Here is a 72,089-nt window from a genome sequence, read left to right as displayed (position 1 = left end):
AATCTACCAGGCGGTGGAGGGATCGGATCGCAGAGGGGACCGGCCCCTAACTAGTGAGAATTGCAATGTTCAACTAGGTAACTGGAGGGTGCAGCATTTCAGGTGCTGCATCTACAAGCCACATCTAACTCCCCAAAAATGTGGCCATAGAGGACCCAGGAAACAGAGAAAACGTCGCTCGACAAGGTCTGCGGTCACTGGCTTGGGACACTGGGCGTGAGGTGCAGGGAGACTTCCAGAAGGAACACACAGAAAGGGGTCCCGTTACGTACTCCGGAGGTACCTGAGGGTTTGCTGAACCCCTCCCTGAGTAAGCACAGGATGACGTGGGCAGTTATAATCCGGAAAGTGCAACCTGAGGAACTTCACAACTGTGAGTAAACCCTGAAGACTGCACCCCACTGTCTCTGTGAATTATTGCTGCGCCATCATCCCCCTGCACCATACTGCACAGCAACATCTACCTCATACAACATCTACACGGCCCTGGAGCTAAGCTCTGCCTGTGGAGAACTAAACCAACTCTGCTGCATTAGCATCAGCTCCAGAGGACCTGCTCCGCAGCGGCGGCTCTCTTTAGCCGCATACCACAGGTGGCGTCACGAACATTAAAAGAACTTTAAATCCCCTTTATTAAATCATTCTCCTTTTCATTGACTGCCCTGGGTCACGGAGCGGGTCACTGCCACTGTGACATACCCAGCCCCAACGACCGGCCCGGCTACCAAGTACCCCACGGCTCAGGGGGTGAGTCATTTTTTTTTGGTGTCACGAACAGGATACGAACAGACCGTTATCACCGGGTATTGTGCACCTAGAGACTGTGTTGGATACTGAATGTGGCGCCCGCCCCAGCAGAACGGGCGCCATTATGTGCATTATCAAGGACAACAAAGAGCCTCCCATCGTGGGCCGGGTCCCAGAATGGCGCCAAAAGCGCAACCCGCCCCATGCGTCTGTGGCCATATACCTGGATCTGTCCATCAGTCTGGGGAAGTCGCCTCCGGGTGTGGCAGACGGCAAGCAGCCATGGGACCGCCCCAGAAAGGGGAGAGGAGAGAAGAAACCTTGGAGACAGGGCGGAGTCTCCAGCAGTCTAGACAGACCACACCCGCAGGCAAGATGGAGGGAGGTCAGCCTGAGGCTCCGTCTTGTGGCCTGCAAAGTTGTGCATCACCCCTCACCTTGGAGGGAACGCTGTTAAAACTGTCCCTGGAGGATACTGGATTCCTCCAAGATGAGATGCAGGAACTGGGCAGGAGAATGGAAGAGGCCCAACAAGCTGCAATTGCCACCTGGAGAGCGGAGCTCTTGAAGAAAATGCTGACTCAGCAGCAGTCGACGCTGCATGAGGCCGGCAACGCCCCAGCCCCGGCGGAGCTGCTCATGGACCGGGAGCTGTCAGACCAAGCTGAAGCGGTCTCGGGAGCAGGTAGGAGTGACATCCCTGCCCCGGATGCGGCTGGAGCTGCTCCATCTCTGGTCCCCCTGCAGGAACCTCCGTCCCCGGACGCTCACGCCCCAGATCTGCTCCTGGGCCCGGAACCATCTACCTCGGGCGCTGGTGACGCAGACCTGCTCCTAGGCCCCCTGCTAGAACCACCTGCCCCTACACCTGAATGGGTGTACGGACGCACAGCCTGGGACTGGTCCGCGGAGGTGGAAGATCAGAGCCTCCCGTTACTGCCCGCTCCTGTATCCTCAGTCACCCACCAGGAAGAGGGAGACCAATTCCTGTGGGATAACCCGGGGGGGGACCCCATGGGTTTTCCCCGGGAGACCCGGAGGGAGGCTGCACGCTGAGAGGAGCATTGCCGGCGGGAGCTCCTGCAGCTGGAGAAGGAGCGGCGCATCAGGCGGGTGCGCTGGGAGAAAATGGAGGCAAGGAACATGGAGGAGAAGGCCCTGGCCCGCAAGGCAAAGTCGGCCGCGCCCGAGCCACGTGCCGAAGGAGTGGTGGTCAAGTTTGACCTGAATGGAGGATGGGGGTTCATCTGTGAGTCACAGCTTGGCACCGACCTCTTCGTGAACCGGCGGGACGTGGAGTCCCATCTCCAACAGGGACATCCCGACCGAGACTTGTACCCCGGTGACCGAGTCACCTACACCAGGCACAGAGATGAGCAGGAATGGTATGTCCTGAATGTACACAGGGTAGTGGAGGAGGACATGCCCCTGCAATCAGAGGCTGATGACCCGGCTGGGCCAGCCTACAGCAGACAGGTGTCTCCCCGGAGGGAGCACCACTACTAAGCACAGTATGTGGAACTGAACTGAACTGTATATAGTTACCCGGAAGGGTATTGAGATAATCATTTTGTGTGTTTGAAGAGTTTTTTGCTTATTTGTTTAGTGTACCCGGTAAAGGTACAAGGACATTTAGCCTGTGGACGGTGAGCAGCTAAAAACTTTCCATGTAAATAGTTTGCACTTCTTAAAGTGCCTCTTATTGGTTTTATATTAAAAGACCACTGAACAAAAACACGTTTGGCGTGGCCGAAGACGTGGTCTACGTTCAGGGTTTTCGGACGGGCCGCTCATGTTCACCAGATAGCAGCACCTTGTTCAGTGGAATGGACACCAAGTTATGGATCTCACTGTGTTGAAAGATGTGTTTTATAAAAAAAAAAGTGTTTTATAAATGTGAAGAAAATTGTATTGAAAAAGTTTTATAATGTTTTATAAGCTAATAAGTAACCTGTAACGTTTAAGAAATGTGCCTCCCATAAAGGGAAGAAAAAGTTTGTTTATGATCTTATATGCGAATGCATTCTAAAAATTTTTGCAAGTCTTTAAATTATTTTGTATTTTACTCTGTTCCAGCCGGCGGACGTGCTGTGTTTTACCAGGGGGGTATGTGGCGCCCCTGCGGGTTCAGTCGCCACAGAGGTACTGCATCTCACCCAGAGGTGTGGTATTTCACTCTCAGGTAAGGATGGAGTACTGCCCGGGACCCAAACACCTGCATCCAACACTACACCACTCCAGACCACCCCATCATCCCCCTGCACCATACTGCACAGCAACATCTACCTCATACATCTACACTGCCCTGGAGCTTAGCTCTACCTGTGGAGAGCTAAACCAACTCTGCTGCATTAACAACAGCTCCAGAGGACCTGCTTCGCAGCGGCGGCTCCCTTTAGCCGCATACCACAGGTGGCGTCACGAACATTAAAAGAACTTTAAATCCCCTTTATTAAATCATTCCTCTTTTAATTGACTGCCCTGGGTCACGAAGCGGGTCACTGCCACTGTGACAACCCCAGCCCCAACGACCGGCCCGGCTACCGAGTACCCCACGGCCCAGGGGGCGAGTCACATGTTCATACAGACAGCTTAGGACGTGTGATCCTGACTCGCCCCCTGGGCCGTGGGGTACCCGGAGCAGGGCCTGTAGATGCTGGGGGTTGTAGTCACCGTGGCGGTGACCCGGTCCGTGACCCAGGTGGTCAATCTAAGGGTAGTTTATGTATATCTGTTATGTATAGTCCGACTGCGCCACCTGTGGAATGCGGTTATTGGGAACCGCCGCTGCGGAGCAGTCCGCTGAAGCTGGTGGTATGTGCAGCAAGGTGATGTAACTCCCCACAGGAAGAGTGGAGCTTCAGGGCAGCGTGTATGGATGATGGTGGTGGTAGTGCAAGGTATCAGTAATGACAACACGGAGTCTTTGCAGTGCAGTCCCAGGGTCTTTACTGTTGGCAATTATATGGGCCCCAACGAGAGTACCGGCTAGTGATGAGGGCCTGATCAGTCTGGGAACAATACTAGAGTCCTCCTGCCCAGGTGAAGTTGTAGGCCTGCCGTTCTGACTATACTCTTTGGCTATCCCGCTTATAGTCGTGTTGTAGCCCACGTCCCTGAGTGTAACGTGCTGCGCTCACCCATATGGCTGGCGACTCGGACCTTGTGTATTCCTCGCTCCTCTGTGGCGGTACGGGTCCTTTCGTGTGGCTGAGCCTCCGGGCTTCTGTTGGGCCAGGAGACCTGCAATCTCCTGCCCTGCGGTATCTGCTGCTGGGTATGCAATCCCCACAGCCTCGGACTCCGGCGTCCGGTCCTCTGTGGATTCTATCCAGGATGAGCTAACTCCAGCTTCAGTCCCTGGCTCTTTACTCCTTCGTGTCCTACTTGACTCCACACACTGAGCTCTAGACTCAGACTTAGACTGACTAACCCCGCTTCCAGATCCAGTTATATAGGGCAGGATCCTCCCCTTTCTGGTCTGGGGCAGGAGGTGTTGCATGTAATGTGTTCCTGACCAGGAAACTCCTGTTTTGCTCCCAGACATGGTATTACTACCACTGTGGCAACCAGACCCTCTGGGGTGCCACAATCCCACTGATGGATTCCCTTTAAAGGAGTATTCCCATCTCCAAGATCCTATCCCCATATGTAGTAGGTGTAATAATTATAATATTAGCAAATACCTCCAATTAGAAATGTAGTATATTATTTTTGATTCGCTATGCCACTTACCTCATGTGCAGGCATTGCAGGACCTTAGGTATCCACGGTTACAACCACTAGCTAACTAACTGCCACTTTATCAGTGGACATAACCATGGATACCTAAGGTCCTGCAATGCCTGCATATCAGGAAAGAGACATAGCGAATCAAAAAAACTGTACTACATTTCTAATTGGAGGTATTCGCTAATATTATTATTATTACACCTACTACATATTGGGATAGGATCTTGGAGATGGGAATACCCCTTTAAGTTCAGTGATGTTAAAGTGAGAATATGAGCTCAGGTGCACCAGGAAAGGTAGAGAGACCAAAGACTGAAGACGATTTTGGAAAAGTTCCTCTGTTGTGCAATGTTAAAACTACAAGCGTCTCTGTACTGGATGACTGTAAACGAAACATGAAGCCACGTTAATGGGTATATCAGGGACTTTATAAAAAGCAAAAAATGTGCCTAAGCACTAACATCACATCTACGGAGTAGAGACTTCTTTTCTGCTCTGCTCTGTTGACAGGGCGGGACTTCAGACTTCATTCTGATTGACAGCCAGATTCCCGCTGCCTAACTGGGGAGCTGGCTGTCAATCAGAATGACGTCGGAAGTCATGCCCCGTTGCATCAGCAAAGGCAGCCGAAACGCCGGTAGGAGCGGTCTGTGACCGCTCTGTGCCAGTGAAGAATGGCACCGTGCACAACAGGCAGGTAGGTAGCAACAAGACCATTAAGGTATCCCCATAATTAGGGAAATACTGTATAAACCCAACATAGTTAATCCATTACAAAAATATAATTGTTTATTAATCACAGCAAACCGACAGTTATATTAAAAACATTTTTTAAAACCCCTAAAAAAAACCTTTCAAACCTAAAGGGCAGTGCGGTACAAAGATGGTGGTATAACAGTACAACTTTATATTAGACAAAATACAATCAGTTACATATAACAACCCATAGTCACTTTTACATGTAGGTATATAGTATACATCCTATCACTGAACAAGTTAATAGAACCATATAGAGCTGTGACTATGGCAGTTAATTAATCCATCTTATAACAGTTTAATACCAACCATGTACCATGTTTTCAAGTACCACACTGCCCAGTATCCCTACGCGCGTTTCGCGTGTTGCTTCATCGGGGGATAGCAACAACCTGCCTGTTAGTGCTTTGGCACATTTTTTTGTTTTTCATAAATATATCCCTTTTAACCCCTTAACGACCGCCGTAACGCATTTTCACTGCGGTCATTAAGGGTACTTATTCCTCAGCGCCATGAAAATGCGACGCTGAGGAATAATAGTGTACTGCCTCCCAGCATCGGAAATTCTCCGGGGTCTCAGCTACCGACCCCAGAGAACATGATCATGGCCGGTTTTTCCTGTCCAGTGTCATGTGATCGCTGTTATTAACCCTTTAACTGCGATCACATAAAAAAAAAGTCAGACTTACAATCCATTTCTGTCTCCTCTGAGATCTACCTCCCTGCACCCGGCAACTTCTGACAATTTTCTCATTGGTTGCTGGCTTTTGTGTCACGGGTGTGTCAGAGGTGACAGACAGTCGCCCTGAAGTTGGTTGCAAGAGATCTCTACGTTTGGAATTACAGACATCTTGTTAGAGGTTGGCTGTCTCTAGGACCCAGCGGCTACCTCCTTCTGGCTAATTAGCTCCCTGGCCTGAGTGTATAAATACCTGATGTGTCTGAGAGGGAGGTGCCGGCAATATTCATTTCTACTTGTGAGGCTTTAGCAATAGCAGTACTTTGTCCTCTCTGGAGCTTGAGGCCGTGTGCGCATTTGGCAGGAGTCGTTTAAAGCTATGCAATCCCCCCCTATTTGTCTACCCTTGTTGGCTATAGAATTTAGTGGAGATCAACTAGTGCTCATCTCCTGCCTTCCTTAGCCTTAGCCATATGCCAGAGAAAGTCAGGGAGAAGCACGGGTGCGGCGATTGGTGAAGAGCCAATATAGGGATGGTAATGGGGACAGGGTGACACTAGACCAGACTAGGAGGTCTCCACTCCCCCTTTTCCCTAGTATCTGGGCTCCCTTTCCCTATTCCCTCTTCTACGTCCCTGTTTAGATTACCGGGAATTAAATCAAATTACCATCCGTGATCCATACCTTCTTGCTCTGATTTCTGATTTGTTCAGCCAGGATGTGGGAGCTAAGGTATTGCAAGTTGGATTTAAGGGGAGCCTACAACCTGGTTAGAATCAGAGAAGGGGACGAATGGAAAACAGCGTTCAATACCCTGGAAGGACATTTCGAGAGTCTGGTTATGCCTTTTGGTTTGACCAATGCACATGCGGTATTCCAGAATTTCATAAATTATATTTTCCATCATTTGGTGGGGAGGTTTATGGTGGTCTATCTGGACGATATTTTGGTTTACTCACCTGATTTTGAGACTCATCCGGGGCATGTTGAGCAGGTGCTCCAGATATTAAGGGATAACAAACTTTATGCCAAACTAGAAAAATGTGTTTTTGCTGTTCAGGAGGTGCAGTTTTTGGGGTACTTGTTGTCATCTTTGGGTTTTTGGATGGATCCGGAGAATATCCGTGCAGTCCTTGACTGGGAATGTCCCGAGAACCTGAAGGCTCTACAACGTTTTCTGGGCTTTACTAATTTTGACCAGAAATTCATCAAAAATTACTCTGTTATAGTGAAACCCCTTACTGACATGACTAAGAAGGGGTCTGATTTTTCCAAATGGTCGGATACTTCCCTCCAGGCTTTTTCTTCCTTAAAGAATCATTCTGCCACTGCACCTATACTTAGTCGACCCGATGTTTCTCAACCATTTATTGTGGAGGTTGAGGCGTCGGATGTCGGGGTAGGGGCGGTGTTGTCTCAGGGTTCGTCCCCTGGTAAATGGCGTCCATGTGCCTTTTTTTCTAAAAAATTGTCTTCGGCTGAGAGAAATTATGACGTGGATAATAGGGAACTTTTGGCGATTAAATTGGCGTTCGAGGAATGGCGACATTGGTTGGAGGGGGCTGTCCATCCTATTACTTTTATTACTGACCATAAGAACCTGACATATCTCCAGTCACCTAAACGTCTCAACCCTAGGCAAGCTTGATGGTCCCTGTATTTTATTAGGTTCAATTTTGTTGTCACTTTTCGTCCAGGGCTCAAAAATGTCAAGGCTAATGCTTTGTTCCGGAGCTTTCCTGGTGGTGGTGACCATGAGAACCCTGCCCCGATATTACAGAAAGGGGTAGTCATTTTGGCACTTTATCCTGAACTGGAGGGTGAGGTGTTGGAGGCACAGGGGGACGCCACTGCCTCCTGCCCTTCAGGAAAGTTATTTGTACCATCTAATTTGCTCCGAAGTTATTAAGGAACATCATAACTCTGTGCTTGCTGGGCATCCAGGTGGTAAGGCAACCGTGGACCTCTACTCTCGTCATTTTTGGTGGCCGGGGTTGCATTGGGATGTAATAGAACATGTAGCTGCTTGTAGTATTTGCGCGCGTTCTAAGGTTTCGCATACCTGTCTGCCTGGTCTGGCATCCTACTTAACGCTGGTAGAATTTGCCATTAATAATCAACATCAGAATCCACTGGCAGGTCACCATTCTTTGGTGCATACGGTTATCACCCACAGTTTGGTACCTTTAATGGGGGAGGAGCTTCAGGAGTTCATGAGGAGAAACAGTTTGCTTCGTCACTCTCCTCGGTATGGCAGGGTGTTCTGAGTAATTTAAAGACCATGGGAGTCAGGTATAAACGTATGGCTGGCAGAAAACGCTTGCCAGGTCTAGACCTAAATGTGAATGACTTTGTGTGGTTGTCTACCAGAAATATAAGATTGAAAGTTCCTTCTTGGAAGCTGGGACCTAGGTTTATTGGTCCCTATAAAATAACCGCCATCATTAACCCAGCAGCGTTTCGTGTTGAACTTCCTCAGGCCCTTAAAGTCCACAACGTGTTCCATTGGTCCTTACTTAAAAAATATGTGGAACCTCTTGAGCCCTTGCCTCTACAACCGCCCCCAGTAATGGTTGATGGTAATCTGGAGTTCCAGATTTTGAGGATTGTAGATTCTCGTCTCCAACATCGTTCTCTACAAAACTTGGTGCACCAGAAAGGCTATGGTCCAGAGGAGATGATGTGGGTTTCAGCATCAGCGGTGAATGCTCCTAGATTGGTTCACTCATTTCCCACGTCTTTTCCTGAGAAACCCGGTCCTGAGTGTCCGGAGGCCACTCGTAGAGGGGGCTGGGTACTGTCACGGGTGTTTCAGAGGTGCCAGACAGTCGCCCTGAAGTTGGTTGCAGGAGTTCTCTACGTTTGGCATTACAGACATCTTCTTAGAGGCTGGCTGTCTCTAGGACCCAGCAGCTACCTCCCTCTGGCTAATTAGATCCCTGGCCTGAGTGTATCAATACTTGGTGTGCCTGAGAGGGAGGTGCCGGCGATATTCATTACTACTTGTGAGGCTTTAGCAAGAGGAGTACTTCGTCCTCTCTGGAGCTTGAGGCCATGTACGCATTTGACTGGAGTCGTCTAAAGCTAAGCAATCCCTCCCTGTTTGTCTACCTTGTTGTCTATAGAGTTTAGTGGAGATCAACTAGTGCTCATCTCCTCCCTTCCTTAGCCTTACGCCAGGGAAAGTCAGGGCGAGGCACATGTTCGGGGATTGGTGAAGAGCCAATATAGGGACGGTAGTTGAGACAGGGTGACACTAGACCAGACTAGGAAGTCTCCACTCCCTCCTTTCCCTAGTGTCTGGGCTTCCTTTCCCTCTTCCCTCTGTGTTTCACAGAGTCTTTCCCACACCCTGCGTGACATTTTGATTACTGTGATAGACCCTATCACAGTGATCAAAAGCCCCAATATTAGCAAATATGGCAACATTTGGGGCTCTCTCTTCCCTCCTTGTAGTTGTTCTGGGAGAGAAGAGAGATATACTACGTCTGAGTGCTGCCCTGTCAGAGAAAAAAACATAAAAAAAAATCACATATCTATTTCCTTGTTCGTATCCCAAACCTCATTGAATACCCCCCTCCTTCTGCGTCATCCCCCATGTCTAATTATTTTTTTTTATAATTTTCTTTCCCCATTTTTGGTGGTTAGGGTTACTAGGGTTAGCATTAGGGTTAGCATTACGCGGAGCAGGCGTACGCCCTGCTATGCTCCAGCAGCTTTGGCAGTGAAATATAATCTGCCTCTGAAGCAGCGCAGTTTTCGGACAGTGACGACGCCTCTTCCTCCACGGGATCCCACAGCTCGATGGTAGTAGAATCGCTCGTCACTGCTGAAGCTTCAGAGGCATGACCAAGTACCGCAGTCCCTCCACCGCTGTAGTATCATGATGGTTCATTTTCCCCTCAAATTCCCCCTTTCTTAGCAGCCCCTGGAATAAAATGAAACGTCACTAATTTTGTCCCCTTTGAATTTTTCCAAATTTTCATTACCCCTGAAGTTCTACAATTAATTGTCCATCAAACCAATCTATATGTCATCTCCCAAAAGCCCACATCCTTCCATTCCCATTCCTGGATCCCCACAAATGTCCCTGAAATAAAAAAAAGTTGGGGCCTTTCCCTGAACATGGGATTAGTAAAAAAAAAAACACACTCGGCTCCTACTGGGCAACAAAATCCGTCCACAGTACCCCTGTATTTGCAGCTGTCATGCCCGAGCCCGCTACGAATCCCTGATGAGGTTTTTACATTTCAGTGACAATTCCCAAGCTCCCCCAAGAACTGTCCCAAACTACGATCGGCTGAACCAATTGATACCCCTAATTTCCCTCCTACAACATTCCTTTCTAAATTCCTACACCCCAGAACAAAATGTGGCAGTGGACACGTCCCTGATGAGTTACAAGGGCCATCTATCCTTCCGACAATTCATCCCCTCCAAGCGCCAAATACGGCGTCAAATTGTACAAGATGTATGAGAGCTCATCAGGCTACACATCCACCTTCATGATATATGACGGTAGGGACCGCCAAATTAGCCCCCCAAACTGCCCCCAGACAATTGTCATCCCAGGGAAAATTGTGTGGGCGCTAATGACGCCCTTCCTCCATCTAGGCTACCACGTGTATACGGACAACTATTACACAAGCATCCCCCTATAGTAATCCCTCCACGCTGCAAATACAGGGGCCTGTGGGACAGTCAGGAAAAACAGAGTGGGTTTCCGTCACAGTTGGTGTCCAGACGTATGGAGAAGGGGGCGTCATTTTCACTTGCAGTGAAGTGGCATGACAAGAAGGACGTCTACATGCAGACCACACTGCATGAGGACACCACTGTGACGGTCAGCGACAGGGACGCCACCAGGGACATGGAAAAACCGGTCTGCGTCACCAACTATAACAAATATATGGGAGGCGTTGACTTGTCGAACCAGGTGCTTCAACCATATTCTGCTGAAGCGGAAGACTAGGGCCTGGTACAAAAAAGTGGCAATCTACCTTATTCAGATTGCCACTTACAATGGCTTTGTCCTCTATGAAAAAAAACAAGGAGCACTCACATTTCTCCAATATCAGGAGAAAATTGTGGAGTGCTTCATATTTGAATCAACGGCACAGGAGGAAGCCTTCGAGTCCGAGGATATCCAGAGACTTGCTGAGCATCACTTTATTTGCCCCATCCCTGCCAATCCCACCAAAAAGTATCCCCAAAAAAGATGTCGAGTTTGCAGTAAGCACGGTAGACGGAGTGATTCCAGGTACTATATAACCACATGCCCATCCCAACCAGGCCTTTGTATCTACCCCTGTTTTGAGACATATCAGACATCTTTCCATTGTTAGATTGTTGTTGTTTTTTTCAAATAATTTATATTTTCTGTTTAGTGGGCCCCTTAGAGTAATTTTTATGGAACAAGTAATGAAGAGAATATTTTCATCAGTAAATCACATTTTACCCAATTTCACAATTAATTCCAGTCACATACCAAACTACTAATCAGACAAATTCTCATCCATATGCCCACGTCTGTGTGCCCCAGAATGTGGACCCCACAAATGTTCTTGAAAATAGTCAGGTCAGCTGACAATTTATTCCAGGACTTGATTTCTCACATAAACATTTTTGACCATTTATCTTAGTCTGACTGTTTTTACGACTAGGTCTTGCTATACAAAACTTTTGTTTCCACTTATATTACTTATATATTTATGTTGGTGATACGGGCATGATCATTTTATTGGAGGATCTCTAATAGTGAGGCTGTTCCGTACTTATACACTATGGGCTTTACTGCATGGTTCTTGCCGAACCTCCTTTACCAGACAATACTTTCAGGATTCTGTAGGGGATTGGTTGTTTTGTGTATATAGCGGTTCCTATCTTGGCGTGCAGGAGCGCGCTGCGGTATACCCGTCTATTGGCACATTTGTCTCTCATATAGGGATTGATAAAGCTAAACGGACGTTGTATGACCAGTCTCTGAAAGTCTCCGTCATTCTAGCCCTGCTGGTATTCTTTCATCTTTGGAACAAACACAAGTTTGCCACATAGCTGGATGCGTTTTCCTCCAGATTTTGCCCTTCACTCCAGTACAGTTTATTCTTCCTGCTATAACATACGCAATTTTGGGACAACTGTTTTGTTAGCAATACCAAGTTTTATAATCAACAAATGCGTTTTTAGGGGCATGCGTCCCTCTGTGAATGATAATTCCTAGAAGGATTTTCTTGTTTGCTATATGTCACTGTAAGCTTTGAATGGGTCCTGGAATTCCATCAATTTTACCCTAAAGATCAAATGGTGCGCCATTTATTATAGGCACAGCCGTGTGTCCAGTGCTCACATTGGTGCCATATTGGATGTACTTTCCAACACTGAAAATCTAGTGCAATAAAATTTGAGGTGTGTTCCTCAGAACATACAAAAAAAGATTTATAAAAGAGAATGAAAAAAATGCAAATTGTAAATTTTCAAACTTGTGTTGCATCAACTGCATAAAAAATGGTGGTATCAAACTACTCACTACCTCCTTAGATAAATACATTACAGGGTATAATTTACAAAAAATAAATTTATGGGGGATTTCTGTTGCTCACAGGCCCTGCAAATATGACAATCTATTCCAAATGAAAATGGGAAATGATGCCCACCGTCTCTTTCAGCCAAATTTGTGTTCCAAAATTCAAATATTGCTCCTTCCGCTTCGAGCTCTGCCATTTGTCCAAACAGAACTTTTTGACTACAAGTGGGGCATCACTGCGCTCGTAAGAAAGTGGGTAATAAATTATGGGGTCCAATTTTTGGTGTTACCTCTGGAAAAAGTGAGAAATTTGGGGCTAATGCAAGATTTTTGTGAAAAAAACTTTTTCAACATGATGACCTAATGTTATCAAATTCTTTGTCGTACCTGTGGGCTTAAAATGCTCACTATACCCATGAATAAAATCCTTGAGGGGTCTAGTTTCCAAAATGGGGTCACTTGTGGGGGGTTTCTACTGTTTAGGCACCTTACAGGCCCTGAAAATGGGAAATGATGCCCACCGTCTCTTTCAGACCAATTTGTGTTCCAAAATTCAAATATTGCTCCTTCCGCTCCGAGCTCTGCCATTTGTCCAAACAGAACTTTTTTACTACATGTGGGGTATCAACGTGCTCTTAAGAAAGTGGGTAACAAATTGTGGGCTCCATTTTCTCTGATTACCATTGTGAAAATAAAAAAAGTTTGGGTCTGAACTAAATTTTTTGGAAAAAAAGTTCATTTTTTCCTTCCACATTGCTTCAGTTCCTGTGAAGCACGTGAAGGGTTAATAAACTTCTTGAATGTGGTTTTGAGCACCTTGAAGGGTGCAGTTTTTAGAATGGTGTCACTTTTGGGTATTTTCTGTCATATAGACCCCTCAGAGTCACTTCAAACGTGATGTGGTCCCTAAAAAAAATATTTTTGTAAATTTTGTTGGAAAAATGAGAAATCGCTGGTCAACTGTTAACCCTTATAACTTCCTAACAAAAAAAATGTTGATTCCAAAATTGTGCTGAGGTAAAGTAGACATGTGGGAAATGTTATTTATTAACTATTTTGGGTGACATATCTCTCTGATTTAAGGGCATGAAAATTCAAAGTTTGAAAATTGTGACATTTTCAAAAATTTTGCCAAATTTCAGATTTTTTCACAAATAAACGCAAGTGATATCGAAGAAATGTTACCACTATCATGAAGTACAATATGTCACGAAAAAACAGTCTCAGAATAAGCAGGATCCGTTGAAGCGTTCCAGAGTTATTAGCTCATAAAGTGACAGTGGTCAGATTTTTAAAAATTGGCCCGGTCATTAAGTACATAATTGGCTCCGTCCTTAAGGGGTTAAAGTGTATTTATCATGCCAGTGTATGCCCTGTACACACTACACTGGGCTCAGTGGCATCCGGCCTGCAACTCATGTATCAGTTTGTGCACTAGTGAGTGACTTTGAGTGGAAGCCACTTGAAGAATGGTCGGGTCACTTCTTTTAACCGCTTCGCATCTTTACAAACTTGAAGCAGTAAAAAGACAATCAAAAAATGGAACTTGCACAGAAAGTCGTTTTTACAATGCAGTACACATGTTCGTTCTTCAATGTTTACTGAGCGCTTTTGCGGGTGGGTTAGGGAGCATACCCGCCTGAGAAAGATGCTGTGTGCACATACCCTTAGTGTCCGGTGTCTGACCTGCCCAATAGCAGGAATCACTCCTCTGCCCGTGCACAAGAGGATCGTGGTGGCGACCCTGAGCTACTGAGCAAACATGACCTCCATCACTGGGCATGTTAGGTGACGAGCCCCCTGGCCTGAGGGGTACTCGGTGCCGGGCCGGTCAGTGCAGGGGATGTCACAGTGGCAGTGACCCGGTCCGTGACCCAGGGCGGTCAATAAAAGGGGATTATAGTTTTTATAGTTTAATGTTCGTGACGCCACCTGTGGTATGCAGCTATGTGGAGCCGCCACTGCGGAGCAGATTCTCTGGAGCTGATGGTGACGCAGCAGAGTTGGTTCAGCTCTCCACAGGTAGAGCTAAGCTCCAGGGCGGTGCAGTGATGATTAATGAGGTAGATGTTGCTGTGCAGTGTAGTGCAGGGGATGGCGCAGATAATAATTATAGGACACAGTGCAGTGCAGTCTTCAAGGTTTACTCACAGTTGTTGAATTCCAGGCTACCAGGACCAGAGTAACCTCCCACGCCGTCCTGTGTTTACCAAGGCAGGGATTCAGCAAACTCCCAGGTGTTTCAGGAGTACATAACAGGACCCCATTCTGTATGCCTTCCTCGGTCATCTTCCTGCGCTGGCTCTCGCCCTCCTGCCCTGCGCCTCGCAACCAGTGTCCCAAGCCGGTAACCTCGGATTTTGGCGGGCAAGCAGCAGTCCCCTGAATCCTATGTGGCTACCTTTTTAACGATGTAGTTGCGGTTGTGAGCAGCTGCACCCAGAAAGTACAGAAGCCTCCGGTTTTTAGCTGAGCCTTGTAGTTCTCCACTAGTTAGGGGCTGGTCCCCTTTGCGGCCTGATCCCTCTACGCTCCTGCAGACTCGGGCGCACAGGTGGCTTTCTGCACTTCCCGTGTCCCTGGGATTCCCTCACTTCTGGAGCCTTCCTCTGCTCCCTTCCTCGTCCTGTCAGTCCTCCTGGGCTCCTACAGAGCTCCTGCTCCCACTACTTCTCCTCAGACTGTCTGACTCTTTCAAGATGGTTCCCTCTTTATATACTCCTTCTGAAGTGCTCCCCTGTACTTCTTCCTCCACCCACACCCACTACATGGTTCCACCCTCCAGCTAGGGACCAGGGACTGTGCTCTCCCTTAGGAGCAATCTCGCCCTGCCCTACTGAAGTGCAGTGTAATGGATGCAAGTGTGTGGGTCCCGGGCAGTACTCCATCCTTACCTGAGAGTGGGATACCACACCTCTGGGTGAGATGCAGTACCTCTGTGACGACCGAACCCGCAGGGGCGCCACATAGGCATCATTCAAATTGAAACACCAGGGGGCACCATAAGAGCATCCTTTACAGTTATTCCAGTAAACAAAATGGTGTTCAGGGGAGAAATATCAATGGAGCTTGACTGCAAATGACAATCGTCGTTAACTCATTATATAGACATTTCTGAGCGTTAGCATAGCATTAAAATCAGTTGTGGCCCGAGGAGCTGTGCACTTCACTGGTCTTAGGGAACTTTTCAATTTCATTATTTTAGGCGTTGACTTTAGTGGGGAGTGAACGTCCCAACTGAAACACAGCGTTATATAGTGTGGTGGTCTTTGTGGTATGGTGGGAAGTCTAAGGCTATGTTCCCACAATAGGTTTTTGACGTTGTGAATATTCTGCACCACTTCTACATTTTTTTTTAGAAAATATGCAGCGTAAAAAACCTCACCAAAAACATCATCATGGGAACGTAGACTTAGCATCATTTGCTTTTTTTTTTTTTTAAGTCACTTTTCTTTTTTTTTAGTCTCGTGCTATTCTTCAAACTTGTGCATGTGGTTCATGAATTTTGTGCAAAATAGAAATGCTCTTTATTTTTGTCTTTAACCTTTTAGCACATAAAATCAAATGTTCTGCTAAAATGTTGCAAAATTTGTTAAAAAATAAATAAATTAAGATGTACATAAAATCACTCTGACAGGCCGGGGTCTATGGGTTGGTAGTGTGGTTGGGAGGTGGGGAGAGGGGATTATAGTACATTTGTGCAAAAATTTAGCGACTTTTTAAACAAAGTTACAATTGACGAATAAGCTAAAAACATCTAGAAGCCCCAAACCTTGCCTATCATGGAGAAAAAAAGAAAATGAAAATAAAGCAAAAACTAGTAAAAAAAAAAAAAAGGGACACAAATACAATAATGAGTAGGGGCCCGAGTCATTGTGATATGGTAGGAAGACTTCGTTTTCTTTGCCACTGAAAAATCTAGCATTTTGTCTATACAGGGTTGTCCAAAAGTAGGTGGACAGAAAGTGTAATAAGGTTATGAAGGGGGAGATTTATCAAACATGGTGTAAAGTGAAACTGGCTCAGTTGCCCTTAGCAACCAATCAGATTCCACTTTTCATTCTTCACAGACTCTTTGGAAAATGAAAGGTGGAATCTGATTGGTTGCTAAGGGCAACTGAGCCAGTTTCACAGATCTAGTGTTCACAGATAGATCTCCCCCAAATCTGTTTTCTTTTCAGATAATTCAGATAACACATAATGGCAAATAATTTAAATACAGATCAAAGAAAATGGATTTTAACAGAGTATTGGAAATCTCAAAATGCTGAAACCGTTAGAGCAAATTGGGTTGAAACATTTGGTACTCAAGCCCCAAAGAGACAAACCATTTACCGCATTCGTGACAAATGCCACTGGCTCAATCCTTAATGCTCCAAAAACTGGTCGACCCAAAACAGTCTGTACAGAAGATAATAAACAACTTGCTGCTGAAACATTTGTTCACAGTCCAAAAAAGTCCACCAGAAGAGCCTCTTTGGAATTGGGAATTTCACGAGCTTCTATCATGCGAATCCTGAAATCTATTGGGTTGAAGCTGATCGTCCACGTCTAATTCATGGTTTATTGGAGGATGATCCAGACGGGCGTCTGCAATTTAGTGAGATTATGCTTAACGAAATTGAAGAAAATCCAGTAATTTTAGATAACATTATGTGGAGTGATGAAGCTTCTTTCAAATTATCCGGCCACATTAACAGACATAATTGTATTTACTGGTATAATGAGAACATGCATTTAACATTAGAGCAACAACTAAATGAGCCTGGTGTCAATGTTTGGGGTGGTATTTCAAGTTTTGGTGTTTTAGGACCAATATTTTTTGATGGAACAGTCACAGGAGATAAGTATCTCGAAATTCTAATGAATCAAGTAGTTCCCCAGTTACAGCAACAGCCTAATTCAAATGACCTTTATTTCCAACAAGATGGGGCCCCTCCACATTATTCAAGAGTAGTCCGCGAGTATCTTGATGAAACATTTCCTAATAAATGGATTGGCTGAAGAGGCCCGCTTGATTGGCCGACACGTTCACCAGACTTGACCCCAATGGATTTTTTCTTTTGGGGAGTACTCAAGGACAAAGTTTATAGTCGAAAACCAAAAAGTGTCAGTGATTTGAAAAATTACATAAGAGATGCATTTCAAGAAATTAATACCCAAAGAGACTTGTGCAAAAAAGTTTGTCGAAGCGTAAGAGGCGACTTCAAAGCTGTGCAAATTGCAATGGAAAACAGTTTGAGCACCGGCGCTGATAAAATTTAAGGGCTTTTGTATTATTGTTCAGAATAAAATGTAGTTGTCAATGTTATGCTTGTGTTAGTAAATATCATTTTAGATATAAATCAAAATAAATGTTATTATTTTCTGGCCACCTACTTTTGGACCACCCTGTATAGAAATGTGATGTCACTAAAACAAAATTGATTATATAGGAATATTTCAGGTTGATTTCAATGTTCAGAGTTGTTACTTGAGTCCAAAATCCTCTCTAAACACAACCGTGGAATAGGTGTAAGAGATGAACATCTCATGTAGAACCACTTTGTCACAGCACCCCTTCAGTCTAGGACAGGGGTCTCAAACTCGGCTAAGTATATGGGCCGCACATAGTAAAAAATGTGAATTTGAAGGGCCGCATTCTTTGCAGGATGATATGAAATTTTTAACATTTTTGGCTTTATTTTATTCTTTTACATGGCATTCATTTTATGGGCTATGATACAGTTTTATAGTTTTTACAATGTAATGTCCTCATCTTGTAGTAGTTTCCCCATCTCATGGTAATGTCCCCATCCATGTCTGCATCTTGTTGTAATGTCCCCCATCTTGGTCCACATCTTGTAGTAATGTGCCCATCCTGGTCCCCATCTTGTAGTAATGTGTTCATCCTGGTCAGCATCTTGTAGTAATGTCCTCCATCTTGGTCCCCATCTTGTATTAATGTCCTCCATCTTGGTCCACATCTTGTAGTAATGTGCCCATCCCAGTTCCCATCTTGTAGTAATGTGCCCATCCTGCTTCCCATCTTGTAGTAATGTGCCCATCCTGCTCCCCATCTTGTAGTAATGTGCCCATCCCAGTCCCCATCTTGTAGTAATGTGCCCATCCTGCTCCCCATCTTGTAGTAATGTGCACATCCTGGTCCCCATCTTGTAGTAATGTGCTCATCCTGGTCCCCATCTTGTAGTAATGTGCTCATCCTGGTCAGCATCTTGTAGTAATGTCCTCCATCTTGGTCCCCATCTTGTATTAATGTCCTCCATCTTGGTCCACATCTTGTAGTAATGTGCCCATCCTGCTCCCCATCTTGTAGTAATGTGCACATCCTGGTCCCCATCTTGTAGTAATGTGCTCATCCTGGTCCCCATCTTGTAGTAATGTGCTCATCCTGGTCAGCATCTTGTAGTAATGTCCTCCATCTTGGTCCCCATCTTGTATTAATGTCCTCCATCCTGGTCCCCATCTTGTATTAATGTCCTCCATCCTGGTCCCCATCTTGTAGTAATGTCCTCCATCTTGGTCCCCATCTTGTATTAATGTCCTCCATCTTGGTCCACATCTTGTAGTAATGTGCCCATCCTGCTCCCCATCTTGTAGTAATGTGCCCATCCTGCTCCCCATCTTGTAGTAATGTGCACATCCTGGTCCCCATCTTGTAGTAATGGCTTATGGTGGTCCCTAACTTGTACAACATTCAACTGAACAGAATCACTGACTTCTGCGGCCCTCAGGACCAGGCTGCAATCATTACTGGGGCTCCAGTGCCTGCGGGCCGCATTAAGTAGCCTCAGGGGCCGCATGCGGCCCTCGGGCCTCGTGTTTGAGACCCCTGGTCTAGGAGGTGAATGGGTCTCTGAACTTCTCATGTGAAAACTAGTGCACAGTCACAGATAAGGGAACAAAACCCTAAACCATATATACAAAAAAAGACAATGTAAAAATGTTTATAATTATTATTTTATTGATAGAAAATAATTTATTTTCATCACAAAATTAAGTGAAAAGGAATTTTCCGAGTTGGATATCATTTACAGTATTTTTTTCCATGACAGTTTCTAAGGTCCACAAATAGACCTATTTTATTACATCTAGCACACGTATTGGGTGCATATTACCAGAAGACATCACAAAACAAATCTCACATTTCAACTCTTAAAAAAATAAAATAAAAAATCAGGCACTGGAGTCCAAAAATGGTCCTTACCCCATAGTAGTACTATAAATGATGCGGGATAGTTGGGATGCATCAGATTGTCCATTGGGGAACATGAGCTTTAATTAACATTTCCGCCTATAATGGACGTCCACTATGACAGGATTAGAGCCGTTCTGCTGAATTTTGGAGCCAAAAAATTATCCATGAGTTTTAGATATGTGACCATGATAAGTTCAGGAGAAGATTTTATTCCATGAACATAATTTTCTACAGCAATCTTTACACACCTCTATTTACAGCTCAAATGCTATTTTATGGTTTTCATTGTCGAGATACATAGAAGTCAATGGAAGCCAACACTGATAAGTGTCCGGACATCTCTATTGACTTCTATGGGGAGAGAAAAATAAATCACATAAATATAACATTTGTGTTAAAACAGTAAGGAAATTCTGAAAATATATTACCTAGTACTAAGGTGGGGTTAGAGAGTGATTTTAGCCAAGGGATAACGAACAAGTCTTAAAATATATGTGTGATGTCTCCTATACGGACAACCTTTTTTTAATATTTGCATTCCTCATAAAAAAAAAAAAAATTCTTGAGCATGTTTTCTTAATAATCTATTTGTGTCATTCCTCTGTTATTCTTCCTGGAACCATAGGAATAATCTGACAACCGGACATGGCCATTTTTACCAGCGTTTTACAGTACCAGCAAAGTCTATGAGATTTCAGAAATCTCATGCACACATCTAGTTTTTTTGTCCTCAGTATTTTGTGGAAAACCTTGGTTTTTGCAAAATCTAGCAATATCACTTCTTTCAGTGTTTTTCAACTATTGAAAGCAATGGATAGTGGAAAAAAAAGCAGGTATCAGGTTTTGCTGCGTTTTTGGTGCCAAAAAAATAACCTGACAACTTTATCAGCATGCTCAAGAGGCAAATGAACACTGACAAAACCGCACCAAAAGCACAGCAAAATCTCAGGAAAACCTGCATTTTTGAGTCCGTAACTTCACTTCCAAGAGAGCAGGTTTTGCTGCAGAAAAATAAACGCAGCAAAAGCTCAACGTATGAACATATCCTTAAACAGTTATTTAAGTAGCAGCAAGGTCCTCATGTAACTTTGCTTCTTTCTCTGCAGCTCCTGCCTCAGCCAACTCCATAGACTGCTATGGGCAACAGCTGTAACCTGATCTCTCAGCGAGCTGATAATCTGTCTCATCAATTTTTTCTTAGGACAGATAATAGCAGTGAATTAAAAGTGGATGATCAGTATAGAAGACAGGAGGATGAGAAGAATTTTCCTATTTCTAATTATTTGTGAAAATAAAGGATTACTCTTTAGAAAAAAAAAAAGAATATGCAGGTTATTTATGCGGATGATATACTAAACAGATATTTCAGGAGAGCTGACAAGTCTCCTTTAATGTGTATTCTCGTACGGTGTCCTGTACTGTCATCTAAAGGGGGCTGATCGGGTCTTTTAGAGGAAGACCCCAAACACAAAGCGTCATGTGAAATGTATTTTTCCTACAGTGCATTGGTTCTTGTCATTAACCTGCTTAATGCTAAGGATTTAAATCAATATTGTCGGACTGTGGAGTCATAAACTAGGAATTGTAATAGTTTGTGAATGGTACTTTATGTAGCACCTGTCTACATATTGTAGGTAACGCAGTACTTTTGGATTTTCAGTAAGTCCCCAGGATCAGGGCAGCGCAGGTGTAATATGGAGTACAATACAGATAATGATCCCGAACATCCACAGCACAGGCACCACAAGTCCCAGGCTATGACAGTGGACAAGCCTAAATTTTGTTCTCGACTGGTCCAATTTACTCTTCAAGGTCCATTTTTAATGCTTCTTATTTTCCTTGCAGGGTACAGGGGCCCGATAATTACTCAGCCTTTTTGGCCTGGTTTTGCAGGATTTGTCGTTGCAGTCTCATAAGGTCTATAAACAGGTTACGTCCTAAGATTTCAGAGGCGCACACCACCGCTGCATTTAAAGCCCCGGCAAATCCGCATAAGAGGAGATCTTGACCTAAGAGGGTGGAAAAGAAAGATACTTTGCTAAGTAGAAGAAGGGATTATGAGCTCATTATATTCCATCAAACATTTTAAAAAATAATTTTATATATATATATATATATATATATATATACATACATACACAGTACAGACCAAAAGTTTGGACACACCTTCTGATTTAAACATTTTTCTGTATTTTCATGACTTTGAAAATTGTACATTCACACTGAAGGCATAAACAGTATGAATTAACACATGTGGAATTATATACTTAACAAAAAAGTGTGAAACAACTGAAAATATGTCTTATATTCTAGGTTCTTCAAAGTAGCCACATTTTGTTTTGATGACTGCTTTGCACACTCTTGGCATTCTCTTGATGAGCTTCAAGAGGTAGTCACCAGAAATGGTCTTCCAACAATCTTGAAGGAGTTCCCAGAGATGCTTAGCACTTGTTGGCCCTTTTGCCTTCACTCTGCGGTCCAGCTCACCCCAAACCATCTCGATTGGGTTCAGGTCTGGTGACTGTGGAGGCCAGGTCATCTGGCGTAGCACCCCATCACTCTCCTTCTTGGTCAAATAACCCTTACACAGCCTGGAGGTGTGTTTGGGGTCATTGTCCTGTTGAAAAATAAATGATGGTCCAACTAAATTCAAACCGGATGGAATAGCATGCTGCTGCAAGATGCTGTGGTAGCCATGCTGGTTCAGTATGCCTTCAATTTTGAATAAATCCCCAACAGTGTCACCAGCAAAGCACCCCCACACCATCACACCTCCTCCTCCATGCTTCACGGTGGGAACCAGGCATGTAGAGTCCATCCGTTCACCTTTTCTGCGTCGCACAAAGACACGGTGGTTGGAACCAAAGATCTCAAATTTGGACTCATCAGACCAAAGCACAGATTTCCACTGGTCTAATGTCCATTCCTTGTGTTCTTTAGCCCAAACAAGTCTCTTCTGCTTGTTGCCTGTCCTTAGCAGTGGTTTCCTAGCAGCTATTTTACCATGAAAGCCTGCTGCACAAAGTCTCCTCTTAACAGTTGTTGAAGAGATGTGTCTGCTGCTAGAACTCTGTGTGGCACTGACCTGGTCTCTAATCTGAGCTGCTGTTAACCTGCGATTTCTGAGGTTGGTGACTCGGTTAAACTTATCCTCAGAGGCAGAGGTGACTCTTGGTCTTCCTTTCCTGGGGGGGTCCTCATGTGAGCCAGTTTCTTTTTAGCGCTTGATGGGTTTTGCAACTGCACTTGGGGACACATTCAAAGTTTGCCCAATTTTTCGGACTGACTGACCTACATTTCTTAAAGTAAGGATGGCCACTCGTTTTTCTTTACTTAGCTGCTTTTTTCTTGCCATAATACAAATTCTAACAGTCTATTCAGTAGGACTATCAGCTGTGTATCCACCTGACTTCTGCACAACACAACTGATGGTCCCAAACCCATTTATAAGGCAAGAAATTTCACTTATTAAACCTGACAGGCCACACCTGTGAAGTGAAAACCATTTCCGGTGACTACCTCTTGAAGTTCATCAAGAGAATGCCAAGAGTGTGCAAAGCAGTCATCAAAGCAAAAGGTGGCTACTTTGAAGAACCTAGAATATAAGACATATTTTCAGTTGTTTCACACTTTTTTGTTAAGTATATAATATAGTCATGAAAATACAGAAAAATCTTTAAATGAGAAGGTGTGTCCAAACTTTTGGTCTGTACTGTATATAATATATATATATATAATATATATATATATATATATTTACATAATGTATCTTAAAAGGGGTTTTCTAACGAACAAAAGTACATTTTAATCAATAGATCTTGGAATAATAATAAGTTCCACAATTGGATGTGTTTAAATAAAATGTTCCTGTGGTGAGATAATCTTATAAATGTGCCCCTGCTGTGCACTGTGTAATGGCTGTGTCTGACCATATAGGGATATGGTCTGATCATACCACATCTCCTGGGCAGGGGAGGAAGCAAAAGAGTATACAGACAGGACAGCACGGGATCACTGCTGATTCTTTCTTTGAAGTAAAACATTGTTTAGAAACAGGCAGTGAAATGTTTTACCTCACAAAAAGAATTATTTGTGATCCCGTGCTGTAATGTCTGTATATTCTTTTGCGTCCTCCCCTGCCCAGGAGATGTGGTATGATCAGACCATATCCCTGTACGGTCACACACAGCCATTACACAGTAGACAGCAGGGGCACATTTAAAAGAATATAAATATTTTGAAATTTGACCAGTGTCACTTTATGTGGTAATAACTCTGGAATGCTTGAACGGATCCCAGTGATTCTGAGATTGTTTTTCACATATTGTACTTCATGATAGTAGTAAAATGTATTCGATATGACTTGCGTTTATTTGTGAAAATATCAGAAATTTGGCGAAAATTTAGCAATTTTCAAACTTTTAATTCTTATGCCCATAATCTAGAGAGATATGCCACACAAAATAGTTAATAAATAACATTTCCCACATGTCTACTTTTCATCAGCATCATTTTTGAAACATAATTTTTTTTTGTTAGGAAGTTATAAGGGTTAAAAGTTGACCAGCGATTTCTCATTTTTCCAACAAAGTTTACAAAAACATTTTTTTAGGGACCACATCACATTTGAAGTAGCTTTGGGGGCCTATATGACAGAAAATATCCAAAATTGACACCATTCTAAAAACTGCACCCCTCAAAGTCTTCAAAACCACATTCAAGAAGTTTATTAACCCTTCAAGTGCTTCACAGGTGCTAAAGCAATGTGGAAGGAAAAAATTAACATTTAACTTTTTTAACAAACATTTTACTTTAGCCCCAAATTTTTTACTTTCACAAGAGTAACAGGATAAAATGAACCACAAAATTTGTTGTGTAATTTCTCCTAGGTATGTCGATACCTCATATGTGTGGGAAGACTATTGTTTTGGAGCATGGCAGGGGTCAGAAGGGAAGGAGCACCATTTTGACTTTTTGAACGCAAAAATGGCTGGAATTGAGAACGCCATGTCGCATTTGGAGAGCCCATGAATTGTGCCTAAACAGTGGAAACCCCCCAAAAGTGACCCTATTTTGGAAACTAAACCGCTCAAGGAATGTATTTAGATGTGTGATGAACACCTTGAACACCCAGGTGCTTCACAGAAGTTTATAACGTAAATAAGAAAAATCACATTCTTCCCACAAAAATGTACATTTAGCCCAAATCTTTTATTTTCACAAGGGTAAGAGGAGAAAATGGACCCCATAATTTGTTTTTCAATTTCTCCTGAGTACCCCATATGGTGGGGAAAAGTATTGTGTAGGCACACGGCAGGGCTCAGAAAGGAAGGAGCACCGTTTGACTTTTTGAAAGCAAAAATGGCTGGAATCGAAAGCTGACGCCATAGCCCCTGATGTGACTAACAGTGGAAACCCCCCACAAGCGACCCCATTTTGGAAACTAGATCCCTCAAGTATTTTATTCAGGGGTATAGTGAGCATTTTGAACGAACATGTACTACACATAATTTGATAACATTAGATCGTCATATGGAAAATTTTAATTTTTTTCACGAAAATGTTGTTTTAGCCCCAAATTTGTAATTTTCACAATGGATAATAGGTGAAAAGGGACCCCATAATTTGTTATGCAATTTCTCCGAAACGCGATGATACTTCATATGTGGTCAAAAACTTCTGTTTGGGCACATGGCAGGGCTAGGAAGGAAAGAGTGCTCTTTGTCTGGAATAAACTATGAATGCCATGTTGCATTTGGAGAGCCCCTGACATGTGAAAACAGCAGAAACCCCCAACAAGTGACTCCATTTTGGAAACTAGACCTCTCAAGGAATTAATCTAGAGGTGTACTGAGCATTTTTAACATACAGCTGATTTACAAAATTTTAGAACGTTAAGATGTGAGAACCAAAAATAATTTTTTTTCCCTTTAAAATACTATTTTGTATAATAATACAATTTGTTATGCAATTTCTCCCAAATGTGGCAGTACCCCATATGTGGTTGCACACTACTGTGAGCACACGGCAGGGATCGGATGGGAAGGAGCAGTACTTGGCTTTTAGAAAGCAGATTTCGTGTGAATAGATTGTGGGCTCCATTAGGTGAGCCCCTGAAGTACCAGAACAGCAGACCCCCCCAGGTGACCCCATATTGGAAACTTCACTGCCTAAAGAATTCTTCTAGGTGTGTAGTGAGTATTTTGAACCCATAGGTGCCTCACAGAATTTTATAACATTGCGACATGGAAATATGACATCAGGGCTGAGAAGGAAGGAGCGCTATTTGGCTTTTGGAGCACAGATTTTGCTAGAATAGTTTGCAGGTGACATTTGCGGAGCCTCAAAGGTGCCAGAACAACAGGAAATCCCGACAAGTGACCCCATTATACGAATTGCACCTCTGAATTAATTCATCTACAGCTACAGTGACTATTTTGTAACATCCACACCAGGTTTTTTGTCTTGAGAATTGCAAATATGCCAGTTTAGTGGCCATACATTGTGCCCCCATACAGTGTAGCGCCCCCATAAATTGTAGCGCTCCCATACATTGTACCCAGCTAGTGCTTCTGGCGATACGCACCCCGTAAGTTAAGTGCTCTCTCCCCACTACAATAATTCCAAACATCTGGCCGCTTACTATGATTTAGGCACAATGGGGCTCAGGAGGAGGGGGTATTTGGATTTGAAAGCGCAGAATTCATTGGATTTTATTTGAGGGGACAATAGCCATGTCGCTTTTCAAGAGTTTGTTCTACCAATAATGTGGGACCCCCTATATTTCCAGTGACAAATGACGGACCTGAGTGGGGGCTGGTTTTGTGCGGGATAAATTAGGGTTTTTATTGGTAACCTTTTGGGGTACATAATATTTTTTGATTGCTTCCAGAATAAGGCTGGATCACCTTCGTGTGTTCTATTCTAAGCACTTACGTCGGTTTTCCGTGTAAATCCCACAAAAATGAGATTCAGGCGAAACCCCCAACACCATAATGAGGCAGATGGAGTCTGTTTGGCATCTGTCCTGGTGGTGTCCATCTTTTTAGGATTGCACAGATCTGTGGTCGCCTACACTTGTGCGCTAAAAAGACACCTAAAATGTTGGGACACCTCTGGAACAGAGACCAGACGGAGTCAAAAGTGACTCAATATGCCTCATAAGTGAGTGGTTCTGTCCTGGGTTTTGTCTGAATCGCGGTTTTGGAGAATATACACGGAAACCCCAACATAAGTGCTCAGTGTAGAGCGCAGCATAAATATGAGTCGAGCCTTATTCAGGTTTTTGGCAGGATGAAAGAACATATAGAGAGCAGTACAAGAATAGTTCTTATTTTTATTTTTGTGTGGTTCACTGTGCAGTATAAGTGATAAGGCGGATTTATTCTTCGGGTCGGTGCGATTACAAAGATACCAGATTTATATGTTGTTTTTTTTTAGGTTTTGCTGCTATCACACAGTAAAAATGCTTTTTTATAAAAAGTATTTTTTTTCATCACCATATTCTGAGAGCTTTAACTTTTTTATTCTTTGGCGAACAGAGCTGCATGAGGGTTTATTTTTTGTGGGACGAGTTGCAGATTTTTTTGGTACTATTTTGGGGCACATAATATTTTTGGATCGCTTTTATTCAGATTTTTCAGACACAGAATGAACAAAAGACAGCAATTCAGTTATTGTTTTTATTTTTTACGCCGTTCACCGTACTGTAAAAGGGTTGTTCGTCGGGTCGGCATGATTACAGCAATACCAGATTTATATTGTTTTTTTTTATGTCATGGTTTGACATTTTCATTTATAAAATTTCTTTTTTACATATGACTTTTTGTTCGCTTTTTATTCACTTTTTTGTGAGTCAGTATGATGAAAAAGCGATATTTTTGGCGTATTTTTTATTAATATTTTTTAAGGCGTTTGTCAAACGGAATAAATAACATGCCATTTTTATAGAGCGGGTCGTTCCGTATGCAGCGATACCAATTAGGTGTACTTTTTTTTTTGTTTATTTTCGTTTTATCACAAATGACTTTTCGTGATGTGTGCGCTCTTTTTTTAAACTTTTTTACATATTTTATTTTATTTATTTTACACTTTTTCACTGTGGGACATGTATAATTTTTTTTTTATCACTGGTCTCATACAAGCAGTACTCGTGTACTGCAGTGCATAAAACGGTCAGTGTCTCACTGACTCAGCCTGTGAGGCCCAGCTTATAGCTGGATCTCACAGCCCAACGTATCCTGGGGTCATCACATGACTTCAGGGTACCATGGTAACCATCGGAACCCACGATTCTCATCGCGAAGGTTTGATTCTTACTAAGGGGGTCGTCTTGCTACCCCCTTGCAACAACTTAAATACCGCTGTCTCGATTGGCAGCAGTATTTAAGGGGTTAATCGACCCTGATCTGTTGCAAAACTGGCCAGGGCCGATACAGCTAACACCCGTGGGAATTGCCGCTGCCGATCGTTGTTTTAAAATGACGATGAGTGAATAAGGCCCCTTAACGACCAACGTTTTAATGCGTATCGGCGGTCGTTAAGGGGTTAAACAAGTCCAATTGTGGAACTTATTATTATTCCAAGAACTATTGACTAAAATTAACTTTTGTTTAAGGGAAAACTCCTTTAAATAATTTATGGCAGTATCCCGGGACTTGTCTGGTATAATACAGACATAATGAATATATCAGTTACTGTCCCAGCTCCAGCGTCAGGTTCTCCATCCCCCTCTGTACGTCAGGTTACTGGTAAACCAGCATGAGCCTCAGAGTTCACACTCTGAGGACTTGTAGGCTCAGGAAGCTGAACACCGCCTGAGTATTCAGGTAGTTGTTGTCCTCACGACAAACAATTCCTGCTGCTCTATTCCATGTTGCTGTCCCAACGTGGCTCCTGATATACCCAGCTGTTTCACAGTTCCACCCTATGTGCTGGGATCTCCTACAACAATCTTGTCTGCTACATCAATGAGTATACTCTACTGTGTTGTTATTTCGACTCTGCTCCTCCGGTCTACCTTTTCTGAGTCTACTACTCTTCTCCTCATTACAGCCTCCATTGCTCCAGCCTGTCTAATTTGTTGCGCCAAAATCATTAGTCTGTGTTGCCCATCAACTGATTATCTGGACCGAGGGCTGCCAGGATTCAACTCACCAGGTGAGACATAATATCTTTGTAGGGAGCTGACGCACCATTTTTCTAAGGCCTCATTCAGACGTCCGTGACTATTCTCGTATGCCAAAATCGTTCCAATTTCATCAGCAGTTTTGATCAGATTGTCATCAGAATTTGGTCAGAGATTGATCAGTATTTCACTAATGGAAGAAGCTTGAGAATCCTCCATCAGCACATGGTCTTACATTGAACAGATTGATCCAAAACTCGGATCAGTGTCGGACAAGTCTTTGTGTTTTTGTGCGGACTTCATGGTATAATATATATATACAGTATAAAAAAAAAAATATCTGACTTATATACAGCTCTGTAAACGAGTGCTATTTGCAAAATACATGGATGGGCAGGGGAGGACGCAAAAGAGAGTATACTGACATTACAGCACGGGAACGCAAACGATTCTTTCTTTGAAGTAAATCATTGCTTAAAAACAGGCAGTGAAATGCTTTATCTCACGAAAAAGAATCAGCTGTGATCCCGTGCTGTAATGCCTGTATACTCTTTTGCTTCCTCCCCTGTCCAGGAGATGTGGTATGATCAGACCATGTTCCTGTACGGTCAGACACAGCCATTACACAGTACCCAGCAGGGGCACATTTATAAGATTATCTCAGCACAGGAACATTTTATTTAAACACATCCAATTGTGGAAATTATTATTATTCCAAGATCTATGGGTTAAAATCAACTTTAAAATTAATTTTGTCTGTGGGAAAACCCTTTTAATGTGTGTTTCTAATTCTACAGTAGTTAACATTACACCAAATTTCACCTGTCAAGTAAACACCCTTGATGGGAGTTTGGGGTCTGATGGCGATGGCGGTCTCAGGGCTCATCCTGGCCATATCGTGCTCTGCTCCATAAAACTCTCCTCGAGCGGCACCGAGGTAATGTTGATTCGTGAGAGGGGATCCACTCGTATAGCAATCAATCTACAGAAGGAAGAAAATTGTATGAGGGCTTGAAGGAATTATAAGATCATCTTCTGTTATATTGTAATGGGGTGAAAATGTCACCTCAGATCTAGGGGGTCCCTAAAACTATCTGAGGTGGGCACCTCAGTAGGTAGAAATCTAGCCCCAAATGAGACACTAAAATCAAAGATTCCTGTCTTACATGGGGCTGACTCACAATGGTATGCCCAAGAAGAAAGTAGAAACGTGGGGATAAAGTCAGTCATGTAAAATTATATGGTTTGGATTTAAGCTATTACACAGTGAAAAAAATATAAGCAGGCTTCTGTGGTCGAGAAAAAAAACATTTGGAAATAACCTGGAAGTCCATTTCAAAATCTCTAAAATTCTTAGTGTCTATTTGCAAGAGGAACTACTATTGACATCTCTAGCTTTGGACCACCCGATATGTTCATATATTGCACAATTTAATGAGCATTGTGCAATGTTTTATTTCTCCTGTGGTGGCGCTGCGGGGGAGTAAACACTACCAGCCTCCCTAACAGATAACCGCTGATTGCTGGGGGTCTCCACAGCGGGACATCTTGTGATCGGCTTGTTCTTCTAACAAAAGATTTCTTCACATAGAACAAACAAATCATACACCAGTCTTAATGAGGGGCATGTAGGGATAGGGATAAGATGCACAGAATTCATTAAGAGGCCCACGCCAGTTAAAGGGGTTGTCTGGCCTTAGGGTACTAGCAGTCACTCTATTTGACTGCGGACTTGCCCTTTACACTAAGGATTCTCTGGTGCCAGGAACAGAGGGTTATATGACCACAAGTCTAAGATTTGCATACTTAAGTTCCGGCCACGTTCCGACTAGACTTGTCCGGCCTCGATCAATACACTTGCATTGAGCAAGGATCACATCTAGTAGTCACATGACCGCATGTATGCAAATCACATCCTAGCGGTTACATGACTACCCTCTGCCGGCATCGGAGAACCCTCACAGTGCAGATTCACAAGTCTGCAGTCACATAGGGTAAAGTTACTCTAAGACTGGACAACCCCTTAATGAATTTGGCGTATTTTATCAGTAGTGTGTGCCTCTGTGGCGCCCCTGCGGGTCCAGTAGCTACAGAGGTACTGCATCTCAGCCAGAGGTGTGGTACCGCACTCTCAGGTAAGGAGGGAGCACTACCCGGGACCCAACCACTCACATCCAACACTACATCACTCCATTAGGATTTAAGAACAAGAGAGCACAAAAGACTTTGAAAAGACGTCCCAGATTATGAACATGTAAACTCTTTATTGAAAGAAAATTGAATAGGAACAATACGGATCACTCAGAGACACAAAGTTAAAAACAATGGAAGAGCAAGGAGACAAGGACAAAGATGCATTTATAGTCCCATAAGAATCAAATCATATATAAATATAATGAGGGCACTCACAAAACAGATCATAAGATAGTGGCTACCGTGTTTATTACATTGAATAAGCCCCACAGTGAGAGCAAGTTAAGTATACTGCCCCAAAAATATCAGTTATATATAAGTGTAATAAGGTCACAGACAAAAATGGATCATGAGAAGGTAGCTCACATATCTATCACATTAAGTAAGCCCTACAGTGGGAAACTATGCTCAGTATGGGTTTCAAAAGTGAAAGCATGTGCCTAGGATAATGTGTGGATACAGGTGAACACTTTTATCACATATATAGGTCTAGCGCCCCGAGGGTTCGGCCGCTACAGGGGTATTGCACCTCTGCCAGAGGTGTGGTATTCCACTCCCGGGTAAGGATGGAGTATGGACCAGGGCCCAGTTAGCTGCATGCATCACATACACCCCATTTCCGGGGGACAGGTCAACGGTGCTCCCACGAGACAGGAGTGCAGGCACGACCGACTATGTCCCTTGCTGGAGTGGGGAGGGGGGAGGAGAACCCAGTGATGTAGGAGCAGGAGGGGACGGTTCCTGAGCGTAGGTAGGAGCTCATTGGTTGCTGGTCACCTGAGCTCACACACTAGGGGAGGGTATATAAGGTGGGCACCATCTTAGTTCTGGGTGCAGAAAGAGGAGAAGTTCAGTCAGTGGAGTGAGAGAAGGAGTTCAGCCAGAGAGGGCTGACAGGGGGCTGTGGCTCAGTCTGGGCCCAGCTCCACGAGGCAGGCCTAGAGTGAAGGCCGGAGCCAGAAGGAAGGAACAGAAAGGAACAGAAACAGAAAGGAACAGCAAAGAAAAGAGAAGTACCCAAAGTGTAGAAGGGCTCAGAAACAAGAAGGCAGAAGGGACCCTAAGAGCCCATGAGAATACCGGGTGAAGGGTCAGGCAGATTAAGGGTACCGGATCCCAAGTTGGTGGAGGAGAAACTACCCTCAGCCAAAGACCGGAGGTCGTGATCATTTATTGGTGCGACACCTCACCAAACCTGCTAGGAAGGCACCATATAGGACAGCGGGGAACGGGGCCCACGTTTACCCGCGCAGATCCGCGGTAGCTGGACAAAAGTTGGTCACTGGTGGGGCAGGCCAGAGAAAGGATGGAAGGGGGTCCTGTGCCATATTCCTGAACTGCCTGGGGGTTGACCGAGCCCCTCACCTGGTGGACGCAGCACGGCTCGGGCGGTCATTGCTGACAGAAGTGACTGGGAATATACGAACTGTGAGTAAAAGACCCTGGACGGCAACACGTTGTCTTTGTGCTTTTTGCTTCGCCAGCACTAGCGGTACTGGGACTCCCTGCACCATCACCCCTACCATCCACTACACTGCCCTGGGGCTGCACTCTTCCCGTGGGGAGTAACACTACCTCAGCTGCAAACACCATCAGCCTCAGCGGTCTGCCTTGCAGTGGCGGTTCATAATAGCCGCAATCCACGGGTGGCGTAGTCGGACATTACCTACAGCACATAGCAGACTACCACTGGTCTGACCACCCTGAGCCACGGGACCGGGCCGCCACCACTACCCCCCAGCGTCTCCCTACTGCCCGGCCCCGAGTGCCCCACGGCCCAGGGGGCGAGTCATAGGTACTTGCCAATGAGAACAGTAACAAGGTTATTAACCCATCCATTTATACAGCATAGAAAGATCCCATACTTACAGCAGCTGTAATGGAGACACAGTGCCTCGCTCCATTAGGGAAGGGCAAGATTGCTCCTGAGGGAGAGCACAGACCCGGTCCCTGTCTGGAGGATGGAACTAGGTAGAGGGGGTGGGTGGAGGAAGTAGTTTAGGGGAGCACTGAAGGAAGGACTGAAGGTAGAGGGGACCACATAGAGTGACGTGGGTCACATGACAGAGAGTATAAAAGGAAGGGTAGAAAGATCTAGAAAAGCCCAGTGAGTGAGTACCATTGAGGAGAAGGGTCCAGTCCTAGGTCCGCGGTCCTAGGAGCAAGAGTGCATTGAGTGAGGACCGTGGAAGAGAGAGTTAGTCAGTCAGAGGAGTTGGTGACAGGAGTCTGTCACAGAGAGTGAAGAGAGAAGACCGGAGCAGTGTGAAAGGCTCCAAAGACAGAGAAAGGATCTTAGGGGCACGGGAAGTGCAGAGTCCACCCGTGCGCCCAAGTTCACACCGACCGTGAAGGGATCAGGTCGCAGTAGGGGACTGGCCCCAGACTAGTGGAAGACTACAAGACTCAGCTAGCAAACCGGAGGTTGCGATATCTCTATATGCCGTAGCCAAAAACTACACACATTCGCTGAAAAGGTGGCCATATAGGACCAAGGGTACAGAGAGGACGTCGCCCGACAAGGCCTGGAGCCACGGGCTCAGGACACTGTGTGTGAGGCGCAAGGCAGGAGGGCGAGAGCCAGCGCAGAGTAACGACCCAGGAAGGTACACAAGAAGGGGGTCCCGATCAAGTGCAAAAACCACAGAGAACATAAAGTATACACCTTAAGATATAACTTTTAATAGATATTTTAAAAGATAATAGCAATAATTCAGGACAAAAATTCAGATAAAAGTATGGGGAAGGAAAGGCAATGGGGCAGCACAAAATGGCATGCAGACTTACCCTATAGGCCCTAAGGGAGGAATGCCCTACCTAACAGCGGAGTAATCATCCTAATGTGTCGGCATGGTGTCCCCTTTCATTGATTTCATGCAATACTTGAATGCTAATAACCTAGGTTTAAAATTCACCTATGACATAGGTGATAAGAAGACTGCTTTCCTTGATGTGATGATTTCAATTGATGAGTCGGGCCTTTTGAGATTCTCAATTTATCGTAAACTTACGGCAGCTAACAGTCTCCTTAAATGGGGGAGTTATCATCCAACCCCACAAAAACGAGGGATCCCGAAGTGTCAGTTTTTAAGAACAAGAAGGAACTGTTCCTCAACCTCTGACTTCTGTAAGAAGGCTGTAGATCTCAAAGAAAGGTTTTTATGCCGGGACTACCCAGCTGACAAAGTCAAGGCGGCATATAAGAATGCGCTTGGACAAGATAGGTCCAAACTATTTCTACCTCATACCAGACCAGAACCAGAATCCATGACAAGACTGATTGGTACTTTTGAAGACCAACATCCACGAATTATGAGTATTTTGAGAAAATATTGGGGTATATTGCAAACTGACCCTGATATTAAGAAGTGGATTTCACATTCACCCTCAGTCACTTTTAGGAGGGGTAAATCGATCAGGGATCACTTAGTACATAGCCACTTTACCCCTCCTAGGAAGGAGGGTACCTGGTTGGATAGAAGATCAGTTGGCACCTTTAGATGTGGCCATTGCAGCTTTTGTAAGTTTGTTTCGCCGTCTACAACCTTCTCTAGTGCAGTAACTAAGCGTATTTATAAGAACAGACACTTCGCCAATTGTACAACTACAGGTGTAATATATCTCTGTACCTGCACATTCCCAAAAGATTATGTCGGAAAAACTAAAAGGCAGTTCAAAATCCGTATTGGGGAACATTTAGGTAACATCAGACACAAAAGGGAGACGCCCCTAGTGAAACATGTAAACACTTATCAAGGTGGTAATCTAGACTCTATTTCGTTTCTCTCTGCTGAAGTGATTAGCCCTCCAGCCCGCCAGGGCGATTGGGATAAAGTGATCCTACAGAGGGAATGTAGATGGATTTTCTGACTGGAATCCCAAAACCCAGGAGGTATAAATGAACAACTAAACTTCTCCAGCTTTGTCTAAGTCTACTCGTTCTATTAGCATACCCACTTATAGGAATCAATACTGACATTATGTCATTTGGACTTATATATACATTTACTGTCATTTACTGTCTCATGGTCGGTATCCTGGTCCTTGAAAGTTTGGACAATCAGACTACAGGTATTTCCTGTTAGTCTTTGTATTAAGGCCCTCAGGACATACAGTTTAGTGGGCTTATAACTTTTTATTATTACACCTCTATATATTTCCCCCTCTTCTAGTGACCAGTACTGATTTGTACATTATTTCACCGTTTTTTTTCATCAACAAATCCTCTATGCCTAGTGTTAGGGGGCTAAACGCGTTGGGACTGGGACCTCATCTTTATATAGTGATAATGAAGCAATCAGCATCAGAAAAGTCTGCAATCTAGCAGTTTGTTATTACGTGATTGCTGTGATGTGAATTTATTTAGCACATTGCACTAAGTACTGGGAGTGTAGCGTACATCATTACCATGAATTATTGAGCATCACATGTCTGTTATCCAGCAGTCTCCTTTTTTGACTGCTTTTTTATTACTTCAATGAGAACATTTGACTAACACTGTTGTTATTATATGATTATTAAAGTGGTCTGCAGATACCTTTTTTGGCCATTATGTGGGTTAACTGAGACAAAAAATAAGTTATCTTATTGACACTCCTTATCCATCTTATCATAACTGATGCATGGGTGTGATGTGCATTTATTTAGCACATTGCACTAAGTATTGGGAGTGTAGTGCACATTATTATCATGAAATTTTGAGCATCACATGTCTCTGTTATCTAACAGTCTTTTTCTTTTCTATTTTTGACTACTGTTATATTACCTCAATGAGAATATTTGACTAACACTGTTGTTATTATATGATTACTAAAGTGGTCTGCAGATACCTTTTTTCGGTCATTTTGTGGGTTAACTGAGACGCAAAAAGCTATTCTAATTCTATATTTATTGATAGGGATACAGTACATGGTCTCTGTCAATTCTATTTTTTACAACTATAGCCCTAACCTTCTTGGGGCATTGACATTGATTGTTTGTAGTCATTTCAATAGAATAAGTTACCTTGTTGACACTCCTTACCCATCTTATCATAACTGATGCATGGTTCTTTACTCTTACAGCATATCAACTTTTGATATGACTGTCAGGTCTCCCAATTTTGGAACACCGGTTTATTTTTTGCTCCTGTTTTTTGTTTTCATGTTTGTATGTCTGTATAGGGACGTGCTAGGGACAGGCAAGGGACAGCCTCCGTGGAGCGGGGACACCACGCTGACACATTAGGGTGATTACTCCGCTGTTAGGTAGGGCATTCCTCCCTTAGGGCCTATAGAGTAAGTCTGCATGCCATTTTGTGCTGCCCCATTGCCATTCCTTCCCCATACTTTTATCTGAATTTTTGTCCTGAATTATTGCTATTATCTTTTAAAATATCTATTAAAAGTTATATCTTAAGGTGTATACTTTATGTTCTCTGTGGTTTTTGTAATTTTGATACACCTATTTAATACTACTATTTGAGCCTTTGGTTCTTGGTCCCGATCAATTGCACCCAAGTTATCTGAGAGTTGGCTGGATCACTTCCCCGGAGGAAACAGGACTCGGTGGGCTGTTATAACCTGCTGGCAGTTGTAATGTAGAACACCATAAAAACTGTGAGTAAACATTTGAAGACTGCACCCCGCTGTGTCCTTGACTTAATTGCTGCGTCACCTGCCTTGCACTACAACACCAACATCCAAAATAGTCCTATTTAACTGCCCTGGGGCCTAGCTCTACCCCAGTGGATCTGAACTGCAGCGGCAGCCACCTATAGCCGCATACCACGGGTGGAGACACAAAACTTTAGCCCCAAAACTTTATTCCCCCTATTTCTTTAATTATTGACCGCCCTGTGCCACGGACCGGGTCACTGCCACCGTGACTACCCCAAAAAGGAACCGACCTGCCAGGCTGCCGAGTACCCCATGGCCCCAGGGGGCGCGTCACCGCCATAGTCAGAGACTTGAGTAACATTTCTGGGGTAAGAAACGCTGCCACTTTTGAAAAATTTGACAGGTGGACGTGGCCTCACCCCCGCCCAAGTTCTGCCCATTTTGGCAGAGCTGCTTGAAACTGGAGTAAAAAATGCCATAACTTGCAAAATGTTTGTGCTTCTTCACCTTGCGCAAAAATTTGGAGACATAATGTGCTTTATGTCAGTTTTTTGGCATAAACAGTTTAATGAATCGGGGCCTATGTCCATAAGCAGGAGACCACTAAATACAGAATGTAATTCCCTTGACCCAATCCACCCTGGCTCATTCTCCTTGTATCCACACGTCTGGTTCCTTCTATTATCCACCTTTTTCCCTGCCCCACTTCCATCTTTCTTATTACCCGGTCCCCGGTCCTGTTGCTCTTGCTTCTGCTGTTACACTCACCTTGTCTTTAATTTGAGGAAAGAGCTGTATGACTGTTTCCAACATGGCCTCAGCAAATGCGTTCTTTACCCCCTCGTAGTTTTGTCCACGTTTCTGCACCTTCTTATTCTTCCACTCCTCAAACCACTCATACGGTGTGAAAGACAGCGCCGTCAGAGTGGATTTTCCTGGAAGGTGATTTTTAGAAGTTCAGAAATGTAACTAAAACGTTTTTCCATTCCGAACTTCATATGTCGCAATTATTAATAATTCTTCATGGAAATTTTTTATTTTTATACACGTCAATGAGACACAACGAAATTGCAGAGAAGAGAAAAGGTAACGCTCAACTCTCCATGCAGAACTGATCTACAGGATGGTCCACCTGTGCCGCCATATGGTCACTGACTAAAAAGTCATATGTTAATACAGAGGGTAGCTGTTTTACTCTTTAAGGATTATTTCCATAGAAAACTCAGAAAGGCACGAAAGCCATGACTGTATTGCCATTGTATCAATTATTTGTCCACTGGATGGCGCTGTACATTTTCAGATGTTTACCAGGCATTCAGTGTATAAAATAAAAAAGTGGCCGATAAGCCATATCTTGGGTGGAACATCAAACAACCCAGTTGCCCTGAAGGTGCAGAGTGAGCCAGGCACTGATTATCCAATTGCCCTTTGTTCTCTATCCCATAAAAGTTACTTTTTTATTAATAATGCCCAAATCAAACTATTGCAAAAGGGATATTTTGTGTTATAAGTGTGTACAGAAATTTGTACTATTTGCTCATACATTTACATAGGCTATGCCCCGTATAATGCGTTCATAGACTCCTATCCCAAAGTGAAATCAGCTTTAGAGAAAATAGAACCCAATCCCCAAAACAAGTACAGTCTCCAAAATATATACAGACCACAAACTATACTCTACAGTTGAAACACACAGCAAAAATATCCTAGAATAAAAAGACACCAAAGAAATAGAAATCTCAGAATAAATAGTGACCCCAGACCTCAAAATAACTAGAGACCCCAAACCAGCCTCCTGATACAGACCTCAAAATAACTGAGACTGCAAACCAGCCTCCTCTAAACTGATACAGACCTCAAAATGAAAACATGTACCGTACATACAGTAGGATGTACGTCACTCTGTATAAAATATGGTGCTGCCAGGATAGGATACCACTCCATATACTCAGTGAAGAATGAATCCAGCACTCCTAGAGTTGCAGAAAAAAAAAATCTGATTTATTATCAAAGCAATATAAAAACAGTGACGTTTCAATCTAAAGGACCTTCTTCAGACAATAAGGATATAATAAACAATTTACAGTGAAATATACTCGGATTTGTAAGATGGTAATTTTTTCTGTTTTTTTTATTATATATTTATTGTCTGCAGAAGGTCCTTTAGACCGAAACGTCACTGTTTTTGGATTGCTTTCCTAATAAATCTGATTTTTTTTTGCAACTCTGAGTACCGGATTCTTTCTTCTCAAAATGAAAAACACCCATAATCTACACAGACCACTGACGAGTACACAGATTAAATATAGACACTAAAACAAAACCAAAAAAAAAAAGACCGCAGCCAAACACTTTAGAAAATACAAACCTCATATCACCTATATACGAACCTATAGATCCCAGACCAGACTAAAGATGTAACTACAGACTTCTTAAGTAAGTTCAAAGCCCAGACCAGACTCCCTAAATAACTGTACAATAAAGACTAGAACAGAAATGTGTGCAGAGTAGGGGTGCAGAGAGTGTGTAGGCGTGAAGAAAGTGTGTAGGGGTGCAGAGAGTGTGTAGGGGTGCAGAGAATGAAAGGGGTGCAGAGAATGTGTAGGGGTGCAGAGAATGTGTAGGGGTGCAGAGAATGTGTAGGGGTGCAGAGAGTGTGTAGGGGTGCAGAGAGTGTGTAGGGGTGCAGAGAGTGTGTAGGCGTGAAGAGAGTGTGTAGGCGTGAAGAGAGTGTGTAGGCATGAAGAGAGTGTGTAGGGGTGCAGAGAGTGTGTAGGGGTGCAGAGAGAGAGGATAAGTTGCCGCCTGTTGCAGTAATAGTAGGGAACCATCTCCTAGATCTCATGTATGGGATGAATTTATTGTAGAAGATAAATATATAGATAATACACTAATCCCATAAACCTCTCTAGGAACCTACCTGGACAGCGCTCCTCATGGGTGGGGTCTTTAGCAGACGGGGAGGAGACATATAACATTGGAATGTGCCGTGGAGCATCATCAGCAGAAGCAGAAGAGTAGTTTTTTTCTCTGTGCAGAAAATGTCATATATTTCATGAACATGTAGACACTAATAAGGCGATAATAATCTGTGGTATAAATGCTGGTGGAGAGGATTATAGAACCTAAAATGATTCTGTATATACACCGTACATGGAGATTCTGGTCTTTCTCTGTATGTGCCAGAACTTGTTTACAAGCTGGAATTGCGTCAGAACTCATCCATCAGATTGTACTACAGTTTTTTGTCCTGATGAAGAAATCTGTAGTACTTTGAAACGTGTCAACTAAATAAAGAAAAAACACTAATAATACCACTTGTCTTGACTTGGATCTATTGAATGGACAGAAATGCCCCTTTTCATGGAAGTTCTCATGTTCCCCACCCCTATTTGAGGGACAGTTGGGAAGTACAGTATGCCCCATGTTGTACAGAGATAATCCGGGCTGGTACGTACAGTTTCTGCAGGTCGTTGTCTGGCATGTAAATGTAGTTTGAGGCAGGCAGGTTCAGTTCTTCTTTCGAGCCTTTTATTCCAACGAAGAGACTGAAGCCCCCCGCTCCGTGTCGCAGCATGCCCAGCTGAGACTGGATCTCTGAGAATACAGGGTTTAGGAATAATTACTACATGCACATATGGAAGTGAAAAATAAAGTGAAGACGGGGAATTATTCCATAGTACAAGATTCACACATAGAGGACAGATGTGCCTCTGTAATCCTGATATATCCCGACAAGTATGATGGATATGTATAGATGTTCTGAAAAAATGCAAGATCACTTAGGAATCATGGAGACTGGGATTCGGCTGGACTTTGGCCTTCCCCGGTCTGATATACTGTATATAAACTTCTGCTGGTAAATAGTGATAAGGGATATTTGCTTCAGTAGCTTTCATCCAGGCTGCCAATGAGAAGTTAAACATTTCCTCAGATCATCGCCTTTTGCATGTGAAGATATTCCTGTGTGATATATTAACACTCTATTTTAACTTTTTAAATCTATGCGCTGAAGCCTTTTTTAACTCTGCCTTTTTGCATCTTTTTAGGCTATGTGAAAATTTGCAGCAAATTTTTCTGCAGCAAAAACAAGAGTGTTGGCAGGAAAATACATGCATTTCTGAAGCATTTTTCCTTTTTTTTTTCCTATTCATTTCAATGGGTGAAAAATGCTGCAAAAACACTCAAAGAATTCATATGCTGCATATTTGAAAGAAAAAAAAAAAATGTAGATCGTGCATGAGATTTCAGAAATCACTTTGCTGGTAACTGTAAAATGCTGCATTTTTTCGGCGGCAAAAATGCACAGAAAAAAAACTGTAAATGCAGATTGTGAACATGCCCTTATTCTGTTTTCTGTACTTTAGGAGACCAGCCAACATGGCTGAGCTGTGAAAAGTAGTTCATAGACTTGTCTTATGTTGGAGACACAAGTAAGAAATTGACTTTTTGAATTCCAAAGAGGTATGTGGGCATGCTCTATAATGTGCAAAAAAAGAACTTTGAACTGTCTCTGTGTTTTCAATAAATTTTGCATAAAGCAACAGTACAAGCAAATAGAAGAAACTTTGTAATATATCTTATTAAAGAAATATGCGTTCCTTTCCACTTATGAACCATTTCTTCCCCTCCCCTCTGCCTGCTGAACTCATTTCTCTGTGAAATACTACTAAATTCATTCCTTCTCAAGATAAGATAGACTGACTGCTTCCTGCCTATTAAAGGGAATCTGTCACCACCCTGGGCGATATCAGACCTATACTATGGCCATACAGGTGATAGAAAAGTAAATCTATACTTACCTGTATGGCCCATAGTAGAGGTCTGATTGCAGAGAAATCTGGTTTTATAAAGTCTGTTTTCCAGAGGCTTGACATCCGGGGGGACGCTAAGCAAACCCCTCCAATCTGCTTACTATTGCCCTAAATCGCCGCCTCTGTGCTAAATTACCATATTCCCCCTCCCCTGCACCTCACAGGGCCCTGTGACAGGCCCTTTTACGTGCCCTGCTCTGCCTCCCCTCCCGCGCATGCGCAAAGCGCCGCTTTGTTTCCCTCTAGCCCTATTTGGCTGCGTACTGCGCCGCAGCCTTGTATTGCTCAAGCGACCGTGAGTCACTGAGACTTTCACTCCGCTGGCAGTACGCAGCCAAACGGGGCCGGAGGGAAAGAAAGCGCGCTCCATGGGAGGCAGAGCAGGGCACGTCACAGGGCCTGTCACCAGATTTCTCTGCAATCAGACCTCTGCTATGGGCCATACAGGTAAGTATAGATTTACTTTTCTATACCCTGTATGCCCATAGTAGAGGTCTGATATCATTGAGGGGGGTGACACATCCCCTTTAAAAAGAGGGAGGAGCTGAGTGAGAGAGACAAGCATATGGACACACTCAGTGCTGCCACTTTCTAGCAAGTGTTTCTCTCACCCCAGAGCTGGATTTGCAGCTACACTGCTCAGTATTGTTGTATAATGTCCTCCTTTCAGTTGCTGCTTCTGAACATGTGCTACACAGAGATAGGAGATCAGGAACCCTTCATGACTGTGTGTGCTGTGTATGGGAGAGTCTGTAGAAAGTAAAACTGTAGTATACATGTCATATAATGTCCATAAATAGTGTTATTCATCATGCACATACAACTGAAAGCTTATTCTGAGAGGTCACAAAACCCAAATAGGTCATTTTCTGATAAATTCCCTTAAGAAAATGTTTCCCTCGTACTTTTTCTATTTGTTCCATTCTTCCATTCCTGGTTTTGGACTACAAATACTGATGGAGATGACTGACTTGTGAATGTGGGGTGACAAAGCCACTGGCAAAGTACTAGAGGGGAGATATGTAGCACTGAGGGTGTTAGCTTCAGTAATATAAACATAGGAAAAATTATCCAGCACAGTAACTGCTGGTAGGGGTTAATCAGCCATGTTTAGTTCTTGGATGATTGAACTGCTGTAGAGTGGAAGAAGTCTAGAGGATAAATACCCAGATTTCTAGAGCAGTGTGTGTCGGGTGGGTCTGGAGGCACATGCTCTGGAGCTGTATGGTCATGTGAAGGAAAGCTGAACATTGTGTTGTTTGTTCCTGAAGCAGGCGGTTTCCCGTAGCAACAAAGACTGTGCCATATGTTATGTTTTTCCTGTTAGGTCGGGAAGGCCGTGTTTGTTTTCCTAACATTGCCGTGGTTTATGCAGTACTTTTAATAAACCAACGGAAGATTTAAAGAGACAGTGTTCCTGTGTCTACCTCTGTGTGCAGCTGAGTGAGCCGATCTATCACAGTTGCCTAACTAATATTTATTCTGGCTGCAGCAGGAAGCCTCTCCCCACTCTTTCATCTCAGTGATGCCCCTTCTTATTATTTTTATCATTCATTTTTGTTCCTTTACTGAGAGATTTTTAACAAAATAGTGCTTCCATTTACCTGGCATTGATTTCACCTCAGGAGGCAGAAGCTTCTCATACGTGTTAAAGATTCCAGCATCAGTAATTACAATTGGAGCAAAAATATTTATGGGGTCCATGCCCTTTCCTCTGACAACAACACCTACAAAAATGCCAAAAAGAAGTAAATTATTGACAATTCCTCTGACGGCAATATAGATAATAGTACAATTTAAATTACCCTTATTGCTAGTCATTTAGAAGCAAGACAAAGACCTATGAAAGCTAAGTGACAACCAACATGGCTGCCATTACACTTCTCATAGGACTTGTCATCCAGCTTTCCAGTCTAGAATGAGGGCCCCCCCCGTATATGAAATGGGGGGTACATGATCACACAGACCCTGTCAAAATTATTTAGGCATGTCAATTCTTTGTGTGTTTTTGTCATGCATATTTATCATTGAGTACACTCTATAATCAGTCAAAAACGCATCCAAAATTGCACCAAATCCGTGTGTATTTTCCGCAGCATTTTTGCTGCCAGGAGGTGCAGAAACACTGCAGAAATTTCTCCAAGCAAATACTCAATGTGTGCACAAAGCCTTAGGGAGCTATAAAGGTGGCCATATTTCAGAATCTTAGGTTTTTAAAGGGAATGTGTTATCAGAAAATGACCAAGTGTTTAAAACAGCTTTTCGTGGTAAATGTATTTTTTTTATTTTGCCATTGTTTTATTTCCATATCATGAATAAAACTATATATTTTTTTACATTTCTCATTATTGAAAATAAAAATGAGAAACATTGCAATTTTCACACCAGCCACTTGGCATTTTGTAGACTCAAATCTCCTGCTTCAAGAAATGCACAGTGCATTGAATGCGATGATCAGACTCTGATGCTATATTTTGTATTGAAGCATCCAATGAGCATCTGCAAAGGTCATTGTGAAAAGAGAGGGATTAGGTCGGCTGTGACAGCACCTACTGTGATAGGTGGATCCTGTGTTATCAGCTGTGTACAGAGCTGCTGTCAGTCATTGTAACCCTGCCTCTGATGATAATGAAACTGCTGAAAACTCTTCCTGAAAGAACAGCAGGTATGAGTTTAAAATAGCCCCAGTGGTCAGTGTAAAATAGCAAGATTACTAATTTTTTTTTTTTTTTTGTTGGTCCCTTTAAAAACAGGGTGGCACATGTTAAGGATCTGAAACTCCTAAACCCTTCATCCAATTTTAATGTGGATACCCTCAAATGAAAGCTGAAAGTCTGAACTTCAACTGCATCTGAATTGTTTTGTTTAAAATTAATTGTGGTAATGTCTAGAACCAAAATTAGAAAAATGTGGTCTCTGTCCAAATATATATGGACCTAACTGTATATGTGTGTAACACAAAAACCTGGTCATTTTCTGACGACACATTCCATTTTAGTCACAAAATGAGTTGGGAAACTAATAAATGTGGTTCAATCTTATAAATCAGATGCTAAGTGCCCATTCAGACCACAGGACATACTAGCATTTTGGGTCTTGAAATTCAGAGTTCTCTGTAAGTACCACCCTCTGCCCCTGCAGTGAGCTCTCTATCCCGGCCCCTCTGCCTTTGGTGGCTGGGTTAGCAAGCTCACTGCAGGTACAGGGATAGGTGTGTACATGCCCATTGGGCCAAGCAGGATAGCAGTGGGTACATTTTTTTTTTAGTGGTATGCCGGGAAGCAGGGGCGCACAGAATGGATCCTTAGGAATCTAATTAGGAAGGACATAATGTGTTGGCAGCAGATTAATAACGGGAAACCTGATGACTGGTTCCCTTTAAGGTCTATGTATACAGTCCATGATGCTTCTAGGTATGGATGGCCTGTACTCACCACAAGCTCTCTTGTCACTGTTCACCAGGATTTGCTCGACAGTTGCTCTTGACAGAAGAGCTCCTCCAGCTTTTGTAATCGTGGGTGCAAGGTGGTAAGTGATTTCACTGGCACCACCGGTGGGATACCAGGCTCCATTCATGAAATGATCAATCAGAATGGCATGTAGAGAAAAGCTGGCCTTGTCTGGGAACACACCTGAGGAGGCAGGAAAGGCATCATTTCTTATTCCCCCAGGCGTATGACTCATATTAGGGTCTAAACTGATACTAAAAAATAAAACCTCTTTAAGTACGAAGCCCAAATAAGAATTTCATTGTTCTGTGAGATAATGGAGTTCAAGATCTACACCCAAACTCATGTAAAATCATAGAATCATAGAATGTCAGAGTTGGAAGGGACCTCCAGGGTCATGGTGTCCAACCCCCTGCTCAATGCAGGATTCACTAAACCATCTCAGAAAGATGTCTGTCCAGCCTCTGTTTGAAGACTTCCATTGAAGGAGAACTCACCACCTCTCGTGTCTGCCTGTTCCACTCATTGATCACCCTCACTGTCAAAAAGTTTTTTCCAATATCTAATCTGTATCTTCTCTCATTCAGTTTTATCCCATTGCTTCTCGTGTTTCCATGTGTAAATGAGAATAAAGCTTATCCTTCTAGAGTGTGACAGCCCTTGAGATATTTGTAGACAGGTATTAAGTCTCCTCTCAGTCTTCTCTTTTGCAAGTGAAACATTCCCAAATCCTCTAACCATTCCTCATAGGACATTGTTTGTAGACCGATCACCATTCTGGTCGCTCTTCTCTGAACTTGCTCCAGTTTCTTCATGTCTTTTTTTAAAATGTGGTGCCCAGAACTGCACACAGTATTCCAGATGAGGTCTGACCAAAGAGGAGTAGAGGGGGATAATTACTTCACGTGATCTAGACTCTATGCTTCTCTTAATACAACCCAGAATTGTGTTTGCCTTTTTACTGCTGCATCACACTGTTGACTCATGTTCAGTCTGTGATCTATTAGTGTACCCAAGTCTTTTTCACATGTACTGTTGCTTAGCCCTATTCCTCCCATTCTGTATATGCTTTTTTCATTTTTCTTGCCCAGATGTAGGACTTTGCATTTCTCCCTGTTAAAAACCATTCTGTTACTTGCTGCCCACAGTTCCTGTTTGTTTAGATCTTTCTGAATCCTCTCTCTCTCTTCTCTAGTATTAGCTATCCCTCCTAGCTTTGTGTCATCAGCAAATGTAATCAGTTTCAATTCCTTCATTTAATTATTGAGAAAGATGTTGAACAACACAGGGATAGGACAGAGCCTTGTGGTACCCCACTTGAGACATTCTTCCAACTGGATGTGCAACCATTTATGACCACTCTTTGGGTCCGATCACTAAGCCAGTTATGAATCTACCTAACAGTTGAATTTTCTATTCCATAGTTGGCCATTTTTTCAAAAAGGATGGTATGAGATACTTTGTCAAATGCTTTGCTGAAGTCAAGATATACTATATCTACTGTGTTTCCCTGATCCACCCAGTCAGTGATTCTGTCAAAGAAGAAAATTAAGTTAGTCTGACATGACTTATTAGTTACAAACCCATGTTGGCTCTGGTTAATCACTTCATTCTCATAAAGGTGCTTGTATACATGTTGTTTAATAATTTGTTCAAAGATCTTTCATAGAAGTAAGGCTCACAGGCCTATAATTCCCTGGGTCCACTTTCTTCCTCTTTTTGAAGATAGGGACAACATTCCTTTTCTCTAGTCTTATGGGACTTTTCCTATTCTCCAAGAATTTTCAAAGATTATGGAGAGTGGTTGAATAATTTCCTCTGCTGTCTCCTTCATTACCCTAGGATGTAATTCACCTGAACCTCATTTTGACTTGTTTTAAGGACATTACATCAAAGTTGGATCAGCCTGTAGTGTGTTTTTCCACTTTAATTTTAGGAGTGACTCCAAATCCAGGCCTCCATTGGTTAATAAATTTGATTTCCATTGATGATTTTTGTGTGATTTTGTTGTCAGCACATTCAACTTTGTACAGAACAAAGTATTCAATGAGAATATTTCAATCATTCAGATCTAGGATGTGTTATTTGTGTGTTCCCTTTATTTTTTTGAGCAGTGTATATACATATACACACACCCACGCACACTCACACACATACACACGGTGGCATGTAAAAGTTTGTACACCCCCTGGTCAAAATTACTGTTATTGTGAACAGTCAAGCAAGTTGAAGATGAAGTGATCTCTAAAAGGCCTAAAGTTAAAGATGACATATTTCCTTTGTATTTTTGGCAAAAAAAAAAAAATTATATATTATATATTATATATATATATATATATATATATATATATATATATATATATATATATATATATATATATATATATATAGTAATCTTTTACATTTTAAAAATTACAAAAAGGAAAATGGCCCGAAACAAAAGTTTGGGCACCCTGCATGGCTAGTACCTACTACCCTTTTTGCAAGTATCACAGCCTGTAATGTGTGATTCTATAATGTACAGTTACACCTATATATGCTCAGCTCACCTGTGTAATTATAGGAGGAAACTCTAATTATTTACAGTGTCGGCTTATCTGCCATTTGCCAAATGAACACACCCTTATCAATATCAGCAAATTCTAACAATGCCACCATTCATATCCCCAGTGAATGCAGTTCATACATTATATGTATTCTTGTCCACGAGCCGTTTCTATTACGGCAGCTCCGCACCATTCAGTTAAATAAAGCTGAGCTGCAATACCAGTCACAGCCTGAAGACAAGAGTGTCGCCGTTACTAAGAAAAATAAAACAGACATGTTTTGCTGAACTGGAGAACATCTGTATACATCTTTGGGTTTCACACATAGTGACATTGTAATAATATTCCACTACAGGTATAAAGTCAGTCCTGTATATTATGAATGTAAATGTTAAGAAGCCCGAATATTACTTTTACGACAGATTTCTGGACACTTACCATAGGTCCCAAATATGTAGCTTAGGACAGCCTGTAACTCCTTGTTCTTGGTGAATTCACTGACAACCTCGGTCACACTGCGTGAAGCGTACCGGAAAAACGGGGAGAACCAATTCAACATGCCGGTGCCACACAAGAATCGGGAGATCGGTAAGGGGAGCATCTTAAGGATGCCCATGTCTGGGACCCGACCAGCCACTTTCTAGACAGTACAGATAATAATTAGATTTAGCTGACACTGAAATCCACCTTTTTTTATACCAAATATTTCATGACAGCTAAAAGGGGTTCTCCATGATTTAGAGAAAATGTCCCAATGGTGAAGAATGTAAAAACTTAATTCTTTTCTTATCTATTTAAAGGACCCCTATGGCTTCTTTGCAGCTGATCCAGTGCACCCTGATGGCCTTTGATTACTGCAGGCAATCACAGCCAGTGATTGAAGGAAGGTACTGGAATGGAGGCGCTGTAAGTGAAGCGGATTTTATTCACTTCCCCAGCATTGGCCCAATTGCTTTTGTGATCATAGATATCCCCTCTAAGACCAATCATATTGCAAAAGAAAGAACACTTTTAAATACCATGGTGTGGTGAATTGGTGTGCCACGGATGACCCTCTCATTCTAGTTACTAAACCACTGGAGTTGATCACAGGCCTCGTTGGTCAATATGACCAAACAAAGGAACGTCATTACCTTAGCTTTCTTATTTCATAGGGCCAAGTTGCAATAAATGATACAAACCATGGTCAAAGGTGTCACCATTTTGAAAAAAAAAAAAGAACAGCCATTTTTTATTTCTAGGTGTTGTCCAACATTTTGGACAACCCCTAAAAATAATAATCCAATAATCCAGTATGAAGGATGTATATGGATATAATGGAGGTGTGGGTTGCTTATGATCCCTTTGGATTCTAGAAGTGCTGTTAAGATTGGCTTCCTCTGTGGAGGACCTAGCTTTGTGTAGCTTACTAAGGCAATTGGTGATAGTTGTAAAAGGCCTCATTCATCACTCTACTAACCTTAACCAGCAGCACAAAATCATCAATGGCCTTCTCCTCTCCTGGAAATGCCTTTTTCAGTTCATCAGCATAGGCTTTTCTCCCAGATCTCATGTTGTAACGACGGCCATTGTTTGGATCCCCCAGGACCACCACATCAAATGGATTGTCCATTAAAGACCACTGCAGCTGACCATCTGTCAACTGGTCCACCAAAATCCGAAATGGAGATTTCTCATTCAGCTGACCAATGTAATGAATTCCTGCAGGGGAATGTAAAGGTCATTGTTCAAGGGGTTGTCCAGTGAGAACTTACTAATCGTTTGAAGTCTAACTGCTGAGATCCGCACCGATCAGCAAAACGGGGAATTTTTATCTCCGATGTGGCACTTTTAACTGTTACAATATAGAGTGGCAGGTTGGCCGCCCGACTGCAGATCCGTTCATTCTCTATGGGGCTGCCGATAAAAAGAATAAAACAAGCACAGTGCTCAGCAGCCCCATAGGGAATGAATGGAGCAGAGATCGAGCATGCGCACTATCGCTCCTTTACAACGTGGATAAAAGTTTCCCTGTTCTGCTGATCGGTGAAGGCGTGAGCACTAGGATTGACACCGATCAACAAGTTATCACCTATGTTGTGGATAATTGATGTCTGGTGAAGCATGTTAAGTATTGGTATCTGTCTCCATTGTATCTTACTCACCCACATCAAACTCATAGCCCTTCTCATTGAAAGTATGGCAGCAGCCACCCAATTTTCCCAGTTGCTCCAGGACCAGGACCCGTTTTCCAGCCCTGGCGAGCAGCGCAGCTACTCCTTGTCCTCCGATTCCACTGCCAATAACTATGGCGTCCAGTTTATCCGGGACTTTTTCAGGAGAGAAAACTGTAAAAAAGAACAGAGACACAAGAATGGGAATGAGAATGCTGCATATCATCAAAATAATAGGTTGATGGTGGCTGACATGCTGATTGTGTCAGCTGCATGAGCCTGAGCAGGAGCTCAGCATCGATGGACTCTGAAGCAGCTTGAGACTTAGCTTCTATCCGAAAATGATCTCCCTCCTGCCACATAGTGCCGTATAGTGATCCCGTCTCATGTAATCTCGCTCCATGTCCCACGTGATCCTCTTATGACGAGTGCTCTGGACGCTGTGAGTAGCATTGCACAGCACCGCATGACTGCATCATTCCTCAGGATCCCCATCTCACATCAGACGCCGTGAGCCTCACCGCACTGCACAGCAGTGAGTCGCGCATTAGTCGTAAAGCGTGATGCCGAGAGTGAGAACTCGCAAGCCGGGGTCGCCAGCGAAACTTACAGACTTCTGTGTCCGAGATACATCTTCAACTGCAGTTGTGGCAGCACCCTTCCATTCAGCACGTTTATAGCGGAGGACCTCCTTGAACGGTATCTGATGGAGGCGAGGGAGATGGTGATGGTGACAGTGGTGGCGACCCCGAGGTGCCTCTTACAAAAAAAAACAACTATGCACTCTCTTCTTGGTTCTTTGAGAGCTTCCTTGCAGGAAGATATGCGCGATATGTTGAAAGATTTAAAGGGGGAAAAAAATAGATTCTTTAGGAGATCGCACGGTACATATTGAAACAAAAATGGCGGAATATTCTTCTTCACATAATGATTTGATAGATGCTAACACAGCTTTAAAAGAAGAGGTAAATTATCTTAAAGGCAAGATTTGTGACCTGGAAGACAGATCCCGTCGGAACAATGCACAGGTGAGGAGAATCTCTGAATCTATTTTAGGCCACAGCCCCACTATCAGTATTTGGTCAGTATTTTTTCTCAGGAGTGGGAGCCAAAACCAGGTGAGGAACAATCAGAGAAAAGGTATAATAGAAACAAGTCACCAATTCTGCATTTATCACCCACTCTTGGTTTTGGCTCCCACTCCTGAGAACGAATACTGACCGAATACTGATAGTGGGGCCGTGGCCTTAGATACAGATCTGGCTAATCACTTTTGTAAATTGCTGCAGTTGGCTCTTTCTGAATTAGAACTTGGAGACTTGACGATAGAGATAATTCATAGAATCCCAAAACCTAAAAATCTTAATCCTGCGTTGCCACAGGATATTTTGGCTAGATTTCACCTTTATAAAACAAAGGAAACCTTCTTGCAGAATTTAAGGAAGAAACCGAATTTACCTGATAACTTTCAAAATATATTGGTTTTCCCAGATTTGTCCATGTCAACACTTTCTAGAACAAAAGAATTTATGAAAGTGGCTAAAATCCTGAGAGACAATAATATTATGTGACGGGTAGATACGGTATATGACGTTAAGCATCCAGCAACTAGTCACATTAAATCCTACTGTTCACCTGTTCATGAGGACTCTGTCAAGTGTATCTGCCAGCAAGTGAATACATGTTATGCCTGAGAAAGCTGCATTGTATGGTCGCCCTGAGTAATGGTTCCCCCAGTATTCCAACAATTCATGAGACCTGTCTTGCCCCTATCTAAACCTAGTGGCGTGCACGTAACAATTACATATAGAAGGGGATTTCCTGTTAAAATGATTATTTTTTATTCAGGATCGACACGTCTGCCAAACACCATTACCAGCAAAAAATGGAATTTGCTTGCCTCTAGTTCTGCAAATGTGTCTTCAATTAACGGCAATCAGAAGAAAATAGACCTGGAATGGTCAAAGAATTAATTTGGAAGGAGACTCAGTAGTCCTGCTGGACTTTCAGGTTATAATGGGACTGAGTTTCTCTCATATACTGTATCTTACATGTATTGTTCCATTTCCCCAAAAAGGCAGTTTTTCTGCCTAATAGGGGAGTTTTTTGGGGGGTGGAGGGTGTTATTATGTGTTGTTGCCCTTTTTTATGTTATATGTCTGTTTGTCATGTCATAAGTCTCAGCATAAATCTTAGGGAGTATAAATGTCCTTATTTGAATCATGAGTTTTCAGTTGCTATCCATTAATGCAAAGGGGTTAAATTCCCCAGCTAGAAGATCTATGGCTTTGAGAGAATTTGTTAGATGTAAATGTGATATAGCATGCATACAAGAATCACATTAATTAGAGAATGGTAGCCCAAGGATGAAACATGTTTCTATACAGGTTTTTTGCAAGTGTGTGGGGGGGGAGAGGCGGGGGTTTCTATTTTCATCAAAGACTCCATTGTGTTTAAACAACTTAAAGGGGTTGTCCACTACTTTATATCCCCCCCCCAATGTATCCCCCCAGGGCCCCAAAAACTTATTGTAAATACCTCCCTCTGCTGTTTCTGCCTGTGAGTGGCGCTATCACTGGCCGCTCACAGGCATCACGTGACCCCCAGCTGCAGCCGGCGCTGACATCCGCTGATGTCACGACAAGTCCAGGCAGCAGCCGAGGGTTCCACAGTGGATGCCAGGCTGTGGGCAGGGTTATCCCCCGCCTCACTCCCGGCATCCACCGCACGCTCTGCCTCTCCCCATTCACTGGTAAAGCGCGCGGTGGATGCTGGGTGTGATGCAGGGGGAAACCCCACCCACAACCCAGCAGCCACCGCGGGGACCCCAGCGCTGAGTCAAACCTCACTTGTTGCGACGTCAGCGCGGGGTCACGTGATGCCTGTGAGCGGTCACCGATAGCGCCGCTCAGAGGCATTATCTGCAACGGAAGGTATTTACAAAAAGTCTTAGGGGCCGCGGGAGGATACATGGGAGGGGGGGGGATAAAGTAGTGGACACTTCTTTAAGGTATTTAGTGATCCTGGGGGAAGATTTATTATCTTAATATGCTGTATAGATAATGTGATCTATACAATTGCTACCTTATACCCCCCAAATAGCATTTGTTCGTAAATTTTTACAAAAATTTAAAGACTTTTCACAGGGTTTCCAAATTATATGTGCCAATTTTAATATCCCTGTATCAAAGACCATAGATTGCTCTTCATTAAAAGCTACCAGGAAAGAGCTTGGACCATTAATTATGGAATACCATCTACATGATATATAGAGATATTTACAGTTGAAACCAGAAGTTTACATACAATATATAAATAGACACATATTTATGTTTTTCTCAATATCTGACATGAAATCAGAATAAACCTTTCCCGTTTTAGGTCAATTAGGATTACCATCATTTTTAATATTTGCCAAATGCCAGAATGAGAGAGAGAATGTTTTAAGGCATTTTTATTACTTACTGCAAAGTCAAAAGTTTACATACACTAAGATTACTATGCCTTTAAACCATTCTGGACTGTCCATATGATGATGTCACGTGTTTGGAAGTTTCTGGTAGGTTTTTAGGCAACATCTGAGTTAATTAGAGACACACCTGTGGATGTATTTTAATGCACACCTGAAACACACTGCTTGTTTGTGTAACATCATGGGAAAATCTAAAGAAATCAGCCAAGATATCAGGAAGAGAATTGTGGACTTGCACAAGTCTGGATCATCCTTGGGTACAATTAATCAAGGTACCTGAAGGTGCCTCATTCATCTGTACAAACAATTATACGCAAGTACAAATAAGATGGGAATGTCCAGCCATCATACTGCTCAGGAAGGAGACGCGTTCTGTGTCCCAGAGATGAACGTGCTTTGGTCCTGTGCCGCCCTGGCAGTTCCAGAAACTTCTATGCAATTCGCATACAGGGTTTTGGACAGACCTGAGGGTTCAGTTTTCTCTGGTGTGAGGTTGTGTAGCTTTCCTGCTGCTCATTATATCCCTGGTAAACGATTACTTGGGTCCTCAGGGGTCCAAGGTGAACAGTTACTGGATCCGTGATCCCTTCTAGCAAGCAGGCAGCTTAGATCCTGTGGAAAACACCTACTTTCTCCTGTAGTAGTGTTCCTGACTCTATGCGCCACTGAGCCCCTAGGAAAAAGCACTTTTCTGCTAGTCATAAAGACTGAGCAGTCTTTCAGTTTAGCACGGACCCTGGAAGTCTCTGTGCTCGCGGGACTGAGACCCGGCCTTGTGCATCTTGTACATGCAGAGAGTACACTTCTCTCCTTTGCACAGAGAACTCCATGATGCTCCTTCCTCACACTACATCTAGAACTGAAGCACCTCTTCCCCTAACTGAGGGATCGTGCAAAACTTCCTGGTTTGGACAAAAGTGCACAATCTTTCAGTAAAGGATCGGGTAACAATAGGTGTATGTAATGAAAACAGCACAGAACTTATCCCTCACCATTGCTGGTAATACATATGAATTATGTCACACATACAGGCATTTTGTGGCGCTATAGACAAGGGCGCCACAGTACGACACGTGCATATCAACTGAAGGGCAAAAGACCTTGTGAAGATGATGGCGGAAGCTGGTAAGATTGTGTCAATAACCACAGAGAAACGAGTACTTTATAAACATGGGCTGAAAGGTGACTCTGCCAGGAAGAAGCCATTACTCCAAAAGAATCATAAAAAAGCCAGATTAATGTTTGCAAATGCACACAAAAACAAAGACTTTAATTTTTGGAGACATGTCCTGTGGTCTGATGAAACTAAAATTTAACTTTTTGGGCATAATAACCATCATTACATTTGGAGGAAAAAGGGAGAAGCTTGAAGCCTAAGAACACCATCCCAACTGTGAAACACAGGGGTGGTAGAATCATGTTGTGGGGATGTTTTTCTACAGGAGGGACTGATGAACTTCACAAAATAGATAGCATCATGAGAAAAGAAGATTATGTGGTAATACTGAAGCAACATCTCAAGACATCAGCCAGGAAGTTAAAGCTTGGGCAGAAATGGGTCTTCCAAATGAACAATGACCCTAAGCATACTGCCAAAATGGTAACAAAGTGGCTTAAGGATAACCAAGTCAATGTTTTGGAGTGGCCATCACAAAGCCCTTATCTTAATCCTATTGAAAATGTATGGCAAAGCGGAAAAAGCAGCCTACAAACCTGGATCAGTTACACCAGTTTTGTCAGGAATAATGGGCCCAAATTCCGACCAACTATTGTGAGAAGCTTGTGGAAGGATAGCCCAAACGTTTGACCCAAGTCATTCAGTTTAAGGGCAATGGTACCAAATCCTAATGAAATGGATGTAAACTTTTGACTTTGCAGTAAGTAATAAAAATGCCTTAAAACATTCTCTCTCTCATTATTCTGGCATTTGGCAAATAATAAAAATTACGGTAATCCTAATTGACCTAAAACAGAAAAGGTTTACTCTGATTTCATGTCAGATATTGAGAAAAACATGAATATGGGTCTTTCTATATAGTGTATGTAAACTTCTGGTTTCAACTGTACATGCGAATGAAAAAGATTATTCCTTTTTTTCACCTAGGCATCGTTCATATAGTAGAATCCATTATTTCCTAGTTTATAGTAAAATGTTAGGTAATTTTGTGGATATGTAGCACCCTGAGGATTCGGCTGCTACAGGGGTATTGCACCTCAGCCAGAGGTGTGGTATTCCACTCCCGGGTAAGGATGGAGTGTGGAACTGAGCTCAGTAGGCTGCATGCACTACACACATCCCATTTCCGGGGGACAGATCAATGGTACTCCCACTAGAGAAATGTGCAGGTACGACAGTGTCTGTCCCTGACTGGAGTGGGAGGGGGGTGGAACATCCCAGTAGTGTAGGGGCAGATAGGGGGAGCAGTCTGGGTAGTGCTAGGAGCTCATTGGGTGCTGGTCACCTGAGCTCACACATAGAGGGAGTATATAAGGTGGGAACCATCTTAGATCAGGGTCTTTTTGCAGAGTCAGAGGAGGAGAGCAGAGGAGAAGAGCAGCTCCAAGGCCAAGAGAGAGAGAGAGGAGAAAGAAGGACCCAGAGGGGAAGAAGAGAGAACTCCAAGAACCCAAGATTAGATCAGAGGGTGAAGAGTTGGCACAAGGGTACCGGATCCCAAGCTGGTGGAGGGCCCTAATCCTTAGCCAGAGACCGGAGGTCGTGGGCAGGATCTGCCACGACCACCCACTAAATCCACCCGGAAGGCAAACCAAGAATAGGGTCAGGGAACCCAGAGACAAGGGTTTACCAACAAGAGGCCCGAGGGAGCCGGACTTAGGTGGATCCCTGGTGGGGAAGGCCAGAGAGAAGGACAAGTCAGAAAGGGAGCTCAGGACCACGCTCCAGAATCACCTGGGGGTTGGCCGAGTCCAGGACCTGGTGGACGCAGCACGGCTCGGGCGGTCACTCAAGGCCGGAGTGACCAACACAAAAGCAGTAAGTAAAAACCCTGAACTGCACAGCCCGACTCTGAGTTTCATTACTATCCTCACTGCACCTCCACAACCACCATCCTCTGCAACTGACCCCCTGAGGCTATACCCCTCCCGTTGGGGGTTATACTACCTGAGCTGCACACACACCACCAGCCTCAGCGGACCCTGCTGCAGCGGCGGCCGTAGTGACCGCAAATCAACGGGTGGCGTAGTCGACACTAAAGAACATCCAGTAACATCTGTAGGACTGCCACACACTGAGCTTGACACCCTGGGCACGGACCGGGTCACCGCCACTCGGAGACTACAACCCCCATCTGATCCGGCTCCGGGTATCCCCCAAACAACACTGGCCCAGGGGGCGCGTCAGATACATCGATAGGAGTAGCATCATGATCAGACCATGCTCCTTTTTCTCTAACAGTGAAGAATCAATATGCAGCAGTTAGATTCCCCTCTGACAATTAAATACTTGTTTACTATTGGATGCTGATTTTATTAGGGAAAATTGAACCAAATATTTTGCTGAAAATGATAACGAGATGGTGTCAGACGAAAATATATCGTTAGCCCATGAGGCGGTCATGTCAGGATGGGGGATCAGGGGGTGCCATGCATGCCAGGATGGGGGCTTAAGGGGTGCCATGCATACCGAGATGGGGATGAGGGCCACATATACCAGGATGGGGGAATCAAGGGGTGCCATACATTCCAGGATCGAGGTGTGCCAAGCATACCAGGATCAAGGGGTGCCAAGCATACCAGGATAAAGGGGTGCCATGCATACCAGGATCAAGGGGTGCCATGCATACCAGGATCAAGGGGTGCCAAGCATACTAGGATCAAGAGGTACCATGCATACCAGGATGGGGGATCAAGAGGTGCCATGCATGCCAGGATGGGGGATCAAGAGGTGCCATGCATGCCAGGATGGGGGATCAAGAGGTGCCATGCATACCAGGATGGGGGATCAAGGGGTGCCATGCATACCAGGATGGGGATGAGGGCCATGTATACCAGGATGGGGATGAGGGCCACGTATACCAGGAAGGAGGGGGCCATACATACCAGGATGGAGGATATTAACAGAAGTGAGGGACATTATCCCAATACTAGTTGCAACAGCAGACCCCCTCCCCCTTAACAGTGCATCATGACCACATTTTTTGCTTAATTTTTTTTTTCTATTTTCCTACTCTAAAACCTAGGTGCGTCTTATGGTCCGAAAAATACGGTAATTTAATTTCCCAAATTCAACAACTGGAAAAAATAAATAAAGTTTCTCCTTCTAAAGAAGTCTCAGACAGCTTATCAAAACTCAGATTCCTACTTTGATTTAGTTACTGTTCAAATATGAGAACAAACTAAGAAATTCTAAAACTAGATTTTATGCCATGGGGGGTAGAGCAGGAGCATTATTGGCTAGAAGAATTAAAAAGAAAGAAGCTAAAACTAAAATGGAGTTTTTAGAAGGTCCCAATAAATGTACTGAATCCGATTGAAATAGCAGAGACATTTGCGGATTATTAATTATTATAAACTTTATAATTTAAGGGAAGATCTTGCTACTGTACAACCAAATAAGGAGAGTATACAGTTATATCTAGAGAATTTGAATCTTCCTCAAATCTCCACAGAACAATTAGGTTATCTTAATGCTTCTTTTTCCATAAAAGAAATCCAAAAATAGCTTCTAAAAATAATTCAGCTCCAGGCCCAGATACCAAATGAATACTATCATCAATTTACTGATAACGTATCCCCATATTTACTTAGGATTTTTAATTATTGGCAGAGTACAGAATCTATAGCTCCAGAAAATCTTGAGGCTAGAATTAGAACTCTTTTGAAACCAGGAAAATATCCGGGGTAACCAGAGAACTATATACCCATTTCTCTTTTGAATTGTGATGTAAAAATCTTTTCAAAATTAATAACTTCTAGGTTAAGTAGGGTGATACCTTACTTAGTGGCCCCAGATCAGGTTGAATTTGTCACAGGATGACAAGGATGGATTGAGACGGATGATAAATCTAATTAAGATAACAGAGCTGTCCAAGATCCCCAATGCACTGTTGACTTTGGATGTCAAGAAGACCTTTGACAGGGTCCACTGGGGATAACTGGAGGAAGTTTTCGCAAAATTCAGTCTGATAGGTTTTATTAGATCTGCAATTAGATCTTAGGGTAGTGGTTTCAGCTTCAGGATTTATGTCTTCTAAGTTTAATGTCACTAATGGAACCCGCCAGTGGTGCCCACTACCCCCAATTATTTTTGCATTAGCCATGGAGCCCTTGGCGGAGTTCATTCGTGCTAATCCGGATATTTCAGGTATAAAAGTGGGAGATCTGCATCATGTAATCGGACTTTATGCGGACGATGTCATCTTAACGTGCACAAATGTGGAAAAATCCCTCCAGGCCATTAACAGAAATTTGATGAACTTTACCAATGTTTCGTATTATAAACTTAATGGGTCCAATTTTTCCTATTCATATTCCCTATCAAACTAAAAGCAGGCTAGAGACTTTATTCCCCTTCAAAGTGGGCTGAAAAGGGAATTTCATATTTAGGCATAATCCTTACATCTACACATTTATTGGTACAGGAGAATTTTGATATTATATATAGTTCACTTAAAATGGAGCTAGAAAGATACTCAACAATACCCTAAGGGTATGTGCACACGGTGCGGATTTGCTGCGGTTCTGACGCTGCAGAATTTCTGCATCATTTCCGCACCTAATATTAAAATTAGGTTGCTTGTGGTTTTTGGTGCGTTTTTTTTTATGCAGTTTTTATGCATGCGTTTTTCATGTCTTCATGTTGAAATTAGAGAATAGTTTTTTTTTAAACAAACTTTATTGATCGTCATGTAGCGTTTTTTTGTGCGGTTTTCACGCATTCGGATTTTATGCAAGTTTATGGGGAAAATCCGCATGCGTTTCCGCAAAAAGAAATAGACATGCTGCAGATCTGAAAAACGCACCTCATGTCAGTTTCCGCAGGTGCACAAAAACGCATATTGGACATGGGATTTCTTGAAATCCCATCCACTATGCTGTAACATCTGGCCGCTGCGGTTTTGATGCTGCATAAAACCGCAGCTTCAAAACCGCAGAAAATCCACACCGTGTGCACATACACTTGGTCGTGGAGTTCACATTATTTAAAAACTTCCGGAGTAGGCCTCCAGGATTTCCTTTATCTAAAGAACATAACGCTAGGAAATGTCTAATTTGTAAATATTGATAGAAACAACTTTTACTCAAACAATATTTATTTCTGATGGTATCATATGGCATAAGAACTAAGCTATCAAATATATCTGCTAGTGTATTCATTCTCCTCCTCTGCCATAGTGCTAGATTTAAATAAGGAATATGAAATTCTATAGACCTAATAGAAATATTTGCCAGAGAAATCGACAAATTCCTTCTGGCCCAGTAATTCCAAGAATATATCGTTGCCGATAGTTGGTAAACAAGGAGAGACGACTGTTGGCTTTAGATATTCAATTTCAAGTGTTCTCCTTGTAGAACCACAATTGGCATAAAAAGATTCAATTTGCATTCATCTATGAGAATCTTCTTCCAACCACCAATCCTTTGTTGAATCAAGAATAGCAGCTTTATAATAGGCCAAAAATCCAGAACTCCCATACCCCCTAATCTAAAGGGATTGGAAATAATTATTTTTGAAACTCTTGTTTTTCCCTCACCCATATAAATTTCCCATTTAATGCACTGCTCAAAAAAATAAAGGGAACACTCAAATAACACATCCTAAATCTGAATGAATTAAATATTCTCATTGAATACTTTGTTCTGTACAAAGTTGAAAGTGCTGACAACAAAATCACACAAAAATCATCAATGGAAATCAAATTTATTAACCAATGGAGGCCTGGATTTGGAGTCACCCCCAAAATTAAAGTGGAAATACACACTACAGGCTGATCCAACTTTGATGTAATGTCCTTAAAACAAGTCAAAATGAGGCTCAGTATTGTGTGTGGCCTCCACGTGCCAGTATGACCTCCCTACAACGCCTGGGCATGCTCCTGATGAGGTTGCGGATGGTCTCCTGTGGGATCTCTTCCCAGACCTGGACTAAAGCATCCGCCAACTCCTGGACAGTCTGTGGTGCAACGTGACGTTGGTGGATGGAGCAAGACATGATGTCCCAGATGTGCTCAATCGGATTCAGGTCTGGGGAACGGGCGGGCCAGTCCATAGCTTCAATGCCTTCATCTTGCAGGAACTGCTGACACACTCCAGCCACATGAGGTCTGGCATTGTCCTGCATTAGGAGGAACCCAGGGCCAACCGCACCAGTGTATGGTCTCACAAGGGGTCTGAGGATCTCATCTCGGTACCCAATGGCAGTCAGGCTTCCTCTGGCGAGCACATGGAGGTCTGTGCGGCCCTCCAAAGAAATGCCACCCCACATCATTACTGACCCACTGCCAAACCGGTCATGCTGAAGGATGTTGCAGGCAGCAGATCGCTCTCCACGGCGTCTCCAGACTCTGTCATGTCTGTCACATGTGCTCAGTGTGAACCTGCTTTCATCTGTGAAGAGCACAGGGAGCCAGTGGCGACTTTGCCAATCCTGGTGTTCTGTGGCAAATGCCAAGCGTCCTGCACGGTGTTGGGCTGTGAGCACAACCCCGATCTGTGGACGTCGGGCCCTCATACCACCCTCATGTCGGTTTCTAACCGTTTGTGCAGACACACCTATACCTTAGGGTATGTGCATACAGTCATGGCCAAAAGTATTGAGAATGAGACAAATAGTACTTTTTCCAAAGTTTACTGCTTCATTTTTTGTAATGGCAATTTGCATATACTCCTGAATGTCAAAGAGTGATCAGCTTAACAGCAATTACTGTACTAGCAAAGTCAATATTTGCCCAGAAAATGAACTTTAACCCCCAAAACACATTTCAACATCATTGCAGTCCTGCCTTAAAAGGAGCAGCTAACATCGTTTTAGTGATTGATCCATTAACACAGGTGTGGGTGTTGATGAGGACAGGGCTGGCAATCAATCAGTCATGATTAAGTAAGAATGACATCACTGGACACTTTAAAAGGAGGCTGGTTCTTGGTATCATTGTTTCTCTTCAGTTAACCATGGTTATCTCTAAAGAAACACGTGCAGCCATCATTGCACTGCACAAAAATAGCCTAACAGGGAAGAGTATCGCAGCTACAAAGATTGCACCTCAGTCAACAATCTATTGCATCATCAAGAACTTCAAGGAGAGAGCTTCCATGGTTGTCAAAAAGGCTCCAGGGCGCCCAAGAAAGACCAGCCAGCACCAGGACCATATCTTAAAACTGTTTCAGCTTCGGGATCGGACTACCAGCAGTGCTGAGCTTGCTCAGGAATGGCAGCAGGCTGGTGTGAGTGCTTCTGCACGCACAGTGAGGCGGAGACTCTTTGAGCAAGGGCTGGTTTCAAGGAGGGCAGCAAAGAAGCCGCTTCTCTCCAGAAAAAACATCAGGGACCGACTGATATTCTGCAAAAGGTACAGGGAGTGGACTGCTGAGGACTGGGGCAAAGTCATTTCGATTGTTTGGGACATCTGGAAAACAGCTTATTCGGAGAAGAAGAGGTGAGCGCTACCACCAGTCTTGTCTCATGCCAACTGTAAAGCATCCTGAAACCATTCATGTGTGGGGTTGCTTCTCAGCCAAGGGAATCGGCTCACTCACAGTCTTGCCTAAAAACACAGCCATGAATAAAGAATGGTACCAGAATTTCCTCCACGAGCAACTTCTCCCAACCGTCCAAGAGCAGCTTGGCGCCCAACAATGCCTTTTCCAGCATGATGGAGCACTTTGCCATAAAGCAAAGGTGATAACTAAATGGCTCATGGAACAAAACATAGAGATTTTGGGTCCATGACCTGGAAACTCCCCAGATCTTAATCCCATTGAGAACTTGTGGTCAATCATCAAGAGACGGGTGGACAAACAAAAACGAACAAATTCTGGCAAAATGCAAGAATTGATTATGCAAGAATGGACTGCTATCAGTCAGGATTTGGTCCAAAAGTTGATTGAGAGCATGCCAGGGAGAATTACAGAGGTCTTGAAGAAGAAGGGGCAACACTGCAAATATTGACTTGCTGCATTAACTCATTCTAACTGTCAATATAACCTATTGGTACTCATGATATGATTGCAATTATATTTCTGTATGTGATACAAACATTAGACAAACACTAATAAAAACCAGAGGCCAGCAGATCATGTGAAAATATAATTTTGGTGTCATTCTCAATACTTTTGGCCATGACTGTACAGTGCGGATTTGCTTCGGTATTGACGTTGCGTTTTTATGCAGCATCAAAACCGCAGCGGCCAGATGTTACAGCATAGTGGATGGGATTTCAAGAAATCCCATGTCCACTTTGCGTTTTTGTGCACCACTCGAAAACTAACATGAGGCGCGTCTTTCCAGACCGCAGCATGTCAATTTCTCTTCCGGAAACGCATGCGGATTTTCCCCGTAGACTTGCATTAGAAGAGGAAAATCCGCATGCGTAAAAACCGCATGCGTGTTTCAATAGCGTTTACACAGCGGAAACGCACACAAAAACGCTACATGATGATCAATAAAGTTTCAACACGAAGACATGAAAAACACATGCATAAAAAACGTATAAAAAAACGCATGTGGCAAAACCGCATGTAAAAACCGCACCAAAAACCGCAAGTAACCTAATTTGCATATTAGGTGCGGAAATGGTGCAAAAATTCTGCAGCGTCAAAACCGCAGCTAATCCGGACCGTGTGCCCTCAAGGAATGTCTTTAATTTATAAAATCTTGAATAGTAGCCAATTAGAGGAGTGGAAATTGGCGTACATGCTTAACTGGGAAATGGATTTAGATATCCAGAATTGGCATAATGCGATAGCTTGGGTACAGAAAACATCAAGATGTATTAATCATCATGAACAACTGAAGAAGATCCATATGAGATTGTATCTTTATCCGTCTGAATTAGCACATTGTAGCCCAAATTATTCGGATAAATGTTGGAAGGAATCTCTGCAAGTTGGCACATTATGTCATGTATGGTGGTTTTGCCCTAAGATAGGACCCTTTTGGTCCTTGGTCTTTGGGTTGATCTCTAGTTTAATAGGGGTCCAATTAGCACCGAATCCAGCCCTTACAGTGTTGAATATTGGAATGAATGTAATCTGCATAAGTTTAAATGGATGGTAATACATATATTAATTTCTGCCAGACAATGCATAGCACTGAAATGGAAGTCTCCCTTTATTCCCACAATGGAAGATCTGAAAGGGAAAATGAATACCTACTGTACTATCATTATGCATATATGCTAGCAGATATGAATTATGTTTTAAGTAAATTTATGCTGTTTTGTAAGGTGATGTTATGTTAAATGTTGCACTTTTTTATAATTATATCCATGTCATATGTTAAATGTAGACCTCTAAGGTTGATGTATGGTGGTTTTTTTTTTGTTTTGGCTGTAAAATTAAAAAAAAATGTAATAAAGAATATGGATGAAAAAAAAATAGGTTGACCGGTGAGAAGAAGAGCTTTTGGAAGAGAATTTCTTTGTGATCACTTCCATCAATGTTAAATCCACCATTGTTTTTTAGGTATTGTTTTTATGGCATTCATTACTCAGTAAAAAATGACCTAGCAGTATGATTCTTGTATGTGAGTATGGAAATACCAAACTTATAAAGGGATTTTTTTGTATGTCAAAGATGTAGAAAAATATATATATTTTTGTTCATGTCACCATTTTCTGGAACCTATAACTTTTTTTATTTTCCATCGATGGAGCTATGTGGTGGCTTGCTTTTAGCATGATGAGCTGTAGTTTTTATTGATACCATTTTGGCTTACATACGACGTTTTTTTCTCTTTTTTTACAATTTTTGTGGGGAGTGCAGCCCCTGAAAAAGCTGTTCATTTCAACTCTTTCTTTTCGGCGTTTTGATAGATCAAACTTGTATGGATGAAGGGATACCAAATATGTTAATTTTTTTTATTTCTTCATTTTTAAGTGACAAAAAGGAGCTGGGGGGGAATTAATTTTTTTATTTTTTATTTTTTTTATTCTAACTTTTAATCTCCTGAGAGGACTTAAACATTCGATTGTTTGATCACTTATACTACATTATGCAATTGCACAGTGTTGCAGTATATAGTGAAATTGAGGTCTCCTGTGAAGATCAGTCACAGGCTGAGCTTCACAGAAGGACCAAAATGGCAGTTAAGGGGGCCTTCAGCAGGCCCGCGGCTGCCGAGACAACCTATTAGTTTGATGCCATTGCGCTGCTTTCATGGGAGCCGATGCACGTGCGAAATGGCAATGATATTATATACACACCTCTGATTGAACACCTAACCGCTGTTATTACACACAGATGCTGGCTGTGTAACAGAGCCGGCATCTGCCTGTTATAAGGCGGGCGCAGTAATGTCATACACCCACCGCGACCATATGATATCATTTTATGTTATGTGACCATGAAAGGGTTAATGGCCTAACAATATTATAATATAGGAAAATCACTGTAACTTGACCTGATAGGAAATATCACAGTGTTATCAGAAACAGACAATCTCTGTTAAGCCGGCCATATACATTAGTCAGCTATCGGCTGAACAATATTTCGGCCATCTTGGCTGCCTCTCCCATACACAGGAGCGCTCCTGTGTTCTCTATGAGAGAGCAGTCGTCACATTTATCCAGCAGCGGCTGAACAAAGCGATTAGCAGTCCAAAATTGGTCTTGCCCGATTGTCATTTTCCCCGACAATCAGTTGTCCGGCCTCCATACACATTACAGTGTTGCTCAAACCCGCCAACATTGATTGGTTCGGCTGACAGTCTTATGTGTATGGGTATCTTTAGGCCGGTTTCACATGTCTGACTTTCACAGTTTGAGTGAATCTTTTCTTTCATTTTCCTTCCAGTGTTGACTGTACAGACAGTCGGGATTATGGTTTAGGCCACGTTCACACGTTCAGTATTTGGTCAGTATTTTACCTCAGTATTTGTAAGCCAAAACCAGGAGTGGGTGATAAATCCAGAAGTGGTGACGTGTTTCTATTATACTTTTCATCTGATTGTTCCACTCCTGGTTTTGGCTTACAAATACTGAGGTAAAATACTGACCGAATACTGAATGCGTGAACGTGGCCTGATAGTACTTGTTTTGGTGATAGAGATCTCCAAGATCATGGCTTTCCTCGGACAGAGACCATCCAAGGAAAAAAAATAAGAATTCACTGCATGCCCGAGTTTGATCTGATATTTGAATGCCACTCGGCCATGCAAGTCAATGATTGCGTGGAAAACATCGGACTGCACTCTGATACTGTGATATCGGAGTGCAGTCTGATTTCTGCGCACTGACACAATGGAGAAGATGGATACATTTTTTTTTCTCCATCTTCTCCTCATCTGGGAGAATTGGATCACACTCTGATAATTCCCCCTCCCCCACCCACTTTCAAGTAATTTCATATATGCCAGAATTTTATGCAATTTTTGCATCATTTTGTAAAAAAAGAGCGCAACTTTTTGCACTAAAAAGTGGCAAAAATGGTTAACGCATAAAGACAATTTTTTACTTTGCTCAAAATTTATGAACCATGTGCACCACCCGCAAATAATGAATCAGGGCCTCTGCAACTAGGAAACAGTTAATAAAAGTTTCCAACGACATGACAGGGATAACTTTTTATCCACTGGTGTTTTTACCTTCCTTGCTGTAAAACTAGCAAGCCATTATTCCCAGGAAGACATATTTTATGTACTAAGCCCCCCGATGTGCATTTATGCAGAGGACGATGTGCTGCCAAGAACATGATGTTGTGCGGGGATCGAACAGTCGTATTAGCCGCCTTTGTAAAAGAGCGGAGATTGACTCGATTGTGGAACGTTAGTGGTCAGCGATCAGTCCGTTTCAATGCAACTTTAGATGTTCACATGTGGCAGGTTTGGGGTTTTTTTGCAGCAAAAGTGCTGCATTTTACAGTAGCAGCAAAGGGAATGAGATTTAAAAAAAATTAAAAAAAAATATTAAAAACTCATGCACACGCTTGGTTTATTAACGCTCGTTTTTTGAGCAGCTGGGCTCCAAAGAATTTACATTTTTTCAGCGTATATGCATTCTAATGAATGGAGAAAAAAAAAAAAAGTAAAACCGCCTGAATTTTACGCAATGTTTTTCCTGCAGAAAATAAAAAAAAAAAAAACACTGTAAAAAAGCCACATGTGAACATACCCTTACTTTTATTTTACAGATGATGCATCTGGCTGGATTTCAACTGAGATCTGCTGCCCCCTGTGTTAGACATAGGAACTTCAGCACAGCCCATGATGATCTTGCACAGGAGTCGACGCTCCCCCTGTCACATGATTGTGTCATGGATACCATAGTATAGGTGTAACACATAGGAAGTATTCATTTACTTATATGCTCCCAACCTGCCATGGTTACAGAAGCAGTACGTGCAGTCTCAGCATTATTGATGGCACCCAGTGTTTGCAGGGCTGAGGTTGTCAGATGTAGCAGAGCTGTGTTTGATACGATTATACAATGCAAATTGAATAGCTTTTCCCCAGGAAGCATTGTCCATTGTCTTATATAGAAGGGTCCATTTACACTGTGTGATGAGCAGCCTAAAGGCCCCGTCACACATAACGAGATCGCTAGCGAGATCGTTATTACGTCACGGTTTTGGGATCGCTGGAGAGTCGTTTCGTGATCGCTGGGGAGCTGTCAAACATGCAGAACTTCCCAACGATTTCGGCCGCCCCAGCGATTTAACTAACGATCTCGGCGGTCGTTGGGACGCTTTCACACAGCAGCTATTTCAACGATCCACACCTTGATAGGGACTGTACTGTGTCACAAAGGCGTGCATAAAATTACTTTTCCGCGCCCAGCCGGAGAACGCTACAACGATCCGCAAAATCAGGACTCAGTCGAATGAACGGATATCAACAGCCCGGAGAATTCTGCTAGGATCTGCAATCCAGCACGAGGTCAGAAACAAAGGATGGAATCGCTATTCTGTTGCCTTCTTTATGCACGGCGGAAAATGAGAACGCAGTAGCGACCACCAATCAGGGACGAGGGGCGCGGAAAAGTCCAATTTATGCACGCCTACCTGTCTCAGTTCTGAATCGCTGACGAGGTCGTTGATAAGGTGTCAAATACAGCGATGCACACTGCCCAGCGGGAGCGCAACGACCCAGGAATGGTCCAGGAAGCTTTGTAATGATCAGCGATCTCACAGCAGGGGCCTGATCATTGCTACCTGTCAGACATAACGAGATCGCTAGCAAGATCGCTATTGCGTCACAAAAAAAGTGACGTATCAACGATCTCGCTAGCGATCTCGTTATGTGTGACGGGGCCTTTAACCGATCACCGGCCAGCATCACGTTTGCCATTTCATAACCTGTTTACACAGGCCGCCCGCCCTTCTGATGCGCACAGAACGATCAGTAATAGATCATTCTGGGGAGATAGGCTGCCATTGTTCTCGGCAGCGCAGGTCCTGTTTACACTGGAGGATGTGCTGCCCAGAACGATGATCTTTTGCGCAAAATGAAAGATCATTTCACCCGACGACTGAGCGTTTTGCTCGTTCTTTGGGTGACCGGGTCAACCTGCTTAGATTGCATAATTATCGTCTCCCTACACAAACTAGGGGGGTCTCCAAAAGAAGAAACAGACCTGAATCACTACACAAAGACACAGATCGGCCCAAGCTGCAGCGTCTTACCATTCTTTATCACTTTCCTCTTCATTGCCTTATCAAACACGACCGGTCCTGGGGTCTCCGGGTGTCCACGGCAAATGGGTTCGGACCTCGACTGCCCAGCCATGACTTTATGATGATGAAGATGAGGACGACCCCTGTTATAATATAAAGCCACATGTCTGCAACTGTGCGGAAGCTGCTGAATGTGTGAGAAGCTGCCTGTCAGTGTGCTGCTCTTGTATACAGAGAATGGGGCTGGCCCTGACCCTATAACTCCACCAATCGCACAGTACGGGGCTGGCCCTGACCCTATAACTCCACCTATCCCATAGTCCTAGCTGCAATTCATCCAGTGCAAACACACCAGACAGTTATAAATATACAGTGCCAACAAGGGCACAGGGGGAACGAGTGCCAACTACTGATCAGACAGAATTATGACAGTCATTGTAATATACGACTTCTCCAGCATTGTGCAATCCTGACACACTGGGTAGGATTATTAGACTGTTCAATGCAGTCTGATGTCCCCGGAATCAGTAGGGAATGATCCCTATTATCATCATAGTCTGTGTCGCTAACGGTAACTTATTGTAAGATACTGTTTGACCTTTAATCGCTTACTGCTAGAATTGATATCATTTTATAGGGATTGTAAAATGTGGGTTATTTTAAGCTTGCACTAATAAATCTCTAATATATCACATGATGGGTGCAGAACTATGTATTGTCTTACGATTCTTACACACGGGGTAAAAATGACATTATGAAACCGTCCTAAAAATCTGCACCTAAATCCACAATTTGCTACATGTAAATTTCATTAATGATTTTGGTGCAGTTTTTTTTATACTGATTTCACCTATTGTCCAACAGTGAATTAAATCTAATAGGAAAATCTTTAGGATTTTAGGGTATTCTGCTGATTTTTAGAATCTGCTGCAGTTGTTCTTTACACTTTTAGCGAATAAGGTTTATAACTAAAGGTGTGTTATATTCGCATGTTCTATTAATGCAATTTAGTGGCGGACACAGAAAATGTTCAAGAACAATATATGGGCCCTTTGCAGTCCAATAGCTCATCATAATGCACAATTCCACCTGCTTTGGAGATGGTTGTGTGTGATGGGTTGAAGCTGGTGATTTAGAATCATCCAGCATCTAGAGGGGTTACCGGAGTTGTAGTAGACAGGGAGTAGTCAGCCCTGCCCCAGGGGAGACTGGGAAAGTTAGTCAGAGTGTGTGCTAGAGAGTCTGCAGAGAGATGCAAGTCTGGACACCCGGCTAATGGAGGTGCTGAACCTCTCCGGCTGTGACAGCCATCTAGTTGGGAGTAGCTACTGTCCGAAGGGGAGAACTGGTACGGTAGCGTGTAGATTGGAGTTGATTTCTTGAGGGGGAGGAGTGATTTTATTCTATCATGACGTCACCAGAAGGGGCGGGGCCTTCTCAGTCCAGTGGACACTATTCCACCTGCAGCTGCAGCAGTGCGCACGTTGTGCCGGGGCTCGTGTTCAGCGTTGTGCTGTGAGGACTGAGGTGGGGAGAACTGACCATGTGAATAAATGCTGTGGAGGCATAAAGGGGGCTGTCTGGCTGATGTGAGGGGGCATGGGGTATGTAGAGGGTTATCCAGGGGGCTGCGTGGCTGGTGTGAGGGGGCATGGGGTATGTAGAGGGGCATCCAGGGGGCTGGTGTGAGTAGGCATGGGGTTTGTAGAGGGGAAGCCAGGGGGCTGCGTGGCTGGTGTGAGGGGCATGGGGTATGCAAAGGGACATCCAGGGGGCTGTGTGGCTGGTGTGAGTAGGCATGGGGTATGTAGAGGGGCAGCCAGGGGGCTGGTGTGAGGGGCATGGGAAATGTAGAGGGACATCCAGGGGGCTGTGTGGCTGGTGTGAGGTGGCATGGGGTATGTAGAGGGGCATCCAGGGGGCTGCGTGGCTGGTGTGAGGGGCATGGGGTATGTAGAGGGGCATCCAGGGGGCTGCATGGCTGGTGTGAGGGGGTATGGGGTATGTAGAGGGGCATCCAGGAGGCTGCGTGGCTGGTGTGAGGGGGTATGTAGAGGGGCATCCAGGAGGCTGCGTGGCTGGTTTTAGGGGGCATGGGGTATATAGAGGGGCATCCAGGGGGCTGCGTGGCTGGTTTTAGGGGGCATAGGGTATGTGGAGGGGTATCCAGGAGGCTGCGTGGCTGGTGTGAGGAGGCATGGGGTATGTAGACGGGCATCCAGGCGGCTGTGTGGCTGGTGTGAAGGGCATGGGGTATGTAGAGGGGCATCTGACTCGCCCCCTGGGCCGTGGGGTACCCGGAACCGGGCTTCTGTACGATGCTGGGGGTAGTAGTGACAACCCGATCCCGTGGCTCAGGGTGGTCAGACCAAATTGTGGCAGTCTATTTATCAGTGTTTTGAATGTCCGACTACGCCACCCATGGATTGCGGTCAGGGATAACCGCCGCTGCAAGGCAGACCGCTGAGGCTGGTGTTGGTGTGCAGCACAGGGGTAGGATAACTCCCCACGGGAAGAGTGTAGCCTCAGGGCAGTGTAGGTGGATGCTGGGGGTGATAGTGCAGGCCACAATAGTAAGAGTTCAGAGTCCACTTCAAACAGTCCAGGGTCTTTATTGTAGGTATTATTACTGACCCAACGGTGGTACTGGTTAGGAATGGGCCTGGGTGTCTGAGAGCATTCGGGCGAGCCCCACTGGTCAGGGTGAGTGTGTAGGCCTACCATTCTCTCTATGCTCTTTCTGACTATCCCCCTCTTCGTGGTGTAATAGCCCACGTCCCTGAGCTGGGTGTACTTCTCGCCCGTATGGCTTGCCACTTGGGTTCCTTTTACCTTTGGCCTCTCTTGGCCTTGCTGGTCCCTTCTGTTGTGGCGGAGCCTCCGGGCTTCTTAGGCCAAAGGACATGAAATCCCTCGCGGATTGGTTCTCTGCTGCTGGGCTTATAACCCTGACAGCCTCGGACCCCAATGTCCGGTAGATTGGTTCTCTGCCAGGACCGGCTCTCGTTGCCTCTGTCCCTGGCTTGCAGTTTCTCCTCTGCCTCACGGACTCCTCAGCTACAGCTGAACTGTCCCTCCTTCTCTGGGACTAGTCTCAGTCCTGAGCTAGGTCGTCCAGTTCTCTCTAACTCTGCCCCCAGTTCTAGCTTTTATAGGGGCAGCCAGCTCCCCCTACTGGCCTGGGACAGGAGGTGCTGTATGCTAATTGTCCCTAACCAGGGAACCTCCCTCCTGCTCTCAGACACAGCCTTTATTATTTGTGGCATCCAGGCCTGGGGTGACACATTCCCCCCTAGTAAAGTTTAGTACTCCGGGACTAAGCCTTTTTGGCCAACAACAAACAGGGTATAAACAATAACATATTTACAAGTGCATTTTGTCCTTAAGGTCACGGCGCTTCCGTGACCGGGTGTCCATATCACCCAACTAGGTGAAGTTTTCCACAATGTGGGGACCTGTACCTATAAACCCCAAGTTCCTGGCCTTGGGCGTGGCGGCAAGGTAAAAGCTAACTACTTTGGACCACAAGGAGGCCACGCCGGACAGGTTTTTCTTCTGTGTCCATCTTTGCAAGAGGGCACCAAGTGCAACTATCTACATGGTAGTTCCGGTTATTCACTGTCCATAACCTGTCAGTCCATTGTATCTAGGAAAACTGGGAAAAACAGTATTAATAACCAGGTAACAAGTATAAAACATTTGCAATATACAGCATTTAAATCTTCCAGCGAGCTGTATATTTAAATCTTCCAGCGAGCTGGTATTTGATCCCTAGTGCTCCGGGTTGACCTGCATAGCCCACTGTCTGCTGGTGGTCTAACCTGGCTTTCCCCACTAGCATTAAGGGTACAGCTACTAGCTGGGTTTACAGGCAGGGCAGGCAGCTGTCTGTGGGTCCTTTGGTTTACCGCAGGCATGGCAGGCTCACTGTCAGCAGAGGGTTGACTCTCCTGGGCTGCTGGCATGGGTTCTTCTGCCTCCAGGGCTGCTTCTTCTTCTTGTTCTTCCTGCTCTCCTGTAGGCTCCTGCTGGGTAGGTTGAAGGAAGTGTAGGACGGGTACCACTATGGCATCATTTATCCGAGTCCAGGACCGGGGGAGCTCTCCAAGAACTGTGCTAACCATTTCTTCCTTGTCCACTACGGGTTCAAGGTCATCTTGATCTTCACTCGGACTCTGCAGTTGCTCGGGGCACCTTTTTAGGTGGTCTCTGGAGACGGTGCTAGTGGTTTCTCCTCCATCCCTGGTAATTACACATACCTTCGGGTTGTCGTGGTTGTACGGCAGTACTGTGTACGGGTCGCTCTCCCACTG

General features: G+C 43.6%; 1 protein-coding gene across 1 annotated transcript; it reads right to left on the bottom strand.

Annotated features, from left to right (window-relative positions):
• Positions 1–19,381: 19,381 nt before the first annotated feature.
• On the bottom strand, positions 19,382–68,065 carry LOC141166758 (all-trans-retinol 13,14-reductase-like). The gene is given in 12 exon segments (XM_073653740.1): positions 19,382–21,644; positions 29,585–29,744; positions 37,321–37,487; positions 39,473–39,582; positions 40,011–40,149; positions 42,971–43,093; positions 44,801–44,998; positions 47,800–48,001; positions 48,821–49,062; positions 49,506–49,688; positions 67,786–67,833; positions 67,836–68,065. Coding segments are annotated over 12 exon segments (1,824 nt in total). The 5' UTR covers positions 67,942–68,065; the 3' UTR covers positions 19,382–21,498.
• Positions 68,066–72,089: the final 4,024 nt, after the last annotated feature.

Source organism: Phyllobates terribilis, unplaced genomic scaffold (assembly GCF_046119375.1).
Source record: "Phyllobates terribilis strain yellow unplaced genomic scaffold, ASM4611937v1 Scaffold_11__3_contigs__length_659146591, whole genome shotgun sequence".
NCBI lineage: Eukaryota > Metazoa > Chordata > Amphibia > Anura > Dendrobatidae > Phyllobates > Phyllobates terribilis.
The sequence above is the reverse complement of the archived record's forward strand: the minus strand, read 5'-3'. Positions and strand labels throughout refer to the sequence as shown.